Consider the following 72,089-nt stretch of genomic DNA (forward strand, 5'->3'; position numbering starts at 1 on the left):
ATTGCTGAATGCAAATTGGAAAATAACTTGGCAATCTTGAGGCCAGTGTTTCCATTGTATGTGTAGGAAACAGGAAAAGAGTAAGTTGGATGAGGTGAATCAGAGACCCCAAATTATACAGTATGAAAAACAGATAAATGAGACTAGTCTCTAAATGGGATTTGGACATCTTTCTTTTTGAATTCTCTTCCTTTTGTCCAATAACATGCCCTAAACACCAAAGTTGGATTTCCCTGTCTTACTTTCAAAGAACATCTGTATGCAATCACTGTCAATGTCAGCACCTTAGAATGAGAAATGCTAAGTTTTTAATGTAATTACATGGATTTGTCTATTTGCATCGCACAACTGAATTGGCACTGAAACTGAAAACTTTTGGAAGTATAAAAGCCTCTTAGACATGACATAGTCAAACCCATAAGAGTCTGAGGTAGAGGTAAGGAGAGTAAGTGACTTGCTCTAGGTGTCATTGTTGGATGGCAGCAAAGGCTATGGAATCCAGGATTTCTATTCTAGTGCCTTTTCTGATGTACAACTCCATGCACATGTTTGTAGAGGGAATCTTTTGTGCAATGTATAGAAAAGTTTCATCTGTCAATTAAAAAAGAAACATGGCCAATGAGCACTGAGTCAGGAAATAAAAGGTGGGATTTCTGGAAGAGAGAGATATTGAGAGATTGATTGATTCTGGGAAAGGGAGGCAGGGGAGATTCATCTCAAAACTCTGGAAGAAGATGGCCAAGTGAAACTGAGGACCAGCCATGTGGCAAAGCTTAGAACAATAATGGCATGATTAAATTATGAGCTAGTCATGGAATGATCTAAAGCCTTTGACCTAGTCGTTTATTCATAAATAAGAAGTATCAGAGTAGTTACTTTGAGGAACTTGGTGTGGGCAGAAAGACCCATGGTTGCAGATGGCTCAACTATACACACACACACACACACACACACACACACACACACACACACACACACATGGGTTTGATGCAACATGTACAGATTGAAGACTCATGGAAGTGTTAATATATGGACAAATGAATGAATGAATGAAAGTTGAATACAGAGGATACAAGTCATGTGAGAAATCCAGTGTAGGACCCTCAACACATCTGAATTTGAAGGTTTGCTCTGGGGTGCCTCTGGAAGACACACACAGTTCAGGGGGACAAGAAGCAAGAATAGCAGACTCCCACAGGAGTCCTCTCTGCTTTGAGATCACCACAGGTGTTTAAGATCATTTCAGAAGCAAATGCAGACTATTAATGGATGTTAACGGGAGACACTGAGCATGGTAAAATGCTTTCCTAGTAAGAATTGGAACAATGGCTCCTTTAAAAAAATTCCCTGGCAACATAAGAAAACTAGTGACCTGGAGGCAGCAGGCTTACAACGCACAGAAAATAACCCGATACAAGAGGTTTCAACTTGCTGGAACTCTTATTATATGCTTGAGTGGCCCCTGAAACAAAAGAAGACTGCGTATGATTGTTTAGGAAAGTATGAAATAAACAGAGCATACATTTTCTGACATCTTCTGACTGTAATCCGATAGTGCTATTATATTGGTCTTTGCTCATTTTAGGGTCACGTGACAAAAGAGGATTTTAGTGGTTCTTAAGTTCTGCACATAAATAAATAATGTTAAGGCTCTACTTTAACTCATGCCCCTCAATTTTTCATACATACTTGCTGCTTTTCTTCAAGAGAGGAAAAATGCATGTTACTGTTCTCTTGGAATCATTCCATGCCCTTTTTTTTATGTTTTTCCTTTCTCCTTTGAAAGATCCCCCCTCACACCGCATAAATAGAAATGTCCCCGAGATTCATTTGATTTCATGGATGGTAGAGTACTCATTTCAAATAACTTTGGGAAAACCAGATAAACCAGCCAGACTTGACTGCATTACCTGATTTAGTGCTGGTGCCTGAGACTAGATGGCTGTAAGAAATTGGGGCAGGAAGCGGGAGTTCTCTTGCTCTCCAAGTTCTATGCTTTAGATCTAGTGGAGGACGCTGTAGTCAAAAGTTATCACCATCTGATTGACTCTACCTACCTCTGTTGCAAGGGAAATCAGTGCATTGCCCTGTTTGGCAGCTGGTAACAAGGAAAATGCTCTCACCCTGGTGCTAAATGGCAGCATGCAGAGAGCTAGCTGGAAGAGGTGGCTACTCCTTCTGTCTTCCTTCAGCCACTGCTTTATCAGGGTGAAGGCTTATTGAAGAAGTAGTTGAAGGAACACCTCTGTTTATCAGGCTGTATCTATTCTTCGGAGAAAAAGAGCCCATCTGTTTCCTGAGCTGTCAATCTGGTACCCCTAGCCACCACTAAAAACCATTTCAATTTATTTCTTCAGTTCCTTACACTTTGCTGAGTGTTTATTGTAAAGATGTATTAACCAGTAAGGTGCCTGGAAGACAAATAGCACTCAACTTTGGGAAGAGATAGCAACTTTTGCAAAAGGCACCAGTGATGGTTTAAATAGTAGAAAAAGGTAGCTCTTAGGCTCTCTGTCTCTGTAGCCCAGCCATTCTGCTGGCTTGCTTTCAATGCATAGCCTTCATCTTCTGTTTACTCTGGGTCAGTTACTTCTACTTCCTTATAAGCACCCAGTGCCACTTACCCAGGTCTCATTCACTTCTAATGTTTTTACTTGTGGTAGCTACTCCACCATTTTTCTGCCTATAAGGAAGACGCAGGTACTCATGTAACAACATTGGACCTCTCTGCTTGTGTGTGAAAACTCATAGCAAGGCAGGCTAGTATTCCGAGAGCGGGCATAGAACCCGTGGTTGGACTAGCTGAGATTAGCTCATTCTTTAGCTTCAAGTTGCTTACATGAGATTCCAAGGTATGCTGTGGACTGCCGGTTTCCCTTGACGGAAACAATAGTCCTAAGTCAGAGAGAAAGATATTTAGTCCCTTTTCCTCTGCTAATGCAAAAAAAAAAATCATCCATGATAGGTTTACATGATCTAAATGGGTAATATTTAGATCCGTATACAGTTCCTCATGTTTTCGTGAGCCTAACCATAAAGGTACTTTCATTGCCACTGTTAAGAATAGTAACAAATATCTGTATTTTCTGATGTCTGACCTTCAGAGGGCTCACAATCACAGGCTGAGACGCACTGGTTTAGATGGGTCCTTGGCAGCATCTATGCAGGTACAGTATTCCACAACTTGATTGAGTTACGCCTATGGCCTAGGCATTCACTAATTGAAAAATTCATGAATGAGAATCTCTTGGGGGACGTATGCCTCTTCCTTGCCGAATGAAACACTCCCATGATTTTGGACACAAGATCACATAGAACCCACACTGGACTCAAGCTTGCTGTTAAGCTAAGGGTGAGTGAGCTTCAGCTCCTCAGTTTTCTGCCTCTGCCTCTAACTGCTGACGTTATCGGTATTTATCACCACAGGCGGTATATGTGATGTTTGGGGGTCTAACCCAGCGATTCCTGTCTGCTAAACAAACACTGTATTCAAGACCCAGTTCCCAGAATTTATACATTTAGGGGGAAAATCTGTATGCTTTTCTGTTTGGCAAAATTTTAAGTTATCTTATTTTTAAATTGCAGAGGAATGAACAGGTGACACAGCTTGTCCCTGGCTGTTTGCAGTTTGGTGTTGAGTTATGACTCCACTCCGAGCCCAGACTTCGCCAACCAGAAAAATCATGCTTATTTCTTGTTCATGTATAGATTCTCGGGCTTCCTTAAAACTCTGAAGCATTTTTCAAAAATTTGGACAATGGGTACATGTAATTGAAATATGGGCCTTTCTTTATGTTTCTCTATTTAGGAATAAAAGTTTGGAGTACTTTGATCTTGAGGGTCGTTTCTACCTCGTGTCACAGAATTCACATTCTAAGCTGGTGAGAGGCTGTCCATGAGTGACGTGGCCCAGTTAGACCTCCAATTTCTTTCGCCCTCTTATCCTTTAGGATTCCCCCAAATGTCCATCTGGTAGAGATTCTATTTTGAAGGCTCTGTGAACATGGCTCAGCTCTGTGCTTTCCACATTCCTCCTTGGGATCTCTTTGCCTTACAGATTGGCATCTCCCACCTTTTGGGTGTGTCCCAGCACTTGGTTCCTCAGTGGCTCCATGGCCTAGGAGTCTCTGCTGAGTTCAAGTCTGATTTTCCACAATCACCGAAATCTCTCTCCTCTTCAGATAGTTATAGTGTTTATATCAATCATTATAGACTCCACGTGCCTTTGCATTTTTATCCAATGTTTTACATCCCACAATAACAAGAGCTTCCAAAGGCTACGATGAGTCTTATGAAATACCTATTAGATGCTTTATAAAGAAAATAAGTCAATTGAGTACTTTGGCCCCTCCTCACTCTCTTGCTCTCTCTGCCCCTTCTCTCACTGACTATCTTCTCTCTCTCTCCCTAACCCTTTTCTCCCTTTTTTCTCTTCTCCTCACCCCTTACCCCTTTCCATGTGTTACTAGCCAACTCCTAAACTCTCTCTCTCTCTCTCTCTCTCTCTCTCTCTCTCTCTCTCTCCTTCTCTTCCTCCCTCCCTCCCTCTACTCCCTTCTCAGCTCCTCTTTTCTGATGCCCCCAAAATACTCTATTCTGTACACTGTATGGTTGGTACCTCAGGGGAAAGGGATGTCTCAGCATGGGCCCACTGAGGCACCCATCCCACCTCACCATACGGTGCTTTATCAAACATATCCTGATCTCTTTTTCATAAAAACAACACTTCCCTTTCATCTTTTCAATCCATGATATTAATTAAAGCACTTGGGCAGAAAATATATGCCATCTTCTATTCATTAATGCATTCTTTCTGTTCCAGATTTCAGAGCTTCACCAAGTAAATGCAAATTCTACCTTAACAAACAAACAAACAAATGAACAAACAAATCAGACAAACAAAAATACCCCAAGTGAGTCTGCCATGATCTTGATTTTGAAAAGATTCTCCATTTTGCTTAGTGATACTGAGATAGGGAAGAGGAGTATGAATGATATGATCATGAGAAGTGCCGTGGTCTAGAAGGGAGAGCTCTGCACTCTCGGCTAATTAAGTACTTTTTACTTGGGTGTATGTGTGCCTGTTTGCTTGTGTACATCTCATGCATCCAGGCCCTGATGCAGGCCAGAAGACACCGTCCCATCCCCAGGCCCTACGGTTACTGGTGGTTGTGAACCTTTTATTGTGGGCTCTGGGGATTGTGTGGCTATTGCCCCACACTCTAGCTTCTTTAGCTACTCTTTACTTATTTTCTTTTAAAAGGGTGGGGCTTTGGTATGTATGTCTCTTTTCAGATGAGGGTGAATTCTTGTCTAGCCCTAAGTTCGGTTCCCCGCACTATGAATAAATTAAAAACTAAACAACAGTAGGTTTCAAAAGGAAATGGAAGGAAGTGAATTATATTTTCATGTTTATATTACCCAATTTGCTGAATATAAAGAGTTTTATATCAATACATCAACTTTATGAGGGAGATGTAATTAATCCTATTTTACTAAAGGTTAGTTAACTACTTTACCTGGGGTCACTCAGCTAATAAGTACTGGGAAAGAAGCTTAAACCTTACTTTGTCCCTCCACAGTCTTAATTGTAGCTCCCTCCACTAAGCTTACTGATACCTGGACTTGCTACTGAACTTTTTGCATAGAGATGTCAAATATAGAATAGCTTTTAGTCCTGTGTGCTTAATGGTATGCACATCTTACCAGAGGAAACACCTGAAAAATTCTGCTAACATTTGACAGAATAGAAGAGTGGACAAACCAAAGATTAGAGTATTCCCTAAGAGTACTACTAATAGTTAAAGATGCACACATAGAAACATCATTTAAATTTCTACTTTCCCTGTGGGTAGCCTAAATAGGCACCTCTGTTTAGAGCATGGTCTTTGTTTAAGGAAATCCTTCTCCCTTAGATTCCTGCCACCCACAGTTAGAAGGTGTTTTGCACTTGCTATGTGTCCCTGTCATTGCCACCTGTGAATCTTCTCTTCAAGAGTGGCTTTGGACCCACAAAAAAGATTATCATCTGTGAATACACATGTTCGGGATGACATGAAGTCACCATGATATGAACCTGAGAGAAATCAAACTGAGGTTCCAGCCGGACAACAGAAGCACTAGGCTAGCATTTCCTCATTTCCAGAGTGTGTAGTTAATCTGAGAGTGCTTGGTAAATTCCTAGTCGGAGAGATTACTCTGTGAAGTCTGCTCTGAAGACTAGAGTTGTCTTCAAGAACATTATTGCTTCTACGGTTCTAGAAATCTCAGCTACCAGCCCCAAGTCTTGATTTGGTCACATTTATCTGCTTGAGGCCTTTTTGTATGTGTGTGAGATTTTAATTGGCTGTGTGCAGAAGTTCGGGAGCCACCATGCAGCAGTTAGTTCTGAGAAGGCATGGTGCGGTGAAGGATGCGTTGTTTTGTACTTTTAACTTGCTGTTTCATGTCTTTGTCTGAGAGTTTTTGATGATGCAAATGGTTGTTAACCTTTGGAGTCCAGAGCCTTCTGCTACAACTAACAGCATTGTTCCTGGAAAATCGCCTGTATCTACAATTTCAAATGGTTCACATACCGTCGAATAGACTCCCAGAAGCCCAAGACTGTAGGTTAAGCATCTCAGGACCAAATGATCTTAGGGTTCTCTTCTAAGTCAAATATTCTATTGTTCTAAGTTTCCTGTGATGATTTGGATGACTGTCAGGATGCAACTAAAAGTTAGATGTAAATTATTTAGGTAGATTTTAACTTTGTACCTATAAATGACAAAATATCATCCTAGTCTTTTCTCTTTCTCTCTCTCTCTCTCTCTCTCTCTCTCTCTCTCTCTCTCTCTCCCTCTCTCTCTCTCTTTCCCTCCCTCCCTCCCCCCTCCCTCCTTTATTTCCTTTTTTAATAGCCCCTTTGAATTTTATCTGGCCTTTAGAATCACCTGGGGAGCTTTTAAAACTCTCAATGCCTGGCCACACCCCACATCACTTAAATCAGAATGTCTAGAGGTTGGTGCCAGCTCTCAGTTTATTAAAGCTCCCTGGGAGATTCCACTGTACAGCCAGGTTGAGAGCCACTTCTCTGCCATGATTAAAACAGCGTCAGAAGTTCCAGAGAACAGGGAGATCAACCTTCGGCTGAAGATGAAAGGACTCCCAATCCTCTCTCTGCTTTCAAATGCCTGGCATTGAACACTGGATTTCCAGCTGGAAATAGAGGTTTGAAAATGCTCGTGTGTAATCATGCCTCCAAATGTGCTATCCTTTTGGGTATGCCCGACAAGTGTGACCAATCCAAAGTGGTCTTCCTGGTGCCATGGAGATATGGGAAGAGCTGTATCAGAACTTGGCGTGCTTTGCCTCAAGCAGGCATCACGAAGTGTTTGTTTTCGGCATAAGAACAATTACCATTGTCATATTCCAAACTGTGTGCAAATTGTTTTATTATAAACTCACTGTTGGTCTCTATTTAACTGGAAAGTCATTCTCTCTAAATTTATCTACTCTCTCTGCATGGCGTTGACGTTTGCTCTCAATGCCAGACTTGTTTCACTTACAAGAAAAAGATTCCCTGAAAAACAGGCCATGTTCTTAGCTGGCTGATTAATAAACCAGAGAGGGTCTCTGGAAACTTCTTTTGCGTTAACTCTTCCTACCCTTTCCCTAATTTTGACTTTTAAAAGAACTCAGAAATCCAAACGACAGTTTTCATGTAGCTGGACAGCAGAAGCTTCTCCAGGCCCGCTCCTCAAAGGAAGAATGCTCGCAGCCAGGTCTTGAAGATGAGAGATGAGACGCTTAACGAAGAGCTGTTTGTTTTCTAGAGATTAACAAGTCAATTTGGGATACTTCATCAGCCTAGCTTCTACCTCCATATTAAGCAACCATTACATGTTTACAATTTGGAAAAAAAAAAGTCCACCCTTTCGTTCCACCTGTATCTGTGCCATGTTCAAACCACTCGGCAATTTCATGCAGGCAAAGGCTTTCCAAGTCACAAGGTCTGTTTGCACAATAGACGCCCATTAAGATTGAACAGAGGCAACACGTACTAGAGTGATTTCTCTCGCAATCTCCCTCCCACGCTTTGGTCCTTGAAGATGGCATTTTCAAAACTGGAGTTAACTACCACAAAACGTACGACAGACACACAAGTTGCCTGCAACCAGTTGGTAGCCAAGGGAATCTCACTGAGTCAACGGCTGTCTGTTTACCAGTTCCTTTTAGAAGGAGGATAAACTTTAACAGGATTGATAGGAGTTTTGGGTTATAATAATTACTATTTTTTTAATAAATGCTTTTCAAATTCAGAGCTGAGGAGAAAGCTATGATTCCTCAGAGTCACTATGCAGTACAATCTGAGTGTAAATTTGAAGATACGGGGTGGGGGGGTTCCTGATGTCCATAGTGACTGTTGCCTATGAAAAAGGATACCTATTAATAATGACCGGGCATGCGGAAGTGCATAGGAAATAATTGCTTCAGACATGGTATTTTTTGTTACTCAGGATGACGGTATATGTATGTGTGGGAAATTATCTCCTGTGTTTGTTACACTTGAAAACTTGCTAACATTGTATTGCCTAATCTTGATAGGAATTAGAAGTAACTAAACAAAGCCAAAGGCACTCTGTTTCACCAGCGACTGTCATTCACCAGGTGACAAAGCACTGGCATTTACGTGAGCCTTGGTTACTACACAGCATATAATAAGTGTTCAATAATGACATGAGGTAAAAATTAAAAAATGAAGAGTATTTGCAATGCAAATGAGTCCAATTCAGAATGGATTTTATGGTCTTTCTTTTTCTTAAATTTAGTTTTCCACTTATGAAATATACAGTAAACTTTTTAACATTACCAAGTTTAAATGATAACAATTATTGGTTCAATTTTTGTAGTACTGGGCATTGGACTCAGGGTTTTGCTCATGTTAGACGAGTGCCCCACCACTGATCTGAGCCCTCAAATGCTACTTTTAATATACATTCATGTAACCATGGTAATCTCTTTGAACTTTTTACCTTAGGGTTTAACTCCCTGTTCCTCAATGGAACAATATTCCTGTCTTAGAATTAGACTGCATCTACAGATAGATTGTTGAAAGATGGGATGAATTATATGGTGCCATGAAGGTGAGCCCTTATCCAATGTGGTGGTATTCCCGTAAAAAGGGGAAATTTGGATAGTGTCAAGTACAGAGAGAAGGCTGAAGAAGATATGGTGAACACGGCCATTTATAAAGCAGGAGATGGGCTCAGAACTCAACTGCTCATACTCGACCTTGGATGTGTAGCATCCTGAGTTGGAAAAATGTAAGTTTCTGTTGTTTCTCTGATGGTTGTATGATGGCCACCCTAACAAGTGAATACTACTTTCCCCCCTGTTCCTTTTGTATTTTAAATGTGACTAGTCACAGGAAACTTAAGCTATACTAAGCTTTAGAAGTGATATTTTTGACTACAAAGGATGATGGTGTAGATATGTGTGTGCAATTAATTTTTACATTTAAAAACATACACCACTAACAATTCTGATTTTTTTTTACCCAAACTTCTTTTTTCTTTGATATTAACAGCTGTGTATTCCCTAGTTTGGTCAATGTATTAAACAAGAGATCTTTCTGGAAGTCCCTATAAGTTAGAAGAATTTCTTTATTGTGTTCATATTTAGTCACTGGAGAAAGTCATGCTATCTATGGCTTATGTTGTATCATTTAAATTTGAGGAGGAAATACCTATGGCTCTAGACTGATTAATACTGCATATGAGTGGTTCATACATTTATTTGTTCCTCTCTAGAAATACCAAGATACTTAAACAGAGAAACGACTAAAGCTTTGTGCGTGTTGTAGGGTAACATTGTACACTGAGGTTCAAGTTCAGGGTAGAGGAAACCAAGCTCACTTTGGTTGGTCAGCTGGGAAGAGGACCAGCTGCTGAGGGGACACTGTTGTTTTCTGACTCTCCTCTCAGCTCACAGCCACAGATGGGTGAAACAGGCCATTGCTAGAGAACTTAGGCTTCAGGTCAGGAAAGCTTTCAATTATTAAATGGTCTTTTAACATTCTAGACCCCCGAGATCTCTCAGATCACCAACCAGGCAGCATACATCACCTCATATGAGGCCGCTGACATATATACAGCGGAGGACTGCATGGTCTGGCCTCAGTGAGAGATGCGTCTAACCCTGGAGAGACTTGAGGCCCTAGAGAGTAGCGAAGTCTGGTGGGGATGAGGTGTGGGGGTGGGGACATCCTCTTGGAGATGTGGGTGGAGGGGAGATATGGGATATGGAACAGTCAGAGGGCGGATTGGTAGAGGGATAAAGACTGGAATGTAAAAAAAAATTAAAGGATAAAAAATAATAAAATAAAATTGGAACAAAATATGCTTCAATTTGAAATAAAAGATAATGAAACTTAAAAAATAGTCCATATTTTGCTTCGAGAAGGTTGGAACTACTGCGGGAAGGCACTGAAAGTGACTTTGGCTGAGGTCACCTTTAGCTTGAGAATTAAGAAAATATAACAAATGGAGCAATCTTTTCCTTCGGATGATGATGTGGGTTACCTCAGGCCATTTCATAATTAATAATTAAAAGCAGTAACTCTCCGAGGATTTGGACATTAGGCATGGACCCTGAATGTTCTGGAATTTCTTTACTTCGGGAAGTTCAATGCCTATGTGAGGGCAATGTACAAAAACCCCTGCACAGACCAACTCAATGAAGAGTCATGTTGTAGTAATGCGAGACTACGGCGTGTTTATTTAGCCATCTTGCAAGCCTGCAACTTGTCATGGCTCTATAAAAATGTACACGCACAAACATATTGTCTCGCTATTAATCATAAATATATTATAGGCACTTCTGATTGTATATTGTAAACATTAATGTGTCCTTTATTATATATCGTAAAATAAATACATTATGAAGTGAAGGATTTTTGACATGTTTCAGGATCACCATTATATGCATTAATTATCGTTTCATTATGTGCAATGTAAAGTAAAAAAATACATATGTAAAATAATGAATGCATGTAATAATGACCCTGAAACACGACAAAAATACTTTACAAATCCACAAAGTCAACGAATTGAATTTTGCTTAACCCAAATTTATTTTGACCATATTTTAGTTTATTGGAAAGTAGTAATATGTCTATAGTATGATATTTGATTTTACTTAGAAGAACAAAAAAGTGGAGGCCTTAGAAGCAGCTTGGTTTAAATCATATAACTCCCACGATCTATAGCTGGGATCTGTAGCTGGGATCTATAGCTGTGATCTGTAGCTGGGATCTATAGCTGTGATCTATAGCTGTGATCTGTAGCTGGGATCTATAGCTGTGATCTGTAGCTGGGATCTATAGCTGTGATCTGTAGCTGGGATCTATAGCTGGGATCTATAGCTGTGATCTGTAGCTGGGATCTATAGCTGTGATCTGTAACTGGGATCTATAGCTGTGATCTGTAGCTGGGATCTATAGCTGTGATCTGTAGCTGGGATCTATAGCTGTGATCTGCAGCTGCACTTGGTCTGTGCATCTGAAAAGTGATGTAACAGTGGCAGTGTTGCAGAATAGAATACTGTGAGAACCAAGGGAGACTATGCTTGCTACACCTAAGTACTTTAGAAAACTGTGTCTCGAATGCAGTGTTTCTCCTTTTCCAGGGCACACGTAAGAGCATCTGCATATCAGATATTTACATTCTGATTCATAACAGTAGTGGAATTACAGTTCTGAAGCAGCAAGAAAAATAAGTTTATGTTTGGGGGGTCACCACAGCACAAGGAACTATATTAAAGGGTCAAAGCAATAGGAAGGTTGAGAAGCACTGCTCTAGTCCAATATATCAACCAGGACACCTTACTTGCAGACCACATTGGTTAAGGATTTATGGATATAAGAGGTTAAGGGGCCTGAGAGAGAGTGATAGCAGAGGACCAGTTAGGACTGCCTTTAGCGTAGGATTGTTTTCTGGTTACTGGCTGCTTTGGCTTTAATTTGCAGCCTTATTTTTTATGATAATGAATTTTTATTTAAATTTGGGGGATTTCCTTTGAGCTCCTTTTAAGTCGTCTGAGCACAGGAAACACTTTTTCATGCTTTTAGAGTTTTTCTGATTGACTTTGTTCTCCAAAGAGGGCTGAGTCTAATATTCTAAGTGATAAAAAGTTCCTTTGACATGATTGAAGCAATTTAATTAGTAATCCAGAAATTCTAAAGGATTGGAAATCACACCCTCTGTGCTTTTAATAAAACAGAGTAGTGAAACTTCTAATAGGTGTATACCATGTGTTCAGAGGACTCTGTGTCACACACATTGAGAGGAAGGTCTTTCTTTGCAAGGGACCTACTAAAGGGATTGTGCAATTAACAATTTTGTGACTGCTGTCCTTTATGGCAAGCCTTCATAATTTGCATACAGTGCACATTGTAAAATAATCATGTAAAATAATTAAAATCACACATGGAAAGGGAGGCCAACATATTAAGTGGTGGGTAGCATAGCAAAGTATAGACTACTTCCTGAATTAGTTGAACTCAGGATATCTTAATCCCCCAGTAAGAAACACACAAAGAATTATTTTTTATTATTATTATTAACTTGAGTATTTCTTATTTACATTTCGAATGTTATTCTCTTTCCTGGTTTCCGGGCAAACATCCCCCTAATCCCTCCCCCTCCCCTTCTTTATGGATGTTCCCCTCCCCATCCTCCCCCCATTGCCGCCCTCCCCCCAACAATCACATTCACTGGGGGTTCAGTCACAAAGAATTATTTAGTGTTGTAACCTTAACGTCCTGATGTGTGTCTCATGATGAGGATCATGTGTGAATTATCTCTGGCTAGTTTGTCATAAAAGTATTCTCCTGTAGTACGTCATTACTAAACAGAGAACATTGATACATAACTGCTAGGCATAAACATAATAACACGTTCAACAGTAAAACTATCTAAGTATATAAATACTGATGCTATACTCAAAAGCGCCATCATCTTTTTACTGCCTTGGTAATGGAGTGTTCCAGGGAGATGTGTATATGGATGATTAGTGATTGGTGGATGCCCCTACCCATGTATCATCAGATATTTAAGAGAGCCAGCATTTGGAGGTATCAAAGAGCAGCTGATTCCTGTTTAGGAAGCAAGTCTTAGCATTTAACTCCCATTGTTTAATCCCAAATCACAGATAGTGATAAGGGGTATCAACTGTGAAGAATTAAAAGCATACTACTACTAGTAGTCAAATAAAATGGTATCTTAAGAATTATATTTACTATTGTGGATACCTTAAGTAACAGGGGTAATTGGGTAATCTGCATCTTTTCCAACGTCATTGTGATGATTGCACTAGCTTCTTCTCTGTTTCTGTAATAAAGTACCATAACCAAAGCAAGAAGGGAGAGTTTATTTGGACTTATGATTCCAGAGGGATAAGAGTCTGTCACAGCAGGAAATCATGGCAGGATGTAGCAGGTATGGTAGTATGAACAGAAACCTATGGAGCTCACATCTAACCACTGACAAGAAGCAGAGATAACAAACTGTTAGTGGGTATGAATTTTTAAGTCAAAGTGACTTACTTCCTCTAACAGGGTGCTACCCACTGAGAACCAAGTGTTCAAACATATCTATTTATGGGGAACAGTCTCATTGAAACCACCACAATGATACCTTTAAAACATATTTTATTTTGTATGTATAGTTGATTTTTCTGCACATGTGTGCACCATTTATATGCCTGGTGCCTAAAGAAGAAGGCATTGGATACCTTGAGGTTACAAATGGTTGTGAGTTGCTATGTGGGTCCTCTGGAAAAGCAGCTAGTGTTCTTAACTGCTGAGCCATGTGTCCAGCCCCTCACAGTGCTACCTACATACACAGCGATGGTAAACTGTGGTTGGTAATAAAATGTTTGAAATGTAAGCAGAGTCAATGACTGAATAATTTTAGAAGATATTTGGAAACTTAATTTGTCTTCACCTAGAAAACAAATCATTTAGAGAGCCAAAATTTCACCAGGAGAAATTAGGCATTCACATGGTGTCGAGACTCAGAAGGAAATTAAACTGGAAAATAACTCTTGATTGCAGTCTCACAAAGATTTTTCTGATTTTCTTTTCCTCCTTCCAATGAGCCAACAAATGTGAGTGGTAAATGGGTGGACTAGCCCGAGAATTGAGCTAGGCTTAAAACTTACCAGAAGTAGGCCTGGGGAGCTGTCTTTCATGAGCCATTGTTTAAGGTTTTGTTTTTCCTTCGCATGTAGGTAGAACTGATACAAGCTTTCCTCATTTGAAGGCTTGTCTTTGGGCGCCATCTTGGTAAGAACATTCCCTGGACTTTTCCTTTTGCTCAGAGATGCCACATTCTCTGGTCAATATTTCGTCCTCTGTATTGACATTTTGAGTCTGTATAAATTCAAATGTCTGCATAGATGTTGGATTGTTACTAATATTTCAGTCTTTAGTTTGATAATTCCTGTGTCAGTTCCACCCTACACATGTATGCCAGATACCTTTAAAGTATCTTTGTTAAAGCACTGAAAAAGCTTGCACATGTATGACATATGCACCCATATGCATGTAGGTATGGAGGTTGGAAGCTTGTGTCAGGTGTCATGAGTTTGTGCACATGTGATGTGTGCACGTGTGTGTGTGTGTGTGTGTGTGTGTGTGTGTGTGTAGGTGAGGAGGTTGGAAGTTCACATCAGGTCTTCCTCAATTACTCTCCACTTTATTGTCTGAGATAGAATCTCTCATTTAACGAGGAGCTTTGCTGCGAGCCAGAATTTTACTGGAGATTCTAACTCATGTTTAAGCTCTTTCTCTGTTGAGTTTTCTCTCCAGCCCTCAAAGTTCTGTTTTTGAAAAAGATTTATTATTTACATGTTTGTAAAATATACATGGTATGCATGTGGAAGTCAGAAGACATCTTACAAGAATGTGTTCCCTCCTTCTACCATGTGGACTCTGGGCATCAAGCCCAGGTAGTCAGTCTTGTTGACAAGCACCTTTACCCACTGAACCATCTTAATGACCGTCCTGAATATTCTTTATAGCTAATTAAGTTTCCTAATGGTAGTAAAATAAGATGTAACCTTTTCCAGATTTCAAAAAAAAGTCATAGTGATCTTTAGACAGGGTAATGAATGATGTGGACATCTTTCAAGCCTGTAGTTTCATAACCACCATAGAAACACCACAGAACTACTGCACACCTTTTTGTAAGTTACCTCGAGATCCAAGGCCTATAAGTCAGTGCATATCTTTATGGAGTTTTGCTATAGGAACTAAATTGCCTTTAACACAATTCTTACTTCCATTAATAAAGACTTCGCTTTGCACATATGGTTTGCCTAGAGCTCAGTGTTTCATTACTTCCTTCTTTAAATTTAAAAAAAAAAATTTTTTTTGCAATGAGCCCTAATTTGCTCCAGCTGCTGTAAATTGGCTTCCAGTAATTTTCAAATCTTCTTCACTGCACATTGACATCTGCAAGCATAAGGGCTTGTATTAAATCTTCAGTTATGTTTGTGAGAACTCATCGTTGGCTAGGGCTAAATTCTGCCTCGAAGATGGTGGAAATGACGCTAGGTATGGTGTCTGCTGGTCTTCTGCATCAAACCAGGAAGGTCTGAGGAGAATAAATAATACCCTGCTGGTAAGAAATTAGTCTCAAGTTTTGGTGCCCTCCCTTATGTACTGCAGTGTAGCTGAGAGTCACGTGATGCCCCACAAAATGCCTTTTTGTTGTTTCTGAGAAGCACAAGGGCACGAGGGTGCTAAAATGACACGTAGGAAGGGGAAGGGAGATGTCTTTTCATGGGATGGTGGGGCAGGATTGACGAAGTGTGGGGTGGAAGGCAATCCTTCCATTTGCACTCTCTCACTTAGTTTATCAGACCATTTCTCTTTCAAAGTGTTTTCTTCTTCGCTTTCAGCTATAATAAGTTAAGGTCCACTAAGATTCGCTGAAAATGGCTTAAATTGCCTCTTTGGAGGGGCCTTTGCAATTTACTAAAACAGTTTGGATGACCAAGAAAAGCTTCAGATAGAAAGGAAAGCTGCGTTTCTAGTAGTGCCCTCTGAACTTCTTCGGTGGAAACTAGAGTGGAAAGGAAGAAAGCTCACACGTGAAATTCATGTGTTTGCAACTTATTCCATGTAGCCTTTGCTTGGGCAGAACTGCCTATGGAAGATCCAGGGCACGTGACCCTGAAAGGTTTCTTCTGTGTGGATGTCAGCGTGGGTGATCAGGTAGATCATTGCCATACACAGGAAGCGTGACCATCTTGGCCCATTCCAAGGGTTCTCCAGTGGAGCGAGTTGATGTTCACATCTGGGTCTCCCCCACTTCGTTTTGACTTTCCCCCCTGTCCCACTCTAGCTTCGACATTTTTCCTTTGCAGAAGTCAGGTTCTCAGTCGTTCTGTGTGCCATACTCCAGCAGGAACTCTCTCTACCTATCTATTTCCTGGCAAACCCAACGTCCACAGACAGGAAACAGATCTGCTGTCTGTGTGGATCCTCTTGGTAACACCCATGCTTTCTTTAAGAGCAGTTCCTTAGCTGTTGAACAAAATTCAATGCTGAATTAACCAATAACTTAGGAGAAGTCTCCCAGTGAAAATTGTATGATTTAGTTTGATTCATGTAGCCTCATGTCGAAAGGTTTGGGAATATCCATTCCCCCACCACCACCACCTTTAAAGACTATAGTCCACACTTTATTCATATTTTCTTAGCCTTTACCCAATGCTTTTGTGTTCTACAGTTCTGTATGTGATACTGCACTTTTTGACCATTGTGTCTCCCTGAACACGTCTTGGCTTCTCATAACCTCAAAGTGCTCAGTTAAAAAAAGATCATGACAGTTTTGATGGAGTCTTTGGAATTTTGTAGAATACCCCACACTTGAAATCTGTTTGCTGTTTTTCTCCTGTCCTAGGTTTCAGGGAATGGAGACTCCAGGAGTAAAGCCCCTTCCCAACATATCAAGCATCAGACTGCCTCTGTAAGGCACCTTGTGTTAGATGCAACATGGCTGTGGTGTCAGCCTGGGTTACAGGGCTAGTGCTGCTGGTCCGAGTTCCCAGTTTGAAATCCTTCCTTCTCTTCACTGCATTGACTGTACTCTTTAGAAGGAAGTCTCTCTCTGCACAGACCACATTTGAGTAGGACGCTTGCTTCATATGCTGGGAGTCAGAGCTACATATGCAAATTGTTTGAAAATTTTCTCTTTCAGAACTTTGACTCTCTCTTCTCTCATTATTCTTTCTCTCTGTGTGTATGGATTCAATTGTACTCAATTAGTATTTTTGGATTATGACTCAATATTAATTTACTTTGTTCAGATCCTTCCTTTCTCCCCTTCCCTCTTTATCCCTTCCCTTTTCTCTCATCCCCTTGTCTCTTCCCTTCCTCTCTCCTTTGTTTCTTCCCTCCTTTTTCATCCATTCTTTTTTCTTCCTTTCAAAATTTCTGATTTTTAAGATATCGAAGTGCAAGTGATATGACTCTTTTTAGATTATTTATTTTACTTTATATGTACGAGTATCTTGCCTATATGCATAGCGTGTGTGCTTGTGGAGGTCAGGCATGGTCATCAGATCCCCTGGAACTGAAGTTACAGATGCTTGTGAGCTACCACATGGGTGTTGGGAGTTGAGGGTGTAAGATTCTCACTAGAGTTGCAGGTGTTCATGAGCCACCATTCAAGTTGGGAATTGGTCCCGGGTCCTTTGGCAAGAGCTGCAAGTGCTCTTAACCACCAAGCCCTTCTTCAACCCTGATTTATTTATTTATTTTTCCTATGGTTTGTGAGTCTCAAAGAAACCAGAGAGAAAATGTAGTGAATTCTTTCAGATTTTTAACCTCTGGACAGCTACCATTCTTTAGGGGGGCGGGGGAGAACAGTTGACTTCCTTTAAATAGTGATTATCTCTTTCTGAATTAGAACATGCATTTATTCTATTCCTGCTACAGGATTTGAATTATATTTGAAAGTTAGTTTTCTTGGTATGCAGAGAATTTTGTTGTTTGGAAGAATGAAGTAGCTTAGGTCTAAATAAATATTAGGACAATGATTGTGAAGCAGCTGTCACCTAGGGGTGGTTTAAAGTTAGATATTAAGAGGGACGCTGATGAATCTGACTACATGTGGGTCAATTCGCAGGCAAGCTGCTCTTCCAGAAAGTGTACTGTGTCACTTATGAAAGTCTATATGATTACACACTTGTGTATTTATAATGTGTAGAACACACATATTTGTAAATAACTGAGAGAAATACCTGGGTAACACACACACACACACACACACACACACACACACACACACACGTGTATTATGTGGCAGGGCCTCAAGTATTCCACTTGTCCTTGAACTTGCTAGTAGTACAGGATGATATTGAACTCATTTTTTTTCATTTTAAGGTGTCTGTATGTGTGTGTGTGCATGCACACCTGGGCACACCCATGCACACACATGGGTGTGCGAGTCCATAAGAAGGCCTTGGACTCCTGGGCAATTGTGAGGCACTGACATGGGTACTGGGAACCAGACATAGGACCTCTGTAAAAACAGAACGCAATCTTAACTGCAGAACCATCTCTACACCACTGACCTTGAACTTCTGATCCCCCTGCCTCTACTTTTCAAATGCTGGCATTATAGGTATGCCCTTTTGCCTAGTGTGTCAGAGGCCAGGAAGAACGTATACTCTGGGAAATGAGCAACTCTAGACTGCTCTCAACTTTTACTGTGTTTTTACCGTTCTGCAGCATATCTTCTAGTGATTATTACTGTGTTGTGGCTGAAAGATATACTCATGGATGTGCGAAAGTCAGTACAATGTCTGCTTTAAAACAGCGAGAATGTAAAACTCAGCTCCAGAATGTTAGAGGAACACAGCTCTCTGGTAATACTTGATCATTTTCATAGTTCTGAGGAGATCGCTTCCTGTGCCTTCATAGATATTAGGTTAGTTACATGGTTTTAGTTCCCCAAACATCAACCATAAAGATGATACTGGTAGCAATAATGGTGGGGTTTCATTGTTTTTCTGAGCATGTAAGATGTGCCAGGTACAGCTGAGGTACTTTGCAAATAAAACCTCCAATAATAACTGTACAATTTGTGCACAGTTAATCTCATCTCCCATGATAGATATGAAGGTGTCATGACTCAAAGAGACCAAGTTCAATGGCCTTATTTCTTCCATTTAAACACATTAATGTTTTCCCAACTTGGCACCATTGTGTGTTCCTTTGCTTGGAACACCCATTCCCATCATAGTTCTGTATAAGTAGCCCTGCTTTGTTCTCCTGGGGCCTCAACTGGGACATACATCATCTGCGCTTGGAAATCTTCCCTCACTATAGACATGTGTTACCCATTTCAGGTCTCAGTCTATGCTTAATAGCTTTAACATTATCCAGAACCATCCTGTTCCTTTGTCTGGTTATCTCCCATAAGGATTAACCCTAAGGACATAGGAACCTTAGCGTGGTCTCAGTTTATCCACAGTTCAGAGTAGCTGCACAATATGGAAGTTGGCTGAATTAGTGGGTGGGTCCTGTGGGGCCGGTGAGGAGCAGATCTGTGACTTGAACCTAAGTCTGGGTGGCTTTGAGGTCCATGAAATTTCTACTCTATCTTGTTTTGAAAAATTATAAAATATTCAGCCTTGGATCAAACTTCATTTGAGTCATTCGATCAAAAACATATTTGAGTTTTGGCAAGTAATTAATTCCAGGGAAATGAAAGATGGATGCAAAGATTGCAAGAAATTTGCCCCTCTTTGTTAGTGAAGAATTGAGCCAAATTAACAGCGTACTCTAATGTTTGATACCGTAACACAATAGCAGAGTCTAGGTATACTTTAAGAAAAATAGGTATATGTTGACTCTCAGTGTTGGTGGTACACGGTTGAGGGTGGACTTTAGGGGATAGCATTCTTGCCTGGTAGAGTCCCTCTCCTCTTACAAAGCCACGAGTACTCCATCACATGCCACCACGAAGTCCTTATTTAATCTTCCTCACTCCCCAAAAGCTCTGACTCTAAACAACAGCTGGACTGAGTTTCTGCACGCTTCATACTTCACAATGAGAGTTAAACTCTGACATGAGGATTTTGCTCAGTGGTAGAACAGTTGTCTGGCATATACACAATCTTGAGTTCAGTCGTCAGCCCTAAAACCTGGCTAACTAAATGGAGCCATAAACTCTCTGGCGTGAGTTTCATAGAAAATAAGCCATAGGAAGCCATAGAATTAATACATAGGATATTATGTTTTGTTGCACACACACACACACACACACACACACACAGAGAGAGAGAGAGAGAGAGAGAGAGAGAGAGAGAGAGAGAGAGAGAGAGAGAGAAAGGTTCCAGAAACTCATCTTTTCAAACAATGATTCTTTTATTTGCTTGGGTGGGGTGTGTTTCTTCAGACAGAATTTCATGTAGCCCAGACTAGCCTCAAATTCTCTGTGTGCCAAGGATGGCAACCTTGAATTCCTGATTCTCTTGCCTCCACCTTCCAGAAGAAAATCTGAGCCTTTCTTCTGATTAGAGTTACTATGAATCTATAAAAATAAAAGGGGAAGCCACCTTTATATTTCTCTAGAAGTTTTTGCACTTATTTATTTCTTATTTATTTGTGTTTGTGTGTGTGCCCATGCATGTGTGTTCATGTGTACATTCTTGTGGAATGTGTATGTAAGCACACATGCTATGGCACATATATGGCAGTCAGAAGAGTTAGTTCTTACCTTTCTACCATATGTGTTCTGGGGACAGAACTCAGATCATGTGGAACTCAGGTCACCAGGCCCTGTGACAAGTGCCCTTACCTGCTGAGCTGTCTCATAGAGTCCTCATTTTTTAAATCTTCCACAATCCAGAATTTTCACCAATTTGGGTTATTTTCTCCCCAACAGTTAAATGGAATTAATGAGGTCCCTCTGAGTCTCTGCCCTCTATTTCTCCCCAGCAGATGTGTATAAATGTCTCTTACGGGAAAATGTAAACCATCATGGTGTGAGGAAACTAGGCCATGATTGAGACACTGGAAGGGAACAAAATGTCGAACAGCTGACTGCATAACTAAGAAATAAATCACTGCCCAGGATGCTTTATTGGCATAATTGGCAATGATTTATAGAATAACGGTAAGAGTCCAACTTGGCATATGTAATCTTAATATGGCTATAGCACACTGGTGTGGCGTCTTACTTAAGACAACACAATCAGACTGTAGAAGAAGCTTTAGATACTTATTTAAGTCAGCTAATAACCATGAACAAAAATTTTATGTGAGTGTATTTTGTTTAATAATGGGAAAATTCGTTTGATAGTTTAATGGGATCTAGAAGCAAACTTGTGCTGGAGACAAGCAACCACTGAGGATTTGTCCAGTGTTCACGCAATGGGTAGTGTTCTGCACACATCAAATTGCTTTATTGCTTTATCAATCAATATTGTAATAGAAAACATTGTTTACAGGAAATAATCTGGTCTGTTGAGTGCCAAGGAAACAGAAATGGGTTTGGAGGCAGAGAGTGTGCAATTGGGCCACCGATAGACTCGGTTCATTTAAGAGGGCTAATGGAAGGCTTATCTACTGAGTTGCATCTTGTAACTTACTTGTTAAATTTATTCAGGAAAGATGGAGTTAGTGATTATTCTGGAAACTAACTAGTGGCTTGTGAGAGATAATTAACAAAACTTCCTGTTTCTTCTCTTGGAACAGATGGATATTTTTGAGATGCAGCGGCACACGGAGCTCAGTCTGAGGGCATGCATAGCTTCATAGATTCGATTTGTATAATGAAGTGCTACTTGCATGTGCTTGGAGGGTGGCAGCTTTTCAGTCACACAGTGGACTGAGCAGCTTGAGACAGCAGCCAGCACTGCCTTCGGGAACAGGCTTTTAAGGACACTGCCCTAATTGACTTTGTTATTTTATTCCCTCTCTTTTAAATTTTTTCCCCTTCCTTACCTAATAGAACATTTAGTCTACCTTATTGTCTCTGTTGTGTGGGTGCTGGCATTTGGAAACTAGCTATCTGGGTAGAACATGGGGGAAAGGTCAGATGGATGGTATCTAAATTCTGTAAAACATTGCAAAGACAGGCTGGGGGAGGGAGGAAGGGAGGGGCAGAAAGAGGAAGATCTACACGAATTTTCTTGTTGACTGACTATTCAAATGAGAACTGCTCTCTGTGACAAATCAAGGTTTTGGCAAATCTGGGTAATTATAGCCCAGAGCAGGTATCTCTAAAGAGCCTCCATGTTTCTGATGCAGGCCTTATTTTTAAATGGCCAGTTGACATTATTACAACTCTTGAAAGTGCATTGCATACTTACATATGATGCTCACTGGGGGGAGGGATTTACCATGAAGCTGATAAAGCTCAGCCCTTTATTTATTTATAAGAATTCTTTCCTTTCTATGGGAGGAAGCTAGAGACTTCAGATTAATTTTTTATAATTTCTTTTTCCATAAGAACATCTTCCTTCTCCCATAGAGGAAACCCAAGTGTCCATGTAGCCTAAATCTGCCGCATTTATAGAGGAGGTAAATTCAAATAATGGCTTGATGGTTTTCATGGGAGAAGGATTATGTGTTGACTTAAATTCACCATGTTTAAGTTGACTTGATTTCTAAACAGGAAGCTCAGAAGGAAGACAGAGGGTTATAGAAAGAACCATGGCATCTCCCTAACATTTGGGGCTTGTTCAACTGTCCCATCAGTGAATGGGGACAGAACTGTGATTGAGGGCCTTGATAGCCATTTTAAATTGTGATTTTAGAATATGAACTCTTTGAAGGCAAGTTGAGTAAATATTAAATTAGTTGAATTTGAAGAAAATGCTGGGCATCTATCTCCACCATCAGTTATGAAATCAGGCCATTGTGACTTATCTCGATAGTCAAGGAATAAAAAGAGAAGTCAAAGTTAACTTGCATTAACTCAGGCCTTTAACTTCTTGAAGCATGCAGCACACTGAGGAATAAGAATGTAGATCTGGAGTGCAACAAACCAATCTTGTTTCTTTTGTGCTCAGAAAGCTTACACAGCATACACTCTAAGATCAAATGCTTGCTATGGCATTATGTCATCATGTAACTTTCTAGATTATCTTTCACTCCTGGTTTGCTTGCTGTGTGTGTTTCCTTTTCAACAGAATGCACACCATTCAAACATTCTAATTCTTCTTTACTCGCTGCTGGGGTGGAGCCCCACTTCCTACTCATCAAATAGTGCAGCATCATGATGCAGTGAAGCCATGGCAGCAGTCATTTTAATACCTCAACTGAAGAACGAAGTAGGAGAACCCGAACTTGTGTGAAGTGCCATGAGGGAATCTCTGTGGTCTAAGCATGCTTCTGATGCTGTGGAGAAAGTGTATAAACAGTGAGATGATACTTTACCATCCTTAGCCTTATTGTAGCTTCTTTCCCAGTTCTTTGCTCGATCTCTTACCTTGGGGTCCATGTCTGGCACTGCATGCTGCCTTCACGCAGGCACCCCTGGATTCTCAGAATGTTTCTTTATCACATGAGCCTGTATCTTTCTGTTTGATGCCTTTGATGAATTCTTTTGAGTTTCACTTCAAGAGTCATCATCTCCTGAGGAAGACATCTCCTCAACTCCTGTAACTCTATGGAGTTTCACCCTAATTTTAAAGCAGTATATGCCCACCCCATAATATGTTTCCAGGGGGAAACTGGCTGCTACTTGTTTGTTTTTCTTTATTTTACCCAGTAGTAGCTCAAGGGTCATGGTATCTTATTTACTGTAAATCTCAAGGCCAGAGATGGTGTTAAGGACAAATATTTATTGAATGGATATAGTTTGTTCACCCGAAACAACCATAAACAACTGGATGTGAGAGTTATACATACCCATTTATGTTTTGCTTACATATCCTTGAGCTCATTAGAGGCACACTTATGTGAAGAGATGTTACCGTACTACTTACACCACCAAGAGTGTAAGTTGGATGTCAAGGAAATTCTCATACAAAATGTAGGCACACATCTTTTCTACCTCTCCAGAGGAAGAGAAAAAGCTGTCCCCTGCTGTTAGAATTCTTATAATGATACGTTAATATCACAGTGGGTAACGTGTCTTAAAAGAATCAGAAATTGATCCAAGGACACAGGAAAAAATTCTCTGCTGAAAATCATTTAAGTTTCTGTGCAGAGAAGCTTTTAAAGCATCACTTAAATGAAAAAGAATGTTTTTAAAGCCAAGTGAGTTCAAGAGATACATTCTCCATGAAAATGAAGAATAACAGCAGTAAGAACCATGCTTTATCACTGCATCTTAAAGAAAAGGAAACCTGCATTTCTTTTGCCTTTCCTATCTTTTCTTTACAAAGATAAAAATGCATGAATCGTTAAGCTTGTGTCTTGGTGTCACTTAAGTTGCATAACATATTATTCTATTTAAAAATATCACCATTGAGAAGTCAGTGTAGCAGTTTTATTTCAACCATGTCATCCGAAGTAAACTTTAAGTGCTCTGGCAAGAGGGTAGATTGAATGCAAAAGCTAGAAAGGAAAATACAGGACATACAAAAGAATAAGCAAGAGAAAAGACAGAATACCACTTGCGGCTGAGGAATCCTAGCAAATTTCTAGAAGATGAAAGAGGAATGTTAATGGGATTCCCCCCCACACTCCATTAATTTGCAGAGATTTTGGCCCACAATACCCTGAAAGGCTGCAGTAATGGGAAAAACTGATGTGCCAAGGAAATATCTAGAACTTTAGTACACAGTTAGCAGATTAATGCATCATATCCAACCTTAACTATTAGTTGTACTGGAAAAAGCAAACACTAGGAAAGGCTGTTATAGAAAGTAGAAAATGTTTCCAGAGCTAAGTAGTAGCATCCACTTGCTGTCATTGAAGAATTTCCACCCAGTGTTGAGGTGAATGAGTGAAAACTGGGAGATCCAAACAGCACAGCACATCTTCAGATGTTGAGAATCCATGGTGAGCCATGTGATTTCTGGATGAAATCACAGGTTGCAAAGGAAGACGAATCAGTGTGGCCTTCAACAATCCCAAATGTGCACAGTCTTCAAAGCAGATAAAAGTGTTTGGAGTTTTGAAAAAAAAAAAAAAAGGTCAACAAAAGTGTAAAAGAAAAGCAGAATTTCGCTAAATACACAAGGACATGGAACACCCACAGGGCCTTTCATTTGAACATCTCCTTAGAGTGTTCTCTGAAAAAGTGAGAACAAAATCCACAGAAGAGGAAAATGGAACCTAAAGGAGTCCACAGCACTGAAACAAGAGTCCAGAAAAGATGGTGAAGTATGACAGCCATGTTAGAAGTTTCTGATGGGCCCTTGGAACATGACTTATGGAAGAAAGGAACATTGCCAGGATTAAAGAGAACAGGCTGAAGATGGATGCCATAGACAATGGGGTAAAGGCAAGAGTGTCTTCTCATGACTACCCATAAAGGAGAATTATTAAGAAAAGAAACATGAAACAAGTGTTCAAGGGCTCCTGTGCTCATGAGGACCATACAGTCTAGTAGACACATAATAGGACATATCTTGGTCATTGTAAGGTAAGGGTGTAAAATCTGTCATATGCCTTCAGCTCATTGAACATCACAGCTCAGTGGCTTACTTCACTGCAGAATAGTTGTTTTATTTGGTGAATTTGTATTTTTTTTTGAGCTATGCTGAGTAATACTTGGGGTGGGGGAGGTGTGACTTCCACCCTGGGAAAAGAACAAAGACTTAAGGTCTGACCATAGCGCATATTGCTTTTTCATCATAATTAATTAAAAAATTGTATTTGAACTATTGTAAGTTAAGGATCATCTATGGATCCAAAGTCATGACCCGAATATGAGACAAGCCAAAATGTAATGTGATTTTGAGCAATTACTGTAGAGGTAAAACATCTTCACTTGCTATTATCATGGTGAGCTAGTATCATTTCACTAAACATGGTTATGATAAAATTGGCTTTTTCTAAATCTCATGGCAGTGACAAAACAAAAATGGATAATAGAAAACCCAAAGATTATAAGCAGGGAATAAAAACCACCATTACCATGTTGATTAAACCACAAAGACTATAAGCAGGGGAGAATAAAAAGGAGCAACTAAATGACTAGCGATCAGGTTGTAAGATGCTAACACTCCTGCTAACAATGGCTCTGAATATAAGTTAACTCAGAGGATTCACAAAAGGGAAGTAAACAACGAAGCCAGCAAGGGCCCGTGATGAGGCTACATCCATTACGCTCATATAAGTTGAATCTGTAAATAAAAGTGTACCTAATACACTTAACTTACTGAATATCGTATCTTAGCAACACAGTGCACTGTAGATTTTGGTCATTTCCTCTGGTGATTTTGTAGCTGATTCAGAGTAACATACGGTGACTGGATGAATGGGGAAATACAACCCGACTGTATGCTGCTCATAGGAAACTCAAGCCACCTTTAGGTATAGATGGACTGACTGGAAAAGGATGTAATAAAACTGTTCCATGCCTTAGAATCTAAATGAAAATAGGGGTAGCCATATGTACACCAGACTTCAGCATCAGTAAAAAGAGACACAGAAGGGCATTATGTAATAATGAAGGGGTCAATTCAGTAAGAGGAAATGATACTAAATATATATGTATCCAACACTGGAGTATGCAAATATGTAAAGCAAATATTAATAGACTGAAACGGGGAGATAGACAGTACTGCCCTAAGAGTTTGGATGGTAGTACTCTACCTTCCTCAGTGGAAAGACCACACAGACAGGAAATCCACAATTAGGCACCAGAGCTGAATTGCACGTTTTAGGCCTAAGGAGCCCAACAGACATCCTCTAAACTTTCTAACAGCTGTTGAACATATTTTATTTTTCTTCATCAGCCCATAAAACATTCTATAGAATAGATTCTAATACAGGTCACAAATCAAGTCATATATATATATATATATATATATATATATATATATATATATATGTGTGTGTGTGTGTGTGTGTGTGTGTGTGTGTGTATGACCTTCTTAAATACATGGCAGTAGAGCTAGAACAATAAACAAGAAAATAACTGGACCTAAATGAATACATGAATATTAAAACAACTTGACAACCAATAAACCAAAAGGAAATCAAGAAGAAAATTAAAGAAAGCCCCTTTTCATTTAAATTCTTTAGACAGAGATGCAGCATATATTCCCAGCTGAACTTGAATTGTGTGATAAAGATGAACATGCTTTCATACTCACCAATGCTAAACAGACTAGGAATAGGCCGGACACTTCTACCAATCCATCTGTCAACAGCACATGAGAAGGGAAAGCATAAAGCTTGTTTCCTATGACCTGGAAGAACACAATGCAGATACTACTTTCATTCAACAGGATTTTGGGAACCCTAGCCAGGGCAATAAAGGCAAATGAAAGTAAAAGGAGGATTTGAGTTAGAAAAGACAGTAAGTTGTCATTGTTTGCGAATGACATGATTTTATACATATAAAACTCTAAAATCTTACCCAAAATATCATAGTAGAAGAGTGTCTATTGGGCTTCAGTCTCAAGGACAAACACCCTGAGACTGAAGAGGGAGTGACAGCTGTTCCTCTTTGGTTCTGCGTGGCAGAACATGAGTGGGAGTAGACAGAACAAAACCGCCCATGTTCTGCCTGGCAGAACATGGGTGGGAGTAGACAGAACAAAACCACCCGTGTTACAGTGAGGGGAGACAAAGATAGAGCAAAGAACTAGGGTCCCCATATCACTTCCATGGGCCACCTCTGATGATCTGACTCCCTTCCACTAGGCCCCTCCATAAGACATCCAATATTTCTGCCAAAGTACCACAATCTGGTCACCAAACCTTTGGCTCATGAAGGGACTCTTAAGATCTAAACTGGAGCCTAACATGGCTGTGCCCAACAGGCAACTTAAAGAGTCAGATGCAGATATAGCCACCCAACCAATGGACAGAAGTTGGGGACCCCTGTGGTTGAATTAGGGAAATGCTGGAAGAAGCTGAGAATGTGGGTGACCCCATAAGAAGACCAGTTGTTTCAACCTGAACCCCTGGGATCCCTCAGTCACTGAGCAACCAACCAGGCAGCACACGCCAGCTGATACAAAACCCCCAACACATATACAGCAGAGGACTGCATGGTCTGGCCTCAGTGAGAGAAGATGCACCTAACCCTGGAGAGACTTGAGGCCCCAGGGAGGAGGGAGGTCTGGTAGGGCAGGGTGGAAAGGTAGGGTTTGGGGTAGAGGGGTGGGGCCATCCTCTTGGAGATGGAGGAGGAGGAATGGGATGAGGAACTGTTGGAGGTAGGACTGGAAGGGGGAGTAATGACTGGACTGTAAAAAAAGATTAAAAACAAAGATTAAAAAAAAGTCCAAACCATACCAAGAACAAATAAATGTACCTAGCAAAGTTGCAATTTGCAAAGTCAACTTGTATATATCTGTCATGCTGCCATATGCCAAAGGTGGGTTAGTTTAAACAGAAACCAAGAAATTGATCTAATTTATAATGGCTATTAAAAATACCTGGGACTAAATTCAGCTAAAGAGGTGAAGATTTCTATAGTGAAAATCATAAAATACAGATAAAAAATGTAAAAGGACAGGATAAAGTGGAAAACCTTGAATGTATAGGACAGCCATAAGTGATATTGTTAAATTACCTGTATAACCTGAAGTGCTTTACAGGTGCAATACAACTCTCATTGAAACACAATATCATTCCTTAAAAATTCCAGAAAAGCTTTTGGTTTTGTTGATTCTTTGTATTGTTCTATTTGTTTCTATTTGGTTGATTTCAGCCCTGAGTTTGACTATTTCCTGCCTTCTACTTGGGTGAGTTTGCTTCTTTTTGTTCTAGAGCTCTCTGGTGTGCTGTTAAGTTGCTAGTGTAAGATCTCTCCAGTTTCTTAACCAGGGCACTTAGTGCTATGAGGTTTTCTCTTAGCACCTGCCTCCATAGTGTCCCAAAAGTTTGGGTATGATATGTCAACATTTTCATTAAAATCCAGGAAGTCTTTAATTTCTTTCTTTATTCATCCCTGACCCATTTATCATTGAATAGAGAGTTGTTCAGTTTCTACATGTATGTGGGTTTTCTGTTGCTTTTGCTGTTATTGAAGACCAGCTTTACACCGTGGTGGTCTGATAGGGGACATGGGACTATTTCAATTTACTTGTATTGGTTGTGGGTTGTTTTGTGGCCAATTATATGGGCAATTTTGGAGAAGGTTCCATGAGGTGCTGAGAAGAAGGTGTATTCTTTTGTTTTAGAGTGAAATGTTCTATAGATATCTGTTAAATCCATTTGGTTCATAACTTCTGTTAGTTTCACTGTATCTCTGTTTAGTTTCTGTTTCAATTACCTGTCTAGTGGTGAGAGTAGGGTGTTGAAGTCTCCCACTATTATTGAGTGGGATACAAGGTGTGTTTTGAGCTTTAGTAAAGTTTCTTTTGTGAATGTGGATGTCCTTGCATTTGGGGCAAAGATGTTTAGAATTGAGATTTTTTTCTTGGTAGATTTTCCCTTTGATGAATATGAAGTGCTCTTCCTCATCATGCTTGATAACTTTTGGTTCAAAGTCTATTTTATTGGCTATTAGTATGGCAACTCCAGCTTGTTTCTTGGGACCATTTACTTGGAAGACCTTTTTCCATCCTTTTACTCAGAGAAAGTCTTTGTTATTGAGATATGTTTCTTGTGTGCAGGCAGCAAAATGCTGGCTCTTGTTTGTGTATCTAATTTGTTTAGTTTATGTCTTTTCATAAGTGAGTTGAGTCCATTAATATTGAGAGATATTAAAGAAGATGACTGTTGGTTCCTGTAATATTTGTTTTTGTGGATAGTTTTATCGCTTGTGGTTTTCTCCTTTGGGCTTTGTTGTGAGATGCTTAATATCTTGTCTTTTCTTTGGTGTAGGTATCTTCCTTGTTTTCCTTCTAGGATCCTCTGGAGGGCTGGACTGGTAGACAGATACTGTTTGAATTTGGTTTTGTCCTGAAATATTTTGGTTTCTCCATGTATGTTGATTGAGAGTTTTGCTGGGTATAGTAGCCTGGGCTGTCATTTTTGTTCTCTTAGTGTCTGCATGACCTCTGATAAGGCTCTTCTGACTTTCATACTCTTTGTTAAGAAGTCTGGTGTAATTCTGATTGGTTTGCCTTTATGTGTTACTTGCCCTCTTTCTCTTGCAGCTTTTACTATTCTTTCTTTGTTCTGTGTGTTTAGTATTTTGATTATTATGTGACAAGAGAATTTCCTTTTCTGGTCCCATTTGTTTGGTGTTATTTATGGCCATCTCTTTCTTTAGGTTGTGGAAGTTTTCTTCTAATCAATGAATAGATAAACCCCTAGTCAAACTAACTAAAGGGCCCAGAGGCAGTATCCAAATTAACACAACCAGAAATGAGAAGGGAGGCATAACAATAGAAATGGAGGAAATTTTAAAAATTCATCAGATCCTACTACTAAAACCTATATTCAACAAAACTGGAAAATCTTGATGAAATGGATGGTTTTCTAGACAGATATCACATACAGTTAAATCAAAAGCATGTAGACTTCCTAAACAGGCCCATATCCCATAAGGAAATAGAAGAAGTCATTAAAAACCTCCTAACCAAAAATCCCAGGGCCAGATAGAATTAGTTCAGAATTCGACAAAACCTCCAAAGAAGATGTAACACCAATATTCCTCAAATTATTAAAAAAAATAGAAACAGAAGAAGCACTATCTAATTAATTCTATGAAGCCACAATTACTCTGATACCTAAAGCACACAAGGACCCTACCACAAAAGAGAACTCCAGACCAATCTTACTTATAAATATCGATAGAATACTCAATAAAATAGAATACTCAATAAAATTCTTGCAAACCAAATCCAAGAACACATCAAAACTATCATTTGCCATGATCAAGGAAGCTTCATCCCAGGGATGCAAGGTAGGTTGAAAATATGGAAATCCATTAATATAATCCACCAAACAAACAAACTCAAAGAAAAAATGCATATGATCATTCATCTCCTTAGATGCAGAAAAAGCATTTGACAAAATACAACACCCCTTTATGTTGAAAAGTATTGGAGAGATCAAGAATCCAAGGTCCATACCTAAACATAATAAAAGCAATTTACCACAAACCAACAGCCAATATCAAGTTAAATGGAGAGATACTTGAAGCAATTCCACTAAAATTGGGGTCAAGACAAGGATGCCTACTTTCTCCATATCTATGCAATATAGTATTTGAAGTGCTAGCTAGAACAATAAGACAATAAAAAGAGATCAAGGGGATACAAATTGACAAACAAGAAATAAAGGTATCACTATTTGATATGATAGTATACATAAGTGACACCAAAAAATACTATTAGAGAACTTCTCCAGCTGATAAACAATGTCAGCAAAGATACAAAATATCTTTGGTCAGATATAAAATTAACTCAAATAAATCAGTAGCCTTTCTTTATACAAATGATAAAAATACTGAGAAAGAAAGTAGAGAAACAACTTCCTTTAAAATAGCCACAAATATAAATATAATGAGGTAATTCTAAGCAAACAAGTGAAAGATCTGTACAACAACTTCAAGTCTCTCAAGAAAGAAATAAAAGAAGGCCTTATAAAATGGAGAGAACTCCCATGCTCATGGATTGGCAGAATTAACATAGTAAAAATGGCCATCCTTCCAAAGACAATCTACAGATTCAATGCAATCCCCATCAAAAGCCCAACACAATTCTTCAAAGACATGGAAAGAGTAATTTTCAAATTCATCTGGAAAGGCAAATAACCCAGAATAACGAAAACAATTCTTAACAATAAAAGAATAGCTGGGGGAATCACCATCCCTGATCTCAAACTCTTCTATAGAGCAGTAGTGATAAAAAACTGCATGGTATTGGTACAGAGACAGACAGGTTGATCAATGTAATAGAATTGAAGACCCAGAAACACACACACACACACACACACACACTTAAGCACACTTAAGCACACTTAAGCACACTTGATTTTTGACAAAGAGGCCAAAATATACAATGGAAAAAAGAAAGCATCTCCAATAAATGGTTGTATGCAGAAAATAGACCCATATTTGTCACCATACACAAATCTCAAGCCCAAGTGGATCAAGACCAGATACACTTAGTCTAACAGAAGAGAAAGTGGGAAAGAGCTCAGGGAACTCATTGGCTCAAAGGGAAATTTCCTAAACAGAACTCCAATGGCTCAGGATCTAAAATCAAAAATTGTTAAATGCGACCTCATGAAACTGGAAAGCAAAGGGACATATTCAATAAGACAAATAGACAGCCTACAGATTGGGAAAAAAATCTTTACTAACCCCACATCCCATTATATATTTTGGAGGACTAATCTCCAAAATATATAAAGAACTCAAAATGCTCACCACCCAAAAACCAAACAACCCAATCAAAAAATGGGGCATAGAACTAAACCAAGAATGACTGAGAAACTCCTAAAGAAATCTTCAAAGTCCTTAGTGATCGGAGAAATGCAAATCGAAATGACCCTGAGATTCCACCTTATACCAATGAGAATGGCTAAGATCAAAACCTCAGGAGACAACACATGTTGGTGAGAATGTGGAGAAAGAGGAACACTCCTTTATTACTGGTGGGATTGCAAACTGGTACAACTACTCTGGAAATCAATTTGGAGGTTCCTCAGAAAATTGGAAATAGACCTACCTAAAGACCTAGCAATACCACGCTTGGGTATATACCCAAAAGATGCCCCACCATGCCAAGGGGCATGTGTTCCACTGTGTTCATAGCAGCCTTGTTTGTGATAGCTAGAAGCTGGAAGCAACCCATCTCATGACAGAAGAATGAATACAGAAAATGTGGTTCATTTATACAATGCAATACTACTCAGCTACTAAAAACAAGGAAATCCTGAGTTTTGCAGGCAAATGGATGAAACTAGAAAATGTCCTGAATGAGGTAACTCAGACAGAAAATGACATGCATGGTGTTCTCACTGATAAGTGGATATTAGCCGCCCCCCAAAGTACAGAATACCCAAGATACAGTCCACAGAACTCAAAAAGTTCAACAAGCTGAAGGGCCCAAATGAGGACACTTCAGTCCCAATTGGGAGGGAGAAAAAAGCAACCACAAGGGCTATGGGAGGGAGGGAGAGGGGACAGATCTGGTATTGGATGGGGCCGTGGTGGGGAAGAGAACTGAAGTCCTGAGGGCCAGCAGAAAGAATGCAAACAGGCAACCCTGGGAGGAAAGAGTTGGGAGGACCCTCTAGAATGTACCAAAGACCTGGAAAGTGATAGACTCTCAGGACTCAAAGGGTAGGACTCTAAATGAAAGGCCCTAAAGTGGGGAGAGGGAACTTGTTGAACCCACTGCCAGCAGAAAGACAAGGCATCAAGTGAATGATGGGGTTGCTATCCCACAGCCAAAGCTCTGATCTATAATTCTTCCTGTCTGAAAGAAATATAGGGATGGAAATGGAGAACAGACTGAGGAAAAGAAGGTCCAGCTACAGGCCCAAAGTAGGATTCAGCTCAAGGAAAGGCCTCAAGACCTGACACCATTACTGAGGTTATGGAGTACTCACAAAAAGGGACCTATCAAGACCGCCTTCCCTTTTTTCCTGCTTCCTTTTCCTTTTATTGTTTTTTAAATTTACATTTTAAATGTTATCCTCTTTCCAGGTTTCCCCTCCAGAAACATGCTATTTCCCCCACACACCCCCACCTGCTTCTATGAGGGTGCTCCTTCATCCGCCCATCCACTCCCTCCCACCTTCCCACCATGACATTCTCCTACACTGGTCAGTGAGCCTTGACAGGACCAAGGGCCTTTCCTCCCATTGATGTCCAACAAGGCCATCCTCTGCTGTATTTGCAGATGGAACATAGGTCTGTCCCTGTGTTCTCTTAGGATGGGGTTTAGTACCTGGGAGCTTTTTTGGGGGGCCGTCTAGTTTGTTGATATTGTTGTTCTTATGAGTTTGCAAACCCCTTCAGCTCCTTCAGTCCTTTCTCTAACTCCTCCATTGGGGACCCCGTTCTCAGTTCAATGATTGGCTGTGAGCATCCACCTCTGTATTTGTCAAGCTCTGGCAGAACCTCTCAAGAGACCGCTATATCAGGCTCCTGCCTGAATGTACTTCTTAGCATTTACAATGTTGTTTGAGTTTCCCCTCAGTGGGTCAGTCTCTGGATGGCCTTTCTTTCAGTCTCTGCTTCCAAGCAGCTGAAAGGGTCAGATGCAGGTATGTGCACCCAACCAAAGAAAAGAAGCTGCTGACCCTTCTGGTTGAATTAGGGAAAAGCTGGAGGAAACTAAGAAGGAGGGCAACCCTGTAGGAGGACCAGCAAGCTCAATTAACCTGGACCTCAGAGATCTCTCAGACAGTGGATGACCAACCAGGCAGCATACACCAGCTGAGATGAGGCCTCCAACACATCATATACAGTAGAAGACTCCAGGTCTGGGTTCATTTACAGAAGATGCACCTAACCCTCAAGAGACTGGAGGCCCCAGGAGGTTTAGACATCTGGTGGGATGGGTGGGGTGGGGAAATCCTTGTGGAGACGAGGCAGGGGGTGTGGGAGTAGGGGTAGGGGGTTGTGGGGAGGACGTAGGGGATGTGGAACAGTTGGAGGCTGGACTGAGAGGGGAATAAAACCTGAAGTGTAAAAACAAACAAATAAATAAAACTAAATATATTAAATTAAAAAATTAGAAAAAACTAAAAAACTATGATTTTGCACAATAAAGCCCCCCAGACTTAATCTAAAAAGAATTCTAGAAAAGAACGCTAAAATTTATACAGAACCACAAAGGAAACTAAATAGTCAAGAAACAAAAACAAAAAACCAAAAAGGAAACAAAAAACCCCCAAAACAAAAACAAAAATCAAACCAAACCAACAAACAAAAAACCAAGAATGGGTATATGACAATGCCTGGTTTGTAGGCATACTGCAAAGCTGTAACAATCAAACAGCATGGTATTGGCATAAAACAAACACACAGACCTGTGCAATAAATTAATCGCCTAGGAGTAAATCCATTTATAAACAACTGACCGATTTTGACAAAGATGATTAGAACATGTCCTGGAGAAAAGACAGTCTCTCAAGTAAATGTTTCTGGGAAATTTTGATATCCACAAGAAAAAGAATGAACTTTTGACCCCTATCTCTCACTATATTAAAAAATATTCAGCTCAAAAATGGACATAAACTTAAATATGACATGGAATTACTCAAATTATTGGAAGAAACAAGAGAATGATTCAAATATTAACAAGTAATTGTTTCTTTAAAACAAAATGTTTATCCAGGAAAAGACCATTAAAAACTCACAAGGAATAAAAACAAGAACAGATCTCATGGTGCAGGCCTACGACAGAAACAGCTACGGAGGCTGAGGTAGGAGGATTGCACAGCAAAGGCCTCTGTTATATAGCATGAGTTCAAGACTCCCCTGCTCAACTTACAGAAATCCTGTTTCACTCAAAAAAAGTCATCCTTAAAAAAAAAAAGAGAGAGAGTGCTAAAGCTAGACATTAGTGGAAGAAAACTTGCAATGAATGGACGCCGCTCTAGACTGCTCAGGGTTGCTATGGTGACTCTACCAAGCTCCATTGACGGGTTCCACCAAAAATCAAAACCAAAACCAAAACCCAAACCATAACACAGAAACTCTTGAATGAGGTTATTTTTGGAATTAAAAGTAAGATGAGTGGGTTAGAGCTATAAGCTTTGATTTCTTTTTAAGTGCAAACATTTCAAAGTATTTCATTTCTTAACCTACTACACTCATTCATTCATTTGATTAAACGTAATATAAGAGAAAAGAAAAAGAGTTGCAGATTTCTTCCGCTTAGAGGCGGTTTGCTCAGCAAGTGTGGCTGCCTGTGCTTGTATGATGTTTTCTTTTCCTTGAGAGATTCTGCTCCTGAATTTTCATATATTTTCTACAGTGTGTTCATTTCTGTCCATTGGCACTTGCCTTTGTTTATGTCATAATTAACATTTCTCCTAAGTAAAATGTCAACCCCATAAGGACCAAGTCTGGCTTTTAATCATTTCTATCTTCCTAAAAGCCACCATACTGCTCAGAAAAGTATGGATATTTGATGAGTATTTATTGATTAAATAAACTCCAAAAACAAATATGTAGAACTTATGGTAATCCTCAAGGGATAAATAGGAAGATTGAATAAAGAGTCTGTTATAAAGAAAATCGTAGATCCTACTAGCATCAAGAGAGTATTAGAAGATGTCCTTAGATGTATGGAACATTGAAATACTTTTACAAAGTGGCTTCTGACTGAAGTTAACTCTCGACACTGATGTATGCTACACGTATCCACAGGGCTATGCTGGAGAACTCACTATGCTTGAAAGGGAAGTTCTAATAAGGTATTTTGCTTACTAAATTCAACGTGACTTTAACCCTTTTGCTATTAAATTCATGCAGCTTGGAGTTACTTCAAGTAGAAATAAGGGTTTTCTGACCCTTTTAAGACAAAGGGAATTCTAAAACTTATTTGGAAACATTTAATTATTTTAGTGAGCGTTTTGCTTTCTCACCTTGCAATAAAACCTTTATTTAAATCCTGTATTTGGTGCCAGAGATTATCAAATGAAGTTAATGTATTTTTTAAACTCATAGATCACATTCATTTTTTCCTTCTCAGCACATGGTATTTTTTTGTGGTAGTTGAAATTCTCAATTACCTCTTATCATTTTGTTTACTAATCATAATTCCCAAGTGTGTGGCAATGCTTTTTGTGGGTATTTGCTCTATGCTCACACAAGTCTCGTTATTTCGGTGCTTAAGGTTTCTTTAATTTCTTTTAACCTATCAGGAAAACAAAGACTTGTTTGCTCACTTCATAGTTTAGGAAACAAAAACCTCTAACCATTCCAGTTTAAATGGCGTATTGAAAATTCTGCAAAAGTTCCATTCAATAACATCCAACCCATTCTTAAACAATGTTTAAGATTCATTTACACAGAAAATAAAAGATATTCCATGTAAGGAGAGGCCTCCAATTTCTAGGGAAATTCTTCACATGTAGAATTTAACTGGTTGGTAACCATGAGAGTCCAAGGTTCTTGAGTGTCAGCATAAAAGGAGAAGCAAGTTGAGTCTGTTGTTAGGGTTTGTTTTAGACTGGTCTTAGGGGACAAGATCTTATTGTGTTGCTCTGGTCATCTCCAATTTCCTTTATAGGCTTAAGCCTAACCTATCTTCTTGAAGACTGTAGTACAGTCTAGTGTCATTTTCCCCAGCTGAACAACATATCCATATTGGAACGTTTGCTATTCCGCCCTCCCTTGTTGTTGTTGTTGTTGTTGTTGTTGTTTTAAGATAGGATCTCATAGCCCAGGCTGGCCTTGGATTTGTGATCACTTCTGCCCTTAATTCTAAAGTGTACAATCCTACTAGGCACTGCACTTCCTTTTCAATGTGTTCCTCACATCAGTCATCTCCAGCTGCTATACAAACCAGTCTCTCACAGAAAAAAGAAAGCCAACAAAACAAGTTATGATACAAAATGGCATTTACTTTTTCAGATTTAGTAAAAATATGAAGAAACTAATGTATTCAAATACAAATGAAAGTAGAAATATTATAATGGGACCAAGTGATATGTCTTTGAATTGAAAAATTTGGTCTCTTTTAACTGTCTTGGAGCAGTTAAATACAGAACTAAACTAAATACTAACTAAACTAAATACAAACTAAATACAGAAAGAATCTCATGGAAAAACAATCGAGATCTAGAAGTTGTCTTTCTTTTGTTTATTATGGAGTATTTTAAAATCGGATTTGATAGCTAGGTTATATTCCCCTAGCAGATGGCAGACACACTGCCGTGAGCATTACTCCGCATCCTCCTGGGTGTTGATGCTTCTACACAAGGTTGTGATCCCAGCTTATGTGAAATATGAGTGTGCTGTCCCATTATTTCACATGGACACACATAGGAGGGTGTCAATTATTTGAGGTGAGAACTCTCCTAATGTGATGGTTTGTGTATGCTTGGTCCAGGAAGTGGTACCATTAAAAGATGTGGCCTTGTTGGACTAGGTGTATAACTATGGGCATGGGCTTTAATACCCTTGTCCTAAGTGCCTGGAGGCCAGTCTTCTGTTTGCCTTCAGAATATGATGTAGAACCTCACTTCCTTCTGCACCATGCCTGCCTGAATGCTGCCATGCTCCCACCTTGATGATAATGAACTGAACCTCTGAACCTGTAAGCCAGCCCCAATTAAATGTTTACCTTATAAGTGTTGCTTTGGCCATGGTGTCTGTTCACAGCAGTAAAACCCTAACTAAGACAACTAAGAACTGATCAGAGAGGCAAATGTTCTGTGTTCTTTGAGGAACAATCACATACCTTTTGACTCTATGTAGCCCTATGATTGGGTGAAAGCAGGTACCTGATAGTTGCACAAAAGAATGACATGATTGTCAACATGTTGGGAACAGTGTGAATAATGGATGGATAGAGAGGGGGGAGGGAGGGGGAGGGAGATGAGGAGGGGGAAGGGGAGGGGTTGGGAGAATTTTCAGACCCTGCTGCCTTCTGGGGAAACCATGCCTTACTACTTTGTCAAGGGGTATATAGTAGCTCTCCTCTCCATCGATATTGGTGGGACTTTGTGATGGCTTCACCACGATGCTCAATCTTGATTGTCAACTTGGTTGGAACTAGCAGCCACACCTCTGAGTAGTCTGTGAGGACATGTCCATGAAGGAAGAGGAGAAGGCCCTCCTCTCAGACTAGGTGGCACATTTTGGTGATAGCGTATGTAGAATTAGATCCTAGAGCGAAACAGTGCTGCTTTGCCTGTGCACCTTTGATTCTTGCTGGCGACTGCATCTCCTTCACTGTCATCAGAGCTCATCTTCTTCCTTCCAGTGTGCACTAAGGAAGAGCAGGACCCTCCAGATCTCCAGAGTAAGATTGTTGAGGGATCCCTTATATATTGAATAGCCGCCATGTTTAACTTCTCTGGTGGGTAAACTTGACTAAGTAGCCCCTGCTATGTAATCTGATCTAATCACTTGGCAACAGATATTTGTTGTACCAGTCCTGTTTCTCTAGAGATCCTGGACGTACACAGATACTGTGACTTCTAGGTGAGATGTCGAAGTGTCATGCACCTCACCCATTGGGAGCCAGCATTCATGTTGTAAGGCAGTCTGAGAATCCCACAAGGGGGCCCACAGTTGTCCAACATTAGCTCTAGCCTTTTAGCATCTGTCTCCTAGGGAGCGGGTGAAGTATGTGGATGTGGCTCTTCCGGTCTCAGCGACCCTGCTGCAGGTGATGCTGAACCAAATAGACAAGAGCTGTCCCCCACTGAAGTCCTGACTGAAGTCAAGTCCCACGAGCGAAAGAAATGAGGATCGCCCTTTTAGCACATTATAATGTGTAAGTATCTGGCAATGCACAGCCTGAGCAGCTAGACTACGTCAGGCTGAGGCTGTACTGGAGACACGAGTGTACAGAGAGCAGACCTGAGTCCTTGAGAGAGCGTCCAGCCTCTGCTCTCCCTGACTAGCCTACATCACTCTGGTTTCCGCTGCTTTCCTGGTATCATCTGCTTATTTTTCATTGTTTTGATTGCTCTTCCCTAAATCCCCTCTCAGGTTTTTAAGACCCCAAGCTAGACACATTATGTTAATAAAGGCTTGATTAAAGCTGAGAGTAATTAGAGGATTAAGTGTAATTCCTACATTCTATTATCTTATTTATAGAACTTGATGGCAGGTTCTAACTTTTAACAGCCAAGTGCTGAATTGAAGACTTAGACTGACAGTCCTTCTGACTTGAATATGTTTTAACATTTTTTTATTTAAATGGAATATTACAATTATTCATAGCAAGTTACAGAGACACTTACAGATCAGTCTCTGCTTTCAACTTTTCCTTTTCACTGTGTGAACTGTGTATTTTAAAGGTAGGGACTATTTATATAATTGACTAGCTTTCTTTCATATCATTCCACCCACTAGAAAGACAATGCCGTATATTGTTTATTATTTCCATTAGTGTTTTACAGTTATGGTATATATGTCAATAAATAATGTATCACTTGTTTTAAACTCTCTACAAATGGACTTCTTATGTCTTTTTGAGTATCTCTTTCTCATCTCTCTCTCTCTCTCTCTCTCTCTCTCTGTACACACACACACACACACACACATATATATACATATATATATATATATATATTCACACAAACACACAATACACTTTCTCAGTCTTCAGTCTTCCCAACTGGACTGAAATTTAATCACATTTGTTAGCATTTATACATTTACATGCTTTATACATTCCTCTATTTTTGTTTTCTTTTTTCTTATAAGTTTGTAGTTTTTTTTAAAAACAAATTTCATACCTTAAGTGTTTGTCACTGTGTGTTGTAAACATTTTTCCTTGGCCTGCGTGTTGCACCTGAACTCTCTGACACCTTGCTTTGAGGTTTTAAATCCTTAACATCATCACACTTTCCCATGATAACTTGTGCTTTGTTTCTTTACCAAATAAACCCCATCATCTTAGAGGCTAAACGACCTGCCCTTCATTTCCTAAATATAAAAATTTACTTATTGTATTCAGACTTTTTTATTCTCTAATTTATGCCCAGTGTATGGAAAGAAAAAAGTGACCATTTTCACGGGTAATTTATTGCTTCTAATCACAATTATAACTTTTCCTGACTTACACCCTAATTCAACATTTCTATACAAGTATGTGTCAGTTCCTGCTCTCTGTCCTCTGTGCCCCCATTTTTATTCAATAGAAATTATGTTAAATTCATGTTCTCATGGTCGATAGAACCTTATTATTTTTCTAAATTCAACTTCTGTGGGAAAGGCATCTATATCTAATTCTTTTTCTTTTTTGGTGTGTGTGTGTGTGTGTGTGTGTGTGTGTGATTTGTGCACATGTGAATGTGCAGGTGTGCAACTGTGTGTTCATGCTGAAGCTAGAAGAAACAATGGGGTGCTCTGCTCTGCTACTGTGTCCTATTCCTTTGATCAGACACTTACTAGAGCCATTTCAAGATACCTTCCCAGTAGTGGTATAATTGTGAACAATTCTCTGTTTTTTTTTAATATAGCTATCGATTCCAAAGCCACATTGGTAGCCAGAGTGCCCTAGCAACTCCTGTCTCTGCCTCCCACAGCCTTGATTCTCAGGCACTAGGCAACAATGCCCAGCTTTTTAATGGGGGCCGGGATCTCATCTCAAGTTCTCATTCTTGAGAAAAAGCATTCTTACCCACTGATCCACCTCTCTATCCTTTCTATACCCACCTTCCCCAAATTATTTGAATGGTTCTTGTTTTCTGACTTTCCTGGTGATTTTTAAGGTCAACTTTGCCTAGTCCACAAAAATATTCTTCAGGGTTTGGATCGGATTAATTTATGACAGAGCTGATAGATGTATAATCGAGCCTTCTCTTTTGTAACCACTGGCATCTCCATTTGTTAAGTTTCTTTTTGGTTCTTCTATAAAGTTTTATAGTTTTTTTCTCCATGAGTGAATTTGGCTCTTATCATTCAGGGTTTTGGTATTTGTGAATTAACCTACGTTCTCAAATTGTTTTGCCACCCCAATATCAGTGTTTGGTGAGTTCTCTTTGTTGTTTATGTACCTGCAAACAATGCTGAAAACTTCAGTGTCCCGCAGGTAGGCATGCACATTCCTAGCTAACTAGAAAGAGTCAGTGCGTTGTTTTCCCCTTCCCCTTCCCTTTCCCTTTCTCCTTTTCTTTTTAGATCTCATACCGCATTCACAAATGTCTTCTGTACTTAGGCAGTGCTGTGCTACCCATACTTCTTCAGTTTTCACCAGTCATTCTGGAGATTAAAAGGACTCTCGAGGGTTGGACTGACCTGCCATCTAATGTTCCTAAAAACATGAAGGCTAAAATGTACCTTCTGCAAAATTAGTATTTTTTTAAATAAAGCTCTATTTAAACATGAGTTGTGATGTGGCTTCATATTCAATTTGAATTAATTAACCATATGTATTAAGAAAAGTGTCAAGTGATTAGTTGATGATGATATTGTGACCAAAACCCTTATATAAAATCTAGGAGTAGTAGTTTAAAATTTGCTGTGTTGGCATGGAAGATGTTTATCATAGATAATGCAAATTGCCTGCATACTAAACACTTTTACTAGAGCCGTTTCAAGATACCTCCCCAGTAGTGGTATAATTGTGAACAGTTATCTGTTTTTTTTATTATAGCTCCTAATCTGCTTAACATTCCTGATTTGGGCATGCTAATTTTATGTCCCAGCCTTGTCATGTTACAAACTGTGGTACCAGACAAATTTACTAGTGTTATCATAATGAAAGTCCAGAAACTGGGGGCTTAAAACAAGTGATTTGTTATCTTAAGGATGCTAAAAGCAAGCTTGAAATCATTATGTCAGTGTGTCACACCCACTATGAAAACTGGAGTTTTTCCTTTTTTTAGCATCTTTAGTTGCCAGCAGTCACTGGTGTCCCTTGACTTAGATCTGCATAGCTCTAATACCTGTCTCCATTGTTCCAGTGCAAGGTGCTCTCTCTGCATGTGTGTGAAATTCTGTGTTGTGTTTTATAAAAAGAAGAAGAAGAAGAAGAAGAAGAAGAAGAAGAAGGGGAAGGGGAAGAAGGGGAAGGGGAAGGGGAAGGGGAAGGGGAAGGGGAAGGGGAAGGGGAAGAGGAAGAAGAAGAAGAAGAAGAAGAAGAAGAAGAAGAAGAAGAAGAAGAAGAAGAAGAAGAAGAAGAAGAAGAAGAAGAAGAAGAAGAAGCAGCAACGGTCAGGGATATGTTTGGTAGAGGTGATGTATGGTGTGAAGGAAGGGGATGCCTCTCTTTGGGGCCATGCTGAGGCATCCCTTCCCCTGAGGAACCAGTAAAATGATGGTATAGAATAGAATAGAGTTTATTCAAGGCATGGGGATGGGGAGTTGAGAGAAAGGCAGGGAGAGAGATGGGGGAGAGAGAGGAGAGGAGAGGAGAGGAAAGGAGAGGAGAGGAGAGGAGAGGAGAGGAGAGGAGAGGAGAGGAGAGGAGAGGAGAGGGATGGAGGCTGGCTGTGAGTATGTGGGGAGAGAGACGGGGGAGAGGGTAAGGAGCAGGAGCAAGAGGAGAAGAGAAGGGGCAAGAGAGGAGGGGGCAAGCAGCCCCTTTTATAGTGAGTGAAGCATTCATGGCTGTTGCCAGGTAACTGGGACAGAGCCTAGATAAAATGCCAACAGCATGGCCATACTGTTTTTGGAAATTCCCTGTGATGACCATGGAGGTGGGTAAATCGACAGTCATTGGATTAGATTAAGAAACACCTAGAGCACAGGTGGAGCTCTGTTCTGGGTAGGACTGTGAGGATGTTTACAGAGGAGATTGGTATGTGAGCTGGTGAACTGCACAAGGAAGATCTGTCCTCAATATGGGCGACTCCCATCTAGTTGGTTGTTGGAAGATGGGGAGAACACAACAGTAAGAAAAGATGAAATCTGTTCTACTCCTCCTTCAGCCGAAACACCTACCTTTCCCTAGCCCAAGAGTCTAAAATGTCAAGACTTGTTGTCTTTAGCGTCTGAAGTTTGCACCAGCATCGCCCTCCAGGTTCTCCAGCCTCCCATCTTTGGCAAGTTACAAGTACAAGGCCAGCAGAGCCTTGGGGATGGGACTGAGCCGTGCAGCTGAGATCTCAGGGTCTGCAGCTTGCAGATGGCCTGCTGTGATACTCCTCAGCCTTGGTGATGGCATTAGCCAATTCCCCTAGTCCCCTCTAACAACTTTGTGCCTGTCTGTGTCTCTTATTGTTTCTTGCCATCTAGGGGACCTTGACTGAAGACTTCATTTTTATTTAATCATCTCTGTGAAGATCCACTTTTTAATAAGGCCATATTCACAGGTACTGCGGGGGACATGCGTTAGAGATTCAACACATCCTTTTTGGAAAGTAAAATTTAACCCACATTAGCAATACTTAAATTTTCTATATGTCGGTTCAGAAGTTTTCCCCTGCAGAAATATGTATCATTACTAAGGACTATTATATTAAATTGGTTAAAATTATCAGCTTATAATATATGAAAGACAACTAGAACTGTGCATGACCCTCGACAATTTTATATGTTATATGGTCAAATTACTTCTATGTAACATCTTTTCTCATTCATTTCTGCAAGTTTTTCTGCATGTTCTTTAAGATATCCTAAATAGATGGTTACATTGAGTAGCAATGCAATTTTGAGTTTCTTAATTTTTATATATTTTTGTTCATTTATTATTTCCACATTATTATAAGACTTCCTGAGGAGAAACCACGATGCTAGAATGGTAAGCTAGCCAGAGTATTGTTTTGTGTGTGCTTTAACTGGAAATTATTCTGTAATTTTTATCATTAAATATGACGATTGCTACAGGCTTACAGTATTTCTTGGGTTAAGAAAATCTATTTCTAGTCATGATTTTAGAGATCTTTTAAATTAAATTTTGAGGGATCATTACTTTTGCTGCAACTGTTAAAAGTGTTATATGGTTTTATTTCCCCCTTCATACCAAGTCGAAAAGATAAAAATGGAGCTGTAAATAAAATCCAGGCTGTGGGAACAGAGAAAGAAGCACAAAGACGTCATGGGATGGCTGTTTCCTTTTATTGCTTTGAAAGTATAAAATAGGTGAATTGGAGAACCACCTTAGAGTTGGTAATAATACAATATGATCAATAATAGTTAACGCTGATCCACAAATCCCTCCCAAACAGTAGAAATATGGGGGCATATATTTCATCCTGTGGTTTATAAAGTATAATTACTTTCTAATTTCAGATGAAGCACTAGAACCGATAGCAAAACATTGAATAATGAAGAGAAGATACCCATAAAATGTATTAGATATCACTGCAACAAGATGTTTGACTTCAGCAATGTGAGGAAGAATAGTTTTACTTTGGCTTGACTCACAGTTTGAGGGTGTAGTCCCCCCCCCTTCTCTCTCTCTCTCTCTCTCTCTCTGTGTGTGTGTGTGTGTGTGTGTGTGTGTGTGTGTGTGTGTGTGTGTGCGTGTGCGTGTTTTGAGTATGGCAACAACAGCATGAGGCAGTTGGTCACACAGCAGCTGGCATTCTGTCCCTTTCTCCCCTCTTTCCATTAATGTTTACATTTAATCATTTATTGTGAGCTCATACAAGCCCCAGGGTGTGTGCTCATGTGCATGTGTGCATGCACGTGTTAGTTCAGAGTACACCTTGCAGGAATCCATTCTGTCTTTGCACCAGGTGGGTTGTGGGAATTGAATTCAGGCTTGGTGATCCCTTTACCTGACGAGCTATATTGCCGCTCCCACATCCCTTTAATTGAGTCTGAGCATTTGTCCCAGGTTTAGGCGAGGTCTTCCCTCTGAGGTTAAATCTCAGTGAAAGAAAACTCCCTCACAGACATTTCCAGAGGTGTGTCTTACAAGTCATTCTAAATCCAGTCAAGTTGACAATGAAAGATAAGCAAGCCTGTGTTTTGGCCATGAAGAGAGGGTAATCTGATTTTATCTTCTTTATGAGATTGTCTGCGATGGCTAGTTGGAATTCAGTCTATAGAGTGCTTTGAGGCTCTGGTGGTACCTGTTCTTCATGTGCATAGGTTATTTCTCTTGCCTTGTCCCTTCCTCCTTGTGAGCAATGTTTCCATTGGTATTTGAAAGTTTATAGCACAGAGATGGATAAGGATTTGGGGATATGGACTAGATAAAAACTTGGCTCAAATCCACACAAAACTTCCTAAAACTTGTTTATAGCAAGTATTTGGATAGATTTTGGCACTGATCTGTCCCTTTAGATGACAACTAGGTCTGGCTTGTGTCTCTGCACTCATCTTTTGATTGCGAGTAACATTTTGTTGTTTACATTTTAGGAGCTCCTTTCTGACTTCAAACTTTCTGAGTGAAAAATGCAGAGGACAAGGAGGTCATGGCTTCATTCCAGAGTTTCTCTGTAGTGAGGAAATCTTAGTTTTAAAAATGTCTTCACTTATGAGCCATTGGTCTCAGTTGTTGGCAGTAGGATCGCTTGTGATTGAAGGCTCAAAGTGCAAAAACGAGAAAGTAATGGGCTCAAAGATAGCTGGGCTTGATACATACTTCCGTAAATCCCAATGAAAAGGGCCTATTTCTACTGCTTACCTGCTTGTGGTTTCAAGTTCTCAAAATGACTAGAGTCAGTGTTCAGAAAATGCTGTCGGTAAGTCTCTTCTGTTCCCCTTGTTCCTCTCCCCCTTTTCTCTTTCCCAACACTCATCTCAGTGCCCAGTGAATATGCAGGGAACAGATGGGCCAAAAGGACTTAGTTTCTAGCACTTCATGAGTACTTAGTAAATGATTATTTTTTTTTGATGTACGTATCTGCATGTGGCCTGTGTACTATGCATGTGCTGAGTGTGTGAGCAGTTATATGTGCATGTGTGGTCAGGCACAGAGGCCAGAGGAGGCTGCCCAGTGTCCTGTGTGATCATTCTTGTCCTCATTGTCTTGATACAGGCTCTCACTGCACCTGGAGCTAGCTAAGCTGGTGTCCAGCAAACCTCAGCCATTCTCATCTCATGTCCCTACCTTCCGCTACACTGGAGTTCTAGGAGCCTGTGGCCACTCCTGGATTTTTCAGTGGGTTCTAGTGATGGTGAACGTCTCTTGCTTGCATAGCTATTGCTCTGACTTACAGATCTAGCTTCTCTGTCCAGCAAGACATCAGATTTTTTTTCCCCATAAGGAGATAAATACAAGTTTTCTTGTCATTTGCTAGCACAAGGCAGAAAGCATTGTAAAGGAGGTCTCCATCTTGATTCCTCCTTGTGGTCAGAGATTAGAGAAATGGCCATCGTAATGAACACGAGAGGGAGAGAGGGAGAGAGAGAGAGAGAGAGAGAGAGAGAGAGAGAGAGAGAGAGAAATATTCCTATATGAACAGTGAAACAAAACAGAGCGAGTTGGTTCACACCGACGGAAAGAAGCAGCAGACAAACTGAAGACTGCATGAAAGGCTAATTATTTAAATAACAAATAATGCATATTTTTTCTACTTTTAAGGTCTGATTTTTCTAAGTTCCCACATAAAGATTCCTTTTTTTATATATATATAATGGGTAAGCCGCCTTTCTCAACTGCATACTGTCATTCCTAAACAACCCTGGAGCTAAAAATTTTAAGTGCTGTCACCCAAAATTGCTAAACAGAACTTACTCTTTAATTTGTCTGCCACTCTTTCTGTCACTTCCCTTGCACTTTTGTGGTAAGGCATTCGTTCAACTGTCATATCTCAAGTCCTTTAAAATAGAAAGCAAAAGCCCCAATTCACTCTCACAATGGCCAGAAAGGTCACCTATAGTTGCTGGGGGCTTTTTGACCTAAAACTTTGGGGTAAATCCCGCTGACAAAGTGTGAGTTAATAATGTGTCAGTAAGCTTTTCTTCATTGGATGAAATATTCGAGATAGTTAACTTATGAAAAATAGAAGTTAAATACAGTCACGGCTTTGGAGGGTCTAGTGTGAAGATCACGTGGACCTTTGGCAAGGTGATACCTCGTGATTGGAGTCATGATGTGAGGCAAAACCACGGTCTTCATGACCAGAGAAGAAAGACTGAACAAGCTGCTAGGACAGCTATTCTCTCCTCCCAGGGTATGCTCCAGTAAGCTAAAGGTCTCCTATAGGACCCTACGTACAGGTTCTGTCACCTTCTAGTAGCACACCCTGGGGACCAAGACCCGGATTCAAACCATGACAAATAGTAAACCCTGCCCTTTTCCAGATGGGTAATCTAGATGGCTGGTTCTAAGGTCTGTCCATAAGTGTCAAAATCTGGAAAAGTGAGAATAATGGGATAGATGTAGATTTAAGCCGCATGTCCATGCATTTGTTAAGGTTCTACTTAACAAATGGCTTGTTTTAATACAACACCTCAGCAAAGCGTATGAATAGCTGTTTGAATTTTCCTAACAAAAGATGCAAAGAATGAGGCTGGAGAGATGGATCAGTGGTTAAGAGCAGTTCTTCTTGGAGAGGCCCTCAGGGCGAGTCTCAGCACCCTCACGGTGGCTGACAACCATCTGTAACTCTGCTTCCAGGGGATCTGATGCTGTCTTCTGACCTTCATGGGTACTGGGCACACAAGTGGTACACATACATACATACATGCAAGGGGAACACTCATTCACATGAAAAATAAAGATTTAAAGAACGCATGCACACTAATGGGTAAGAAGCGTCAAAGGTTAAGTCCACTTGAGTTAGTTTCACCTGTTAGGTATATCCAGACAGGGCAAAAACATTCAAGCCATCGGTTTTTTTCTCTGTCTCTGTATATGTGATTTCCATAGGGTGCCTATTGATTTAGGTATGAAGATTCTACTTGGACTCCAAAGATAGGCTGAATGCTCTGTTACATTAGGGGCTATTAAAGGATGCTTGAAGTTCCACTTCAGGACGGAAATGATCCAATAGAGATATTCTCTAACCTGTCAAAAGATTAAAATAAGGCCCCAAGAAAAGACAATTAAGTTTCTTCCACTTCTGCCACAAGTCTCATCCAATTGTTGCAGGAAGTCCTAGGGTGGGTAGGAATAGGGACAATCTGAAGGACTCCCCCACAATGTAGCGACGTGCCTGTACCTCTCTTTCTAGACCTTAAAGGAACCAGGACTTGTGGATAGGGCGATGTATTAGTTAATTTTTTCACTGCAATGATCAAATTACTAATTAAAACAACTTATAGAGAGAAGAATTTATTTTGACATTTTGACTCAGGAGACTAAAGCAACTGGAAAGGGGAGAGAGAGAGAGAGAGAGAGAGAGAGAGAGAGAGAGAGAGAGAGAGAGAGAGAGAGCAGAGACAGAGATAGAATGCTAATATAGCTTTTTCACATTTTAAATTCAGTCCAAGACCTCAGCCCATAGAATGGCGCCACCTATTGTAGAGTAAGCCTCCATTAGCTATCTCCATTAGCCTAGTCTATCTCTCACAGTTTGGTCTATCTCTCACAAACATGCCCAGAGTTATCAGTGATTCTAGATCCTGCAAAGTTGACAATCACTGTTAACCATCATAGTAGGAGACATTACCATCATTTTAGATGTTGCCAGAGTTACTAGTCCATCCAGTATGAAGCATACAGGTCCAACCTTGAAGAAACATTCAGGTCCATGCAGGATGAAGAAGCATGCAGGTCCATGCAGAATGAAACATGCAGGTCCATGCAGGATGAAACATGCTCTCTGGCACATTAACGGGATGCTCACTTTCACTTCTCTTTTATCAAGTCCTGAAATGAGCCCACAAAGTGTATTTGGCTTGTGCTGTCTCACACAGAGCCCCGAATAATGTCAAAGGTGTTTGTTAGATGCACTTCCTGTTAGCCAATCTCCTGTGTTTACAGTTTTGTCTCTGGACTCTGGTGGAGAATTAGGGTTCAGGGAAAGGACCATTTTGCTGTACTAGATCATGTTGTCATAGAAGCTTCTCTAAACTCTGTCCCTAAGTGTACAACTTAGCCTGATCCCTGGCTCTTCTTGACCATTTCACACACTGGCTCAGAGACCAAGACTCTCACCTTCCCCCAAATTCATAGTCTTTGTGACGGAGGAGGAGGGGCTGAGGTTTACCTCCAGTCCATAGCCTCAGATCCTAGAGACCTCCAGCTATGGTTTCACAGAGAATGCCTGCAGCAATTCTCCCTGTCAGCTTGACTGGATTTTGAATCATTTTGGAGGCTTGAGGCAGACAGACCTCTGGGTCTCTGAGAGGTAACCTCACCCTAAATGAAAGGGACTCCATAATGAACGTAGGTAGCACCATCTTATGAACCCAGAACTTATGGGTAAAGACTTGGAAGAATAAAAGGGGGTAAAGGGGCAAGTCAGAGGGTACTGGTGATCCCTCTGTTTCTGTTTCCTGGCTGATCATGCAGTGAACACTTCCCATTTATACACTTCTACTCTCATGATGTAGACTGAGCTGTTTTGCCTCATCTATGAGGCAAAATAGCCCCCCTTCAGTTATTTATATCAAGTATTTTGGCTATAGCATCAATAAAAGTAACAGAGCACCGGTGTCAAGTCTTCACTTCAGACCTGTGCAGTAATTAACAACAGCTACTACCTATTTTAGATTTTCAAATACACGCGACTTATAAAATAAAACCCATCAATGAAGTAATAAAATAAGAGAAGTCTGAGGTCTATGAAATATTTTTGACACTCTGTTTGTACATTATTCCCACCCTCGATAGGAGATAAAATACAGACTAAGTTTTAGAAATGTAAACAAGTTGATTTTCACAGGTTTTTAATGAAGGTATCAGTAGCTAGGGAGAGCATGCCAGCCTCTGAGAGGTTTTATGGAGTGCTCTGTAGAAGACAGGAACAAAGATTTTGATCTTCGTACTATGGCTTGAGTGCCCCTCCCCCAAAGTTTTACACGTAGAGCCTTGATTCTTCAACACGGAAGTTACAAGGCTGGGGTTCTGTGTTTGGGTTATGGTGTCAGATGCCCCTCACGAATGGATTCATGCCTTGCAGGAGCAGGCCAGTTACTTACAGACCTTGCCTCCCTCTTCTCTCTAGCACACCCTCCCTCTCCTTTCCAACTTCTTCCATGCAAGGAGGTAGCTCAAGGCTTTCACTGAATGCCATGCCGTTCTTTTATTTTGATTTTCCAAACTCCTAATCTGTGCGTCACAACATCCTTTATAAATTACAGTGTCGGAGTATTTTGTTAGGATCCTTGAAAACAGACAGAGGTGCCTCTCCCGTAGACACTTATATAAACACCAGTGATCTCTGTCTGTAGCTTGGTTTGGGTTTGCCCTGGAATGTGAATGAGTGAGGAACACACGTTTTTCTGACTGGCTTCCCTTCTGTCTTTGTGAATTTTAGGTAAGGGTCACTTTAGGAACTTTGAAACCCTGTATTGATGAGTGGCCCTGCTTTAACATACACCTAGCCATTCAGAACCCTGTGTCCCAGGCACTTTCCGAGTGCCAAGAGCATGTTTTAATTTATAGACTAAAGTCTTCGTTCTATTCTTTAACCTTTCAGGCTTGCGCGGTATGTTTATCAGGCACAATTCCGAAAGTTCTTATATGGGCAATGTGTAGCGTGGGCTTAATAGAGCACATTAATAAACTCACACTTAATAACTGCACTAAGAGCTCCTTCCATCTGGATTTACTGGCACCAAACGGAGACATTACGGAACTTTGGGAATTTGATCAAGGCGCCGGATACTAATCTTAGATTACAAAACCATGGGATCTAACTGCTTAAACATGGGAAAACAAAGCAACAAAGGACGGGCTCTTGGTGAAAGCATTGTAGTGTGGATTAATAATTGATATGCCGAGTGTACTTTATAATAAACTCCTTCCTAGTGGATTTCTCTTGATAGCAGAATTGGCAGTGGTTCCTCTCATGGCTCCATTGACTGAACTCTTCAACATTCCCTGCTAGATTTATTGGGTTAAACTGTAATGGCTTGTTATTATAGAACTATTTAAATACATTTAGGAAGCATGACTAATTAAAGATATTGATAGAGATTGTAAAATTATACAGAAATTGACAATGATACAAGAAGAGAAATTGTAAAGCAAGGTTTTCAAGGGGAAGTGCCACAGTCTACTCTGGCAGTAAGCAACGACTAATGCTTTTCATGAAGATGATGTTTGAAATTTATCATATGTAGACAACGCCGATGAGACACCCAGCGAACGAGTCTAAAAATACCCACATGTTTTAGAAATAAGCTGCAGAAGTTGTGATTTGCATCAATTCTGAAGGCAGAAATTAGAAGTAGACACGAGATGTAAACATGGGAAAATATCCCACTTGTGATGCTTTCCAGTGTAGTACTTAGGCGTGCTTTTCCCAGAAGTTGAATATGAATCCTATGAGAATCCCCCAGAACACATGGAAAAGGGCAGACCACATAGACTCTGTCCTAGCAAAGCTGGTTTGTCTTTTCCAATCTTGGCTTCAACCCTGCAGAACTTGCACTGGTTTGTATTTGCATAGGGCACTCCTTCCTTAGAAGAGGGTCATTCTGGAGTTAAAGGTGTGTGACATAAATATCACGTCACCCTCATATCGATGTATACCTATCACAAAGGGGTTTCATTTTAAATGTTATGATGCTGTTCATTATATTTAAAAGCTCATTTAAAACGTGACTGTGTTTTATGAGCATATTTACATAGAAAAAACACACCGCTGATGTCAGTGGCGACTTTGGTGGGAAGAGTAAAGACTTGGGTATCCGTCACTAGAGACCCTCTTCTTTCATGCACACTCTTTCACTTATCTGTAAAACAACCTTGGAAGTGCATGCACACTGCAGCTTACAGACACAACTCTCCCATGCTCTTTCCCCCCATATCTGGACATCCTCTGTATTTCAGTTACTTCAAATATGTGAGTGACTTCTAACACTGGCCAGTGTGAGGATAAAAATGTAAGATGTGTAGATGATATCAGAGCTTAGAGTGTTCTGTGTTCTTTAGAAAAGGATGAAGGTTAGAGCGAGGTGGGCAGAGGATGGAGGGCTTTCTGGATGGAGAGAGAAGGGATACTGGAACAAGGCTTTGAAAGAGGGAATGTGGGTGGACAGCACCTTAAGACAGAGAATTTCTGGTGCATATAAAGATTATATGGTGGATGCCCGGTTCTCAGGAAATACAAGGTGGCTGGGAGAGTTGGGGAAGAGTAAGGAGAGAGAACTAAGTACCACAGGGCAGTTAGCTCACCTGGAAGGGAAGCGAAGAGATACTGACTGCAGGACTTTGTGCAGAGGAGGGCCACACTCTCACTTGCACCACCAGCCTGCTTTGAGGTGAAATGAAAAGGAGCAAAGTTAGCTGTGAGCCCAGTTAGAAGAGGAGTGGATGATGGCGGCTCTGACAGAGTAAATGTCAGCAGAACAAGCGGAGATCTAGAAATAATTTGAACATATATTGAATGCAGAACCAAGAGAGTCAAGTCTGGAAAGGTACATGATAGGGGAGCCGTGAGGGTTTGTTTGTTTTGTTTTGCTGTTTTTGGATGTATGGACTATTTGAAATGTGTCCCCTCACCATAAACTTAACTGAAGGGTGGGGCAGGGAGCAGGTTTGGGGAAGGTAGAGAGGTGTGATGTGTTCTATACCTATAGCTAGATGTATGATGGCTATTAAAGATGTAGGCAGACTTTGAATCTTGAGTTTGGGAGATAAATCCAGAGAAGATCTGTCCCTTTGTCAGTTGTCACTATATTGATGAGATCAAAGGTCTAAAGATATTAAATAATGGGTCTGCAGCCCCCAAGACTTGGAAGATGGTGCTGATTTCTGTATTGGCAGAGCTGAGTACAGGCCTAGACTTTGGTACTGTTAATTTTATGAAGCGTCACCTGTGGCAGGGTTTTGTAAACATTCCTCCCCACTAGCCTCAGATTGGTTAATATAAAGCTGAGTCAGCCAATTAGCTGGGGAGAACAGAAAAGGATGGAACTTTGGATACCAATTATGGGGTCCCAAAGAACTTGAGGGTAGAGAGGACCAAAAGGAGAAGAGGGTATGGAGAGACCACGTGAAGGGACTAGGAGGATTCGCCATGAGATCACCATGAGAGAGTAGCCAGGAAGGTACTTCTGCACTAGAGTGAGCCAGGGAAAGACCAGATGGCAAATAGCAGGGCACTTGTCTGGGTAGTGGCTGCATGGTCAGGTTAGAACGGCTCAGAACATGCTCAGTCTAGGCTTGCAACCTGCTCATAAAAATACCAGGTCTCTGTGTCTTTATTTGGGAGCTAAAACGAGTCAGAGCAGGCAAACGAATGTCCAGCATTTGTTTGAGAACAAGGGGAGGAGCATAGAAAACTCCCCAATAATTACTTTTATACCCAAGTGCCTTTATGCTAGAGCCTAAAGGCAGGAACCAGTGTGCAATTATGGTTGTGAAGACATGCTACGAATGACAGTACTCTATAGCTCTGTGGTACAGGAAGCCAGGGCCACCCTTCTGCAAAGGGATCCTTCCAGAGAGCCTTGAAGGCTGACTTTAGTGTTCAAAGGGGAGAAGCTGAGGCAAGAGGGCCAAGGAATGAGGTCGTCCAAGCAGGCTACAAGAGTCAGGATAGGACCCCGGGGGTTTGATGAGCAGAGTGTAGGTGAAGAAAGAATATGGCAAGGTGTGCGAGCCGATCTGAGACTGAGGTAAGAGAGGCAGGTGGGGTCTGCATTAGAAACATCTGCATGAAGACCATGAGCTTGGGGACAACCAGGAGCCTTTCAAAAACGGTAAGAAAGACTGTAAAGCAAGGAATTAAAATCAGTTCTTTGGAAATAACACTAGTAAGTATTTCAAGGCTAGCAAGATGGAAGCCACCGCTTAAAACCTATAGCACATGCACAGTGCAGCCAGGAGCGGGAGCAAGCCGGTGAATGTTTGTACATGGTTAGTGTTCATTACTAATGTGAGCAATGTTAATTATTAATCTAGAGTCACCTGGCAGGTGAACCTCTAGGCATGCTGGATTGTCTTGGTTACATTAATTTATTTAGGAAGACCAGTCTTAATTGTGGGTGGGACCATTCCCTAGGTGACAGAGGCTGGGCTGTACAGAGTGAAGAAAGTGAGCTGAGGACTAGCAAGCATCCATTCCCGGCCGTGGATGCCACACCACAAGCTCCTTTGAGCTCCTGTGCTATGACTTCCTGCTATGATGGAGTATAGCCTCGGACTGCAAGGCCACACACAGATAAGCCCTTTCTTCTTACGTTGCTCTTCTTTTTCGTTTTTACTCCTTATTCCTTAAGTTCATTTCGCTGAGGTTATCCAGTCACAGCAACAGGAAAACAGAGTCCGGCAATGGTGTAGTTGCAAAATAGGCTCACGAGGTCTGATGCTTTAATCAAACCAAGATAAGCCATAACTACCGTTTCAGTACTATTAGATTAATTTTAATACCATTAATACTATTAAATTTATTAAAAATTAAATCATAAGAGAGTGGTGAGGAGTAGCAGGAAACAGACAGGGTGTGTCTGGTGGTACAGCCTTTATACTGAAAGCTGTGAAAGACATTTTAATTGAGAAAAAGAGGATAACTGGGCAGGTAAGATACTGAGGAAATCTCCAGAGAGCAGGCGGCTGGCTGTGGCTGCCCTGCCTCTCGATGACACAACAGGTAGTGGCTGATGAGAGATGACAATCTGCTTTCTACATTCTGTGAGGCCAAAAGATGAAGAGGCTGCTGGAAAGGGTACAGTGATTCAGGAAGGTTCTATTTCCTTCTTTTCCTTCTTTCGTTTCTGTTTTTCTTTTTCTTTCTTCTTTCTTTTTTCCTTCCTTCCTTCCTTTCTTCCTTCCTCCTTCCTTCTTTCCTTCCTCCTTCCTTCCTTCCTTCCTTCCTTCCTTCCTTTCTTTCTTTCTTTCTTTCTTTCTTTCTTTCTTTCTTTCTTTCTTTTCTTCTTCCTTTGTGGTGTTCAAATGTGCTACAGTAGATTTTGTGTTTGACTTTTTCTGAAAGATCTTAGCTGCTGGGCAGAGCAAAGATTGACTATATCTAAATCAAGAACCCATGGGCAGTCTTGGTGTTTTGCTAGTGGGTCTTATTTGTTGTAATTGCCCCTTTATTAGTCCTGTAGCAAGGTTGTGACAAAGTGTCATAAAGCAGGAAGCTTAAATGACAGGCACACACCTGCTGTCAGGATGGCCACAGTCTAAGGTCAAGGAACTATCAGGGCATATCCTGTGCCCATGTCTTTAAAAGTTGTGTATGTTCTCATCTCTTGTTCTTATAGATTCCAGTCACATTGGATTAGAGACTGTCCAATTGGTCCCATTTTAGTTAATTATTTTCTAAGGTCTCTGTCTCTAAATATAGGCACAGCCCAAGATGTCAGCGGTTACATTTCCACCGGTGAACTTTACAGGAACACAATTCTGCCCAGGATAACGCCTTGCTAGGCACTCGTGCCAAACCCAGGAGAGTGTCGTGGAGGGATTATGATGGCAAGGTTCGCAGGACTTCTTAGGTGTGACTAGAGGCTATGGAAACGATCCAGGAGAGCAAAGCATGTGCTCAGGAAATTCTGGACACCCCCCAACACTTTAAATCTGTAACATAGCTTCTCATCTTCTTGAAGAGGGAACACAGAAGGGAGGAGCCATGTCTTCATGAATACAATGGGCAGCTAATTTTTGAATTGAAGAATATTTTCAAAATCATTTGAGAAATCTGGGATCTCTTGACAACAAGCACTAGTTAGTCTTAGATGAACATCAAGAAGTTTGAAAAAAAGATCATGATCTTATTGGTACAGCTTTGATATTTACATCTTATTCAAATTCTTATGCTGAAACCCGACTCCTTAAAATTTTGGGTAGTTAGGTAAGGGAGCCTTTTGGGGATCCAAAAGATCATGCTGGCAGAGCACATGTGGATGTTTCAGGTTAGTTCTGTCCTTCCACCATGTGGATCCTGGGGCTCAAACTGAGCAAGTGCCTTCCCTGTGGAAGCATGTCAGTGCCCCCAAGGGCACTCTTTTATGAAGAGTAAATGAGAGGACACTAGCAGGTACCCAGGAAACAGGCTTCCTTTTAGCTCCTCTCCACTAAGAAATGCGTTAAACTCTTGACACACCTCTGCTCTCTGAAGGTTGCTCTAGTTAGAAAAATAAATACTATAGAAATGAACATATCTAATCTGCCCTCTTTCTCAGCACAGAGGAAGGGAGGTACCAGTGTGAGCTGAGAGGAGACACTTGAGACCTTGATGCCTCCGAGGAAGGCATCTTCAGGCTGATGTCTCCTGAGAACCTTGTGGTTCAGAGTCTCTTAGAGACTCCTTAGTTATACATGCTCTGCTAGGTCTAGAGAACTTACTTCAGTTCTGACCTCCTGGAAACCATCAAGTGGAGAAGGCTTTGGGCTGGTTAACGACAACTTATAAAGACAGCTAATAATTGTGCCGCCATAGACACAGCCTAATTTACTTAAGGCGCCACCTTTAATCAGCACTGATTTGCTGCTGCTTTAATGCACAGTAAGTATGGCACTAAAGCCTTGGCAATTCCTAGCGTAGGCTTAATAGGAAAAGAATCATTTCCTAAATAAAGCGCTCATAAACGATTTGCATGTTCGACTGTAGGGGGAGTGAATATTCATAGTAGGAAAAACCCCACTGGAAAAAGTGAATCTAATGGTTACTAGGGATTTGAAAACTTAGAAGTAGCTTGTAAATATCAGTATATCACCAAGATTGCAAATTACTCTGTTATTAAATAATAAAAGTCCTGACTTTTACCACAATAAAGTTCTGAGTGCTCAATATTCTCTCCTGCCATTTAACTAGAACACAATTTTCCTAGATGCAAATAGATGTATTAATTCCCATAAAACCGTTGTCTTTTTACAGTGTATTTAGTTCGGATCTAGTTTCTGTTTTCACTGAAATAGGGGATCTGTGATACATAGAGTCTATTTTATATGACTAATTAGAATAGTGTATGGGAAAAATAGGTTTGCAGGTAATACTGAAATTAAATATGTTAATCTGTACCTCAGTGTGCACATTTTATATGAGCTTTAATTTGCCAAATAAATTATAGTTCTATGTTTATACGGTGCCCTTGAAAGAGTGTCCTATTTTTGAGAACTAATACCATGCAGAAAACAAATGTAAAAGGCTTCTAGCTATAGGCTATACTTGCATAAATTAAGGCATGAGCTCCTGCTTGGGAAGTCAAACCACACCATCTCAGCTTTCTTAAACACTCTGAATTGTTAACACGGTTTTTTTCTTTTCTTTTTTCTTTTTTTTACTGTGGTTACTAATATTAAGATAATAAATAATATTTAGTTTCAATATCGCACCCATCAGCCAGGGCGTAAATTCATTTTGAATGCTGTGTTGAATTAATGTACAATAAACCTACTGTGGCTTGCGATCAGGGATTCTCGATGAAATGCAGGAAGCAGGTTCTATGCGTATGCATTAGCAGTCCTGCTCTGTTTAATTTTAGTTATTTACCAAATTGCTCTGCTGACAGTCCTCTTTACTTTAGTGTGATTGTTTTTAAGGTTAACCATAAATGGTATGGTATAGTACCTGAAGTAGGTTATAGGGCTGATGTAGGAGTAGATGGTCCTTTCTACCACTAGTCAGTCAGCAATTGTGAGGCAGGGGCTTGCCAAGCCATTGTGTGGTCCAAGAGTTGTTGCTAGCCTCAGAAGGAAGTAGATGACGAAGGAACACAGAGTGCTGCTGCTGCTGCTGTTGGAAGCAGAGCCCCACCTTGGTGACAGCAATTGCTGCCCACGTCTGAGACCAATGACAAATATATTGAAAATGTTTCATAGTGCTGCCTTATTGGTTAGTTTCTTTTTGTATCTATTTAAATTAAAACAGACAGAGATTTGGACCCATAGCACCCAGGCTTTAAATTCTTTTCCCATGTAAATGTCTTTGTCAGTATGCCAATGAAACTTCTCTTGAAGTTTCCTTTTTACTACTAGGCATGGGGCTTTCCAGTCACTGACTCTTGCAGAGGCTCTCTTGACACCAGGATGCTCCCTAATATCTTGGACTAAAGTCCCAACACATATGTGTAAAATTGGAGCTTTTAGAAAACCCAGGTGATACTGAGAGCTAACTTTATCTTAGTAAATATGTTTAACTCATTACTGACAACTTATTTAATATATATTGTTTAAGTGTATACTTTAAAGTGGCCTTAAATAATTGTAAGTATATATAATTGTAACTATATATTTATATATATAATAATTGTATATATGTATATATGTAGATATATATATATATGTAGAGTTAGAATTACCTCAAAAGCGTATATAGTTATAATTAAAGATAGTTAATAATAGTTACAAAGGGCAGGCAGATCTCCACGAAACCTTGTCTCAAAAGTAAACAACAGAGGTCATGAAATATCAGGGAATCTTTTTTTTTTAAGACAAACTCTCACTGTGTAGTCCTGGCTACCCTGGCCCTCAATATGTAGACCAGGCTGGCCTCAAACTCACAAAGATCCTCCTGCCTCTGGCTCCACGTGCTGCCACCATTCCAAGCCTTATATGTGGAATTATTTTCCACGTTATTTACATGTATGTAGTTCAAATGCCGTCAAATCAATCTGGTTTTGTTTGTAGACAGTTTTGGCTTCAAACTCACCACATAGTCAAGATGACCTTGAAGCTGGGCATGGTCGTGTACACCTTGAATCCCAGTGCTGTGAGTTTGAGTCCTACCTGGTCTACTATAGAGACCCTGTCTAAGAGAGAGAGAGAGAGAGAGAGAGAGAGAGAGAGAGAGAGAGAGAGAGAGAGAGAGACCTTGAACTTTTTTTTAAAAAGATTTACTTATTTATTTATATGTGCGTACACTGTAGCTGTCTTCAGACACACCAGAAGAGGGCATCAGAGCCCATTACAGATGGTAGTGAGCCACCATGTGGTTGCTGGGAATTGAACTCAGGACCTCTGGAAGAGCAGTCAGTGCTCTTAACCACTGAGCCATCTCTCCAGCCCAATATCAGGGAATCTTAAAACGAATGATTTAGAGTTATTAATTTAGTACAAGCATTAAGTTGACAAAAACAACTAGAATATAAAGGCTTCATTCCGCTGCCCCACACATCTGCGGGAGGACAGAGAGATGCTTTACGCTTCAGCAGAAAGTGAGGGGCTTTTGAAATGTGATCAAGATACAAGGTAATAATTCTCAGAGAATTAGTAAATATAGTTTCAAAAGAAAAAAAATCAACTAAAGAGCCCAGCGTGGTAAAATATAAGGCTGACCTGTATCAGTCAGCCCGAGCTGTCACAGCACAGTGACTGAGACTGGTGGATGAAAAGTAGAAGGCTAAAGGTGTGACATCAGGGTACTAGCATGATTGGGCTCTTTTGATGTGTCCAGATCCCTTTTCTTTTGTCTTCAGATGGCAGAGAGAGGAAGCAAGCCCTCCCTTCTCGCTTCTGATGAGGACAGGGCTCTGATTGGCTCAGCTCCACCCTTGACACGCCTCTGATTGGCTCAGCTCCACCCTTGACACGCCTCTGATTGGCTCAGCCCCCCCCCCCCCCCGCTCCATCTCACCCATCCTTCTGCAGAGGCTCTGTCTTTAAGCGGAGTCACACTGGGCGGTCAGGAGTCAATACATGTATTTGTAGCGACTACTAAGTTATTTAACACGACTTTATTTCTCTTTTAAAAGATTTATCATACTTATTCATTAAGTGCATATGTGTGCCTGTGTGGAGCTATGGTATGTGAGGGAGGGTTCCCATGGATCCCCTCAGAACGGGGGTTCTATACATGTGGTTTTGAGTCAGCCCGTGTGGGTGCTTCCAACCAAACTTGGGTCTTCTCTAAGAGCAGCAGCAAGTGATCTTAACTGGTGAGAGCTGAAGTTAATTTAAAAATGTGGAATCATAATGATTTCTGTAGACAACGTCCTTTCTGGCAGACTGGGGGAATGTGTGGACGCTCCCACAATTGAGTTTTTAAGTGCATAAAGCATTGCATAGGATTATAAAGAAAACCAACTATATGGAAAGCAATTAGTAAAAGTATTTATGGTCGTAATACAGAGATAGGAGCCCATTGTTAACACATTGAATAAAATCTCCTAGCACTGAGTCTAATAACTATCAGTGTGAGGCCGTGATGAGACATGATGCTAAGATAGCTGTGGTTGCTAACAGTTTAAAATTCTAGTGACCTTTTTAAACTGGTGACAAGATCATAGGTAAAGTTGATGTTACTATGATTAAATTCTGGCATTCATAAAGGAAAGAAATGCAAATTATTACTTTTGTGTTTGTTCTTATATGCATTTAGAACCATTTTAATTCTGTACACGAATCCTCATGTTAAGAAGCTCAGTTTTTAATATTCTTTGTATTTATTCTTTGAGAATTATATACACACACAAATATATATATATATATTCTACATTTTAAAGTCTGTTTTAAGAATTTAGAATGCCTGTGATTATAAAACTATGTCTGCTGTTATAAAACTTCACAACAGAGAACTTTTCACTATTTTTACTATAGAAGAGTTTAGTTTCAAATAATACTTTAAAAATTGTGAGTTTGAGTTGAGAATGAATGGACTTCTAATTAGTATAAGAGAGACATAAAATGGGAAAATTATTTTAACAAGTTCTACTTAGGAAAGCATTATTACAACATGAGAATCCATTTTTAAATCCACTTGCTAAATTCAGACACACTCCCTTTCGTAACTGACTGATTTAGGAAAACTATATATTTAGTGTGCATCACTAAGATTCTTATCAAGAAAAAAATAAATCTGGGTTCACTCGGTGTGAAATAGTGCATGCATGATTTTTCCCTCTGTAATTCCTGAGTTTGGTCCTTCAAGTAAGGAAGATATATAACCAAAGTGTGAAACTATTTTCTTTACTGGAGATAAAATGTTCCTTCCTAACCAGGCCATCCAGAAACGGAGATAGTCTCTTTGGGCGCCCTGGTTGGAAGGCTGTTGGGAGCCATTTTGCCTGCTTCTGTGAAAGCTGCCTGTCAGGCAGAGTCAAATCAGGCCAGGGTCTACTGGCAGATTTCCTGGCCTGCTGACACATGGGACCACAAGAAGGGATTCACTTGAAGCTCAAGGAGAGGGGCTGAATGTTCTGTTAATCTTGGAGGAAGGAACAGAGAGGAATAGAAAGACCTCTGATGGGTACAGATATCAAATGTACCTCAGCCATCGTCTCTGCTGGCATGTGACTTTGTTTCCCATGATGCTGTAAAGTTTATGAAGCCTAAGAGAATTAAACTCCAAGCTGCCACAGTACTGACTGGACAGCCCTCCTGATTTCTAACCTTTGTCTCTGAGTCTCCTTTTCCATTGTTTCTATAATTTTCACTCCCCTCCCAGAGTTTTACCAGCTGACTGGTACAGAAGACTGGGAAGAACTACTAAGTAAATCAATCAACTGTTTTGGCTACAAGATAATGACCACCATTATGGAGTGCACATTAACACTTGAATCTGTCAAGAAATACCTTAGCCCCAGAGGCATATTCAGGTTGGAGTTTTCTTTAATGAAGTGTGGAGATGATACGTTTCAGGAAGTACAACCAGGACAACTGAGGCTGAACCTGAGGACAAGAGACCTTTCCAATGAACTTGACACTTGGCCTGTGCCTTTCTTATAAACCCAGCCACAAAATAGGCATGGGTTCCAAATCATTTGTGTCTATCTTTTTAATGTATCCCATCACCAAATAGAAGGACCAGTAATCACAGTACAAATAAATAGAGTTTCGATGGCACCCAAAACTTCCTTACAGACTGATGGACACTCATCATGTGATTAAATAACTTCATACTTTTAGTGGCTTTAACAGGACTGGGGAAGTCAGATGTAACATTAGGGCTAGAATATGATTCATCTGTCTCTAAATCCAGGATTACTCCAAAAAGCCGTATTTTTTTTAAAGAGTAGGTTTATTTTATTTTTATTTATATGTATGTGTCTGTAGGCATCTATACCATGCATGTACAGGTACCTGTAAAGTCAAGAAGGGGCTGTTAGAAGCCCAGAACTGGAGTTATAGATCGTTGGGAGCCATCAGACATGGGTGCTGTGAGATGAGCTCCAGGCCTCTTAGCTACTGAGCCATCCTTCCAGCCCCAAGGCTATAGCTATTGAAAAGAAGCAGAGAACACCCCACAGGAAATCACATTTCAAGAAGCAGCCAATGAATACACTAAGTGTTTGGTCAGTAACGATTCATCGAAGACCGCTAGCACATAGTGTAACATGCCAATCATCTGTCTTATATCACGGCTTCTGCCCTGGAGAAGCTTAAAGGGCAGTAATACAGGTATAGATTGATATAATTATAGGAAGAGGGTGTGGTGGAAAGGTGCTGGGTAGGACGGCCTACTTCTTTTTCTACCGTATGCTTAATACTTGCACATATTGACTGGGAACTTCACATTGCCTATACGGAGAGCTTTGTCATGGAGGATGTGGACTTTTGGGTCTTTTGGTTTGGGTTTGCGTCCTTCATCCTGTTTGAGCAAGACCTCTCCATTCTTCAGCTCCTTTCTCTGTAAAATATAACAAGGGCACTACCTTAAAATGCTATGCTGGAGATGTAGTGAGATAGTCTCCCTAACATGCTTAGACAAGCACCCTGTACGTAATTCTTTACAAGTGGAAGATACTACAGTTGCTAGTCAGTTCTTAGTGGATGAGATGCATCCTTAGAACGTGTCCTTACTTCTTGTCCTAGATTAATGTTCTCATTAGCGCAAGATCATCCAGTTCCCATCATGCCCCTAGACAGGCTCCAATGTCTCAGCTTCAAAGTGAAATGCTTTATATCACTAAGATCTGGTCCCTTTCTGAAACCTAGCCTTGCATTCTGGCTAAGAGTCAGCTTTTCTCCTTTCAGTCTTACAAGAAGCAGAGACAGGTCTCAGATCTTTGTTGAAATTCTGCAATATGCAATTTAAAGTTAGATTGACCTTCAAACTGACACAGTAAAATAAACAGTTTTATAAATGAAAATGGCTAATCTGGAATTGATCGTAGCTAAGAACTTCATTTCTTATTCATTCTCTTCACACAAGGTTGATATCATGCAAGTGAGCACTAATATTGTACTTCATTGTGGGGTTTACTAAAAACGCAGTTAAAGGAAATTAAGGGCACAGTGAATGGGCAGGGACCAGAGAATGTTTATCGTTCCTTATTTCAGACAGTTGTTAGATTTAAATGTAGCTATGGCTAATTAAAAGCAGTCGCTGTATCATATTTTACTGTTGGAGTCTTTGTCTTTTGAACTATTATGTCTCTGAAGAAATCAAGTTACATAGAGAGAATAGGGAAGCGCCAAGTTACAGAGACCTCAGGACAACTGTGCACGTCTGTCTGTTGCTTCAGATACATCTCTTAAAAGCACTCTGCAATTATTACAGTGTTTTTCGGTGGGAGGAGAATGCTAAGTAGAAGAACAAATATTTACCCAAGAAAATACCATGATAGGAAATAAAATTCTGAATTAATACAAGAAGCGAATCAGAGAATCCGAGCGGGGCGCCTGCAGACTTAAGGGAGGGGCCTAGAGGCCGCCTGATAGTGTGGTTTCCTAAGCAGGGTGGGCAGTCGACCTTTGTTCCGGTTCTGCAGCTCGGAGTTCAGGGAAGATGGTGGATCAGCAGGGATGGGCTGAAGGTGATAAATAAGCTCCGAGCTCTGAACTGACTGGAATGTACTGAACTGTGTAGTCCTATTGGATGCTGCCCAACAGTGAGATTGATGGCCCGGAAGGAGTGGCCTTCTGCATGTTTTCAGAGCGGCCTCTGGGCAAGCATGTATGCACGCTATCAGGTGACTCCTGACACCCTTCCAGGCGGGTGTGTACATGCTCCCATGCACATACAGACATCCAGAAGCCAAGCGTGTAGGGGGAGGGTGTGGAGATGCTGTAAAATCCTAACAAGATCCTTTTCTGGTTATTCTGGACCTTGATGTTTGGATGTAGAAGTTCCAACCTCTAGCTGGCCTAGAAAGCCTTATTTATGCCTTTACACTAATTTCCTTCTGTGTACTGGAAAACAGAACTTGTTGGATTTCAGTGGTATTACACCTACAGTTCCTCATAAGGTGAAATTACTAACTGTCTCAGTCTGATCTCAAAGACTGCCTGTAACTAGTACTTAATGGTAGTGGCTTTTGCTCCATTCTGGGGACTGAATTTAGGGGCCTCACCACCTGCACCTCCAGCGCTCTTTGATTTACCTATTTTTTCACTTTTTATTTTGAGTCACTATCTTGCTAAGATGCCTTGGCTGTCCTCACAGTTACTTTGTAAGTCCAGGGTGACCTTGAACTTGTGGTCTTCCTGCCACAGCGCTCTAAGGAGCTAGATTGACAGGTCTGTGCCACGAAGTCCACGTTTGAAAATAAAAGTGTTGAGTGACACAGTTAGGGTACAATGTGTGGTGTTCAAGTCATCTAAGCCTAGCATTACAAAGAGTGTATCTAAATGGAGTAAATCCAAAATTCATACAGCGAAGAACACTAGAATTGATATGTAGCATAGAGATGTTTTCATACCCTGCCCTCAGTTATATCTCCAAATTCTATTTTCTTGTAAGTACTCTCTGCATTTCTGGGACACTGGGTTTGTGTGACTTTATTTTTCTTCTACTTTCGGTGTCAACTTTCCCAGAGCAGTGCAACCGGAATACCACCACTGATTTAAGTCTCTCAGGAGACTCCCTGCCATTGATTATCTTTTCCCTTTGACTCTCCTCCACAGAAACTCGGTGTCCAGATGTTTCAGGATCCAGATGGCCCATGAATCCTCTATTACCCAGAAAGGAGAGAGATGTGCAGGAAAGTGGAACATTTAAAAGGAAAAACATCATTTAGCACCGGCATGGAATGACAACACACAGGGCTCAAGGAAAAGCTCCCCGTGCTGAAGCAACAACTTAAAACCACGCATGAGGCTCTATCAGCAAGCCCGACTTCAGCCTTGCTTCCTTCCCCATCGCTACGAAGAGGCCTGCAGAGGTCCACACTCTTTAAAGGGCAGACAGCATGGAAGAACGCTCATGTACAATTTAAAGTAGCAGCTAAAATTGGAATGGTCACAAGAAAGCCTGCTTCTTTGCAATTAAATTGACAAGCTGTCTGTGATTACCCTAGGGAACTTGGCAGCTGAGTGATAAAAAGACAGCAAGTGTTGAAAGGTCTAACATCACTTACTAGGTAGACAAAGACCACATCTGCTTAATATACTGATTGGAAGAGTTGTGGAATGTACTTGGCTAAATTAGCCAAGGAGAGAGACTAATGATACCGTTTCCTCTCTAAGACCCTCTGCTCAGGACCCATTTCAGAAATTTCCCACAAATATTTGGAAGCATCCATTAAAAAAAAAGTTGTTGCACAGTCCTAAGCATGGGTTTTATTTAGTATGAGCCAACCATCCCAGATTACCAGAATTGAGCCAAAACCTCCCACCAAGTTCTGTGAAAGTTATATACACTTGATACAAAAACTGGATACCAGAGAGACCCTGTCTGGTAACAATCAGCAACTGGAGATTGGTGGGTAAAAAGATGGTTTTATTAGGTAAGACCTACATGGAATTTTCATTGTTAGGTCCTTTGAGTGGGGCAAAGTTGAAACTTAGGTTACAAAGGCAGGCACAGTGGTGGCAGATTTTGGGTGGTGGCAATTTGTGACAAATATGTCCATTTCGCCCATGTGTTTTTAATTTTAGTGTACCATCTTTTATAAGGAAAAAAAATGTACACATTGGTAATCTTCCTTTAAGTAAAGGGGGCGGCAGCTATGTCTGACTTCGCGATCCTTCGAAAGGCTAAGGATTGTTTAATTTAGCAATCCTGGAGATTGACTGCGACAACTTGCAAAGCAGGCCTCCTCTGAGTAAGATTCCTGAAGCCCAGTACTTTTTAGGACCCCGGCTTCCTTTTCAGAAGCAGAGATTTTTTTTCCCAATTTCCTGGCCATTTTGACTGGTCTTTGAGACCATGTAGTGCTTCCACAAAATTATTCAGTGTTCAAGGCCATGTAGATGCTCAATGCTTGTCAACAGTGGGTAAGTATTCCTTAATATTTCCTTTGAATGAATTAATAAATGCCTTTTAGAAGCACAACACATCGCATTTTATGGAACATTTCCCCCCCCTCCAATGCTCTCTCTTTTTCCTTTCCCATAACAGCTCTGTGGAGTAGATTTTGTCACCACTTTAAAGATGAAGGAAGGGATGCTCGGAAAGGTTAAGTGAGTGACTTGCCCAGGGTCACGTAGTAATTGGCAGAGCTGAGAGTCTTTGCGCTACAATCAAGGAGAGTCTGAGAGCCGGGTCTGATGTGGAGCATAGTGTGAGATGTTTAAAAAAAAGTCCTTCATTTGCAAAACCTAAGTCGACACGTTTGTGTAAATTGAACATTCAAACTCCCCTTTTGGGGTAACTGGATGATATGATGCACGTCTGCTGTGCCTTCAGCCAGACTCCTAAGACTCTGAATCTAATTATTGAGGGGAAAAAAAACCTACTTGTAGTCTTTCCTCCCATCACGCTGAAGGTTGTAAACTTATGTACTCATTATTGAAGTTTCTAAGAAAACGTGCATGGGGTAAGAGACTGCCGGAATGTCGCTGTTCCCAAATGCCCCCACTGCCACAGCTAGTCCGATGCCTCGTACAAAAGTGGAACTGAATGTTTTCTGACGCTAATTATGATTTCTGACAGATAGTAACCAAATCGTGCTCAAAAAATGATAGTTTGAGACCATCCGAGTCTCGATGATCCAAGGCAATAGGGACTAGAAATAGCATGGATGATTGAAAGCCAGAGACGAGCAGAAGCCTCATTTTACAAATCGCTCCAGTTTCCTCCCTCAGCAAACCCTTAACTGTAGCTAATAACATAATTAAGGTGCCTGGTTCAAGGTTTTATTTTTCTCTCCTGCTCCTCTTGCGCTATTACTGAATGGAGAAATGGCTTCAAAATAGGTAAATAATGAATAAACCAAGAGCCACCTGGAGCAGAGCACATCCGTCTTCCTTTGACAATTGACACATGTGTGGAACCTGATAATAATCTTCTTTTACATAGGATGTTTTTTATTTAATGGGTGGATGTGTGCCTGAGTGTGCGCACCATATTGCGCGGTGCCCATGGAGGCCAGAAGAGAGCATCTGATCCCTTGGATCTGGAGTTACAAGTTATAGGCCATATGGGTGGTGAGAACTGAACCCAGGTCCTCTGAACTCAAGGCTCTCAATCTCTGAGCTATTTCTCTGGCCTCCCAATAAATGCTTTTTAATAAGCTAGATATACAGCAATAAAATGTATTTTCAACAAGTCCATGTCTTGTTGGACTCAGTGGAATAATGTTGGGTCTTATGCCTACCTCATATTTTAAAGCATTGTCTACTTGTCTTAGTTTCTTTTCCTGTATAACCCATCATGGGAGGGTTGTCAAGGCAGCCAGAGCTTGAAGTAGCCGGTCATGGCTAATCGGCCGTGAGGAGTAGAGAGCAACCCATGTATGCATGGTAGTTCTCAGCCTACCCTCTCTGTGTTATACAGTCTAGGATTCCCTTTCCAGTATGTCCATACTCAAGTAGGATCCTCTGATGTCAATTACCTAATCAATATAATTTGTGTCAGGCTTGTCCGTAGACTACCCCCAACCCTAACAGCCCTTATAGGTATGTCCGAGGTCTGCCTCTCACTTGATTTTAGATCTTGACAAGTGGACAATTAGCATAAGCATCCCATTAGCCCTGCTCACTCGTGTCAGCCAACTTATCAAGTCTCACTTCAAAGACAGACAGCCTTCTTTAGACATGTGACATCATCACATGAGCGTAAGATCCAGAAGGATGCTTGAATTCTCCGAGTACACAACATACCAGCATGTGATTGTTAAAAAGAAAAATCTCAGATTACCACGGGAGAATTAGAGCAACCTCCTCTTCTGGAGAAACTAGGAGAAATTGCCGATGATCTGGCAAATGTTAAATACTCATCTATGTCACACGTAAAATTGAGTCGTACATCTAGTAACTGGACTACTAAGTCTCTTAAGCTTTTAGAATGTTCAGGCCACTTGATACAGTCACGAGGATGTTACCTCTTTAACCAGGGAAGGTGTCCTGAGCTGTGGAGGAGGGAAATTCATTTGGTGTTTTAGTTTTGCAACAGTGCTAAACAGGAATGAAGGTGAAATGAACCTCCCTCCCCTCCTTAGTTTGTGTGACAGAGACACTTGGGTGATTTGGGAGCCCTACCTGAACCAGTCATTACTGGTTCTTTATCAGTTCTCATATCTCCTCTTTTCCTTATTGGGAAAAATAGGAGTTTATTCAGGACAGATACACATCACACCTTCCAGGTTCTTCATTGGCTAAGGTCAGATGATACAATTTTGATCATAATTTGTATGTAAAACTGTAGTGATTAAAGCCTTGGACAAAGCAATGTTTTCCTATTGAAAGGGACAAAGTGATAACACACACACACACACACACACACACACACACACACACACACACACCCCTACCTTTGCTTCTGCTTAGAATGCAGAAAATAAAGCAGCCATCTTGTGACCACAGAGTAAGACTCTCCACATTAAGGCTGACAGACAGGAAAGGGAGGGAAACATGAATCACTGAGGGAATTGTGGGTGTCCCTGACATTTGTTGTGTCGAAGACACAAACAATTTTAGTGGAGTTCCTTGACATAGGTGCTAGTAATAGGAGATGTTATGCAGGCTTTGGAGAGCGTTGTCTTGAAGATTATGAGTTCCGGAAACTCCCTTTCGGAAGCTGTCTTTTTACATTCCTTTTGCACTCTTTGGACTTGTGGCATAGTTAGTCATACTTTCTTGTGCACATTGGTCCCATGTTTGTGTATTAATCCTTCTGGGCCACAGTGATGCCTTTAAAGCCATACAGGGTTTCTAGACCCTCTATCAACTCCTAATTTCCAGACAACGTATAGGTGCCTATAAATATATCGCCATTTTCTTGATATTTGCTAAATCCACTGCAGAACTTGTGATTTGACATCCAGAATGAAAAACACACATGTTCAGCACACACGTGTTCATATGAAAACCCGTTACCAGTAACGGTGCTGTGATGTTTTAAACATGCCCCATAGGCTCATGCTTTTGAACACTCAGTCCTCAGTTGGTGGTGATGTTGGGGCATTTTGGAACCTTTAGGAAGTAGAGCTGGAGGAAATATCTATTACTGGGGGAGGCTTTGAGGGTTTTGTAGCCTCATCCTACTTCCAGTTCACTCTCTCTGCTTCATGTTTGTGGTTGACCACGTGATCTGTCAGTGTCCCCCCTTTGGCTGCCTGCTTCTAAGCTTCCCTTGCCGTTATGGACTGTCTCTTTAGAACTAGAAGTCAAAGTAACCTTCCTGTACTGGCTGGTTTTGTGCGTTACCTTGACACAAGTTGGAGATATCACAGAGAAAGGAGCCTCCGTTGAGGAAATATCTCCACAAGACCCAGCCAAAGGCATTTTCTCAACTAGTGATCAAGGTGGGAGACCCAGCCCATTGTAGGTGGTGCTGTCCCTGGACTGGTTGGTGGTTCTGGGTTCTGTAAGAAAGCAAACTGAGCAAGCAAGGGGAAGCAAGCCAGTAAGTAACATCCCTCCATGGCCTCTGCATTAGCTCCTGCTTCCTGGCCTTCTTGAGTTCCAGTCCTGACTTCTTTTGGTGATGAACAGCAATGTGGAAGTGTAAGCTGAATAAAACCCTTTCCTCCCCAACCTGCTTCTTGGTTGTGATGTTTGTGCAGGAATAGAAACCCTGACTAAGACACTTCCTGAAGTCACTTTGCTTTGGGTATTTTATCAATATAAAGTAAACAAGATAGAAAGCGATGCAACCTACCAAGTTGTGCCAAGGATACTTGACAAGTTCTGCAAGAATGCCTTTTATGGTACAATCCAGGCTTAAACCCACGGTCGCTATTAGCCAGCCGATATTAAGAACAAGTCAGTCTTCTGATATCTGGAAGTGGGGAATTACAAGGCAGGCCCATGGGGTCCAGTAACACATCATAAAATGGGACATCAGGGATTAAACGACCATACTTTTTCAGTGTTTTTTCTTCTTCTTCTTATGAAAGCATTGAGACTTTAGAGGTTAAGCACTCACGGCGTTTTCTATGTGCTATGAGAATTTGCTGTGCTCTGGTAGGAGACCCAGGTGCCTGTATGTGCTAGCAGGACCAAGGCCATTTCCTTGACTCCTCGATGTCCATCGCATTTGGGTATTCAGTCCATGGTGATTGATTAAATATGGAGCGATGAATAAAGTAGGATCGGGGAATGTAGGCTTTCCCAGGCTTTCAGTCCGCTTCCTTCCACCTTTCTGACAGAGACAAGCACAGGCACGGTAATTAGAAAAGGGTAGATGGCTGGGATTCTCCTTTCAGAGGTTTGAGCAAAAATCCTGGAAAACTCTGAGCACCCCGACAATAATAACTATTCTGTGCTTTAGCTTGAGTCCCATTGAAACAGTGAAGTGATCACAAGTCAGAGTTGGCCACCATTGGAAAATAGTCACTGATTGCTAAAAATGTTTATAGATCCATAAATTATGCTTTAAATGGCTGATGGGCATCCTACATTAATATTGCCCCCCCTTCAGTTTATATGCTAACTTTTAATAGCTTCTTGGGCACTTTAATAAAAGTTCCCATCTCTGTAAGAAATGTTTAATTGAATGGGGGAAACCTATGACAGTTATAGGCAATTATGACCAGAGGAAACCCATGATCTGAGCCAAGGCCCACAATGTAGACATCAGTATTCATCAGAGATGAAGTATTTGTGTGGATTCCATTTATAATCAGGCAGTAAGCATGAGAGGGTGTGACCATTTCCCATGGCCACATCACCAACAATGTCTGCTTGCTGCTCTGTGGTAGATGGTCATCGTCTCATTTGATGCTTTATCAGCCTTTGAAGTTATCATAAGCACTCATGTCTCGTGTGTGTGGTCACGACCAACTAACCAGACACCATAGTTTCTCTCCAGACAGGATTAAGAGTCCAGATTTTGCAAGGTGAAGGTATGGTGACTCAGAACATGGTCTTACAGAAACACAGGAACAGAATTCATCCGCCCACTCAAAAGATTAGATCTCATTCAAAGTCAGAACGAGACAAAGAGAAGGGGATGCCCTCCCACCCCACAATGGTTGACAATGAAACCTCACTTTTTATTCCTTCATTTCATTGGTGATCTGGAAGAATGCATGAGTTTCAACTGGCTTTGAAGACTGACAAACTAGGAATTTATTTTCATTGCGGAGGAGAGCCCGGGGCCATTTCTAAAATGTGGGTGTGTCTAAGAAATAACGCACAGGATCACTTCCTTACAGTTAATAAACGGGAACACTGGAAAACACATT

At 40.6% G+C, this 72,089-nt stretch overlaps 1 long non-coding RNA gene across 1 annotated transcript; it reads right to left on the reverse strand.

Annotated features, from left to right (window-relative positions):
- Positions 1-24,485: 24,485 nt before the first annotated feature.
- On the reverse strand, positions 24,486-27,617 carry LOC108350126 (uncharacterized). Its single transcript, XR_001836939.3, has 3 exons — positions 27,546-27,617; positions 27,280-27,375; positions 24,486-25,101 (listed from the first exon to the last, which is right to left on the reverse strand). It is a non-coding gene; the product is annotated as an uncharacterized LOC108350126 (long non-coding RNA).
- Between the last annotated feature and the right edge of the window lie 44,472 nt (positions 27,618-72,089).

This window comes from Rattus norvegicus, chromosome 2 (assembly GCF_036323735.1).
Source record: "Rattus norvegicus strain BN/NHsdMcwi chromosome 2, GRCr8, whole genome shotgun sequence".
In the NCBI taxonomy this organism is placed as follows: Eukaryota; Metazoa; Chordata; class Mammalia; order Rodentia; family Muridae; genus Rattus; species Rattus norvegicus.